Genomic DNA, 72,089 nt, shown 5'->3' with positions numbered 1-72,089 from the left:
TGAAGGTAGTATTTAGCTAGTCCTCCAAAGCAATACCAATCTGAAGATATCCTGAAAAACCATCCATGATAGAATAGCGTTCGTGTCCGGCAACCTGGTTTAAAATCTCATCCTGAAATGGCAAAGGGTAATGATTCCGTTGGGTCGCAACATTCAAAGGCTTATAGTCGACACATACTCGCCATTTTTCAGTTTTCTTTGGGGTAATGACAACAGGAAAAACCCACTCAGACTCTTTCACTGGATATATAATACCTGCCTTGAGAAACTTATTGACCTCTTGCCATAGAGCCTCCTTCTAAATATCTCCCAACCTCCTTAGCTTCTGTGCTTTTGGCCTGTATCCTTATTTAAGTAGGATCTGATGCTCCACTCCTATTGGACCCCAAATTCTCTTCTCAAATGCTATTGGACCCTATTTCTCTTCTCAAATGCTATTGGACCCCAATTCTCTTCTTAGTTGCTATTGGACCCCATTTCTCTTCTCAAATGCTATTGGACCCCAATTTTCTTTTTAGTTCTTATCTCTTAACTTTACCTTTCAATTAAGTTAGTCCCTTTTTCTCCTAGTTCTCGATCTAGAGCAGTTCCCACGCGGATTTTGACAAATAAATATAAAATAATCTTAATCTTAAAGGAAAAATATAGGGATGGCGTAATTTCTTATATGAAATATCCTTGTCTTTTCATTCTGGAGTAAAGTCTCGTTGTCCGTATAACTTCTTTGTCGGTCTTACTTTTTCTAAATTATTTTCTAGGCCGAAAAATTTCTGAATGGCTCTAGGGTTTAGGGAGGGACCTTACATTTTTTTTCTTCAATACTTTGGTATCGGCGACGGTGATCTATGCAGGCGACAGAGGAAGGTTTGACACGATAGAGTGTGTGTGTGTGTGTGTGAGGTGTGTTGCTACAACCATAGCACGATAGAATCAGTGGGGCCAGTGACGACCCACGTTTTTTGGCTGCTACAAACGTGTGTGTGTGTGCGTGTACAGTGGCACAAATAGTGGGTCTTTGCAAGTAGGGTGGGCTAGCCAAAACGGTGCTATAAAAAAAATAGTGTGTGTGTGTGGGTCTGAGTCAGCAGCACATGTGTGTGTGTGTGTGTGTTTCGAGTGCCGTATTCGGCTGCTAGTGTGGGAGGTGTTTGGTGCTATGAAGGCAGGCTTAGCTGGGTAGTCAACCAGTCAATGTGAGTGTGTGCTCTTTTTTCTAAGCAAGCGGGCCATCACACATGCGTTAGACAGAGAGAGTGAGGCGCGAGGGCATCGATTAAAGAAAAAAATTGCGAGATTACTTGAAGGTGCATCAATCAAAAATCTCGCAATTATAATCCATTATGCAAACATCATTGTCTTTCAATCTTTAAATCAACCTTTAATCAATTTCCGATGTCTCATTCCTCTTGGCCGAGTTTCAAATTTGCTTGCACAATTGCACACATTTATGTAAGCATAAGTTAAATGCACATACATCATGCAATGAACGACCTAATGAGAATTTAAGCCACATTTTCATCAAAATATTGAACATTCTCATTAATTTGAACCCAATACTACTCCAAAAGATCATTGATGCACACTTTGAGTTAAAAGAACTTGCATGCAATATTAGTTTTCAATTCATCAATTGAATATTGCAAGCTCACAAGATGAGTGACCTAATTGTCCTTGGCCATTTTAAACCCAATTTGTAATCATTGCAACTTGTGAGTTGCTCATATTGGTGTCCACAATATCTCAACCCCAATTAGGTTTATCATTTGGGATGTGCATGGCTCAACATGAGTGAATTTTAGTCACAATTACACACAAATGAATGCCACATTGCCATGTTCATCTTGAATCATTAGTATGGCAATTAAAAATTTTCACAATTGAGAGTCAATTGAGCGATATATTTCAATCCTCAAAGGCAATTTGTGGCACACACATACTATTTAGCCAAATTAATCATCATAATTGGTAAAAAATACCAATTATTCATTCAAGGACCGGATTGCACATGCCATTCAGTAGGTGCACACACCCAAATTTAGGCCAAAAATTTTATGCATTTCATCGATCAATTTCATATTGCAATGCTTAAATTGAAAACTCAATCAAGCATAAATGAATGAATGCATGCTCAATTTCTAAACAATTACACTATTTTTACCCAATCAAGCAATGCACACACTAAAAAATTAAGCACAAATGATCGACTTTTTCTCAATTGGCAATGAATTTAGGCTTATACCTAATGATTGCACATACTTTTCATGAACATTTCACAATCAAAAAACATTTTGGTGCTCCAATTGACCATCAATCATTGAAAATCAAGTGGTCATGGATGGGTACACACACTCAATTTTTGCCCAATCTTTTGGCAACTAGGCTTATCCAATGATTGAATTAGCCTAACATACACATCATTTAAATGATTGCATACTCATGTATCATCAACTCCATCAATTTTTATGTATGCACACATTCAAGAATAGGTGCGCACACACTTCAAATTCTTGACAGTTTTTTTCCCTCTTTGGTGTGTGCACACACACAATGATTTTTATGCACACACATGAATTCTTGATGAGAATTAAGCATTATTTGGATACACACAAAGCTCATTAGTCACAATTTGACTATCAATTTCATTCAAAGTCTATCAAATTAGGGGCAAAGTGTAGGTCAATTTGTGTTACACACCTCATTTTAGCAAATGATTAACAACATTGAACCTCATTAATCAATCAAGAATTGACATAACAAGTGATCATGAGTGCACTTACATTGTAATTACACTCCAAGCTATTCCTTTTCTCCACGCAAAGTTGCATCATTGCACACACAAGTGTGTGCACCATCAAATCGGATCCAAAATTGACCATTTGTAGATCAAAATCAAACACTCAAATCATCAAATTAGGCATAAATTAGCACAACTAACTTGATTAGAGTGATGATTCCACCTCTTGCAAGGGGACTTCACATACTTTACACTTCAAATGTTAGTGTTTAGGTTAGCAAGTTTAGTCAAAATTAGTAGAAATTAGCATGAATTTAGTAAAATTAGCATGGAAAGAAGCGAATTAGCAAAGGTTAGCATGAAATTAGTGAAATTGGGGGTTTGGGGTATTCATAACTCAACATTAGCATCAATTTCTTACACAAACATCATTAAATCAAACCCAAAATTGAGTCACACACTCAAAAACCAACAAAATTAGTAGTGAAATTACTCTATTCTACACATTTTAAGCTCACTAGCTTAGGTTATCGATCCCCGGCAACGATGCCAAATGTAGGGATGCGTTGTAGCACGACCTAATCGCAACCCACAGAATTGTCAAATCGTGGATTGGTAACCCGGCTAGGGCATCGAAGTATGAGCCTAAGATGTATAGACATAGAGGATTCAAGGGATCTTTCTACTCATGATTGAGAGAAGCCATGGAAAGGGCTTCCTCTAATCAACCACACATTCCTACTTACTAATCACTTGCACACAATCATGTGGTTGAAATTAACCTTTCACATCAATCACTCTATTCACAACTCTTAATCACAAAACTACACAAGCATGAAATTAACATACCTACTCCGCATTAGTGTGTCCATTCAGGCACAACCCCTCAATTGGATCATTAACTTTAATCTGTGCCTTGGATACTAGCACTTGGTTGACCTGTTTGGACTTCCTTTGGAGACTTTCGGGCGATGGAAACTTTGGTTGATAGACTTTTTGCTTGGGTTTCCATTGTTTTGTTGATGGTTTGGCTTTTGATGTAGAGGCTTTGTCTTGCACTTGCATTAGTTGTGCTAGAGACTGTGGGCTTACTTTAGCTTTGCCTTTTTCAATAGCCAAGAATCTTTGAACTGTTGTAGGCTTGACCTCTATTGCCATTTGATAGCTTGTCATGATGACCATTGTTGAAGATTCAGGCTCGTCTTCCAAGACTTGTGCCCATGGCTTGGACAAAATCAAGTGTGTTCCCATTTGTCGAGAATCTACCACCAAGAATTTTTCTTTGACATTCTGTGAGTGTAGTTGGAGAGTAGCTTCTGCAATCCGCATACTTATAACATCTACTTCGGGTGAGAGATTTACCTTTAATTGAATATCATAAAGCTTTGGCTTACCTAGAAGTAACCACATGCCATATGACATGACATTAGTCGTGGAATTTGTATCAATTTCTGCCATAAAATTCATCTTGACTCCGTCTTGTCCACTTAGCAAAAAGTTGATTTTCTTTGGTACTAGATTACCTGTGTTCTCTTGAGTGACTTGAGCAATCTTTGGCCTAGACTCCTTGTCGTCTTTTTCTTCTTCATTGTTCACACTTGTGACTTCATCTGTGTGTTCTACCTTCTGCTTGACCACCATTTCCTCTGATATGTCTTTTGGAGAGACAAAATCAGCATTTGGTTCCTGTAGAGTCATAAGCTCTTCTTCCTCGACTTCAGCTGTTGAAATGTCACCAATAGTGTCTGAACTTCCTGTCACTTGCTGCACCTCTTCTTTGATTGATTCCAAGTCTTCATATTGCTCGTTTGTAGGCACTCGACCTGAAGCATCTTCTTTGGATCTTAGCCCTTCTTCCTGCAACTTTGCTTCGTTGACTTGCGGATCCTCCTTTGTACTATGCATTCGAATTGGACAGTTTGTAATCAAGTGTTTTATCGCACATTGATCGCAAAGAGCACCTATTTCTATATGACCAGTACTCGGGCTAGGTATCTGGTTTTGTGTTATCCCCATAGCTGATAACCCTGTTTCGAACTCATATTCAGATTCGTCATTTGTCTCACACATAACCCTTAGCATGTAGTAGGGGACTATGTCATACCCATTCTCATCGCAAAATTTTGTTGGTGTGGTCTCATTAACACAGACATCCAAAGTAGCCAATATCTGAGTCCACTCTAACGGTTCTAACACCTCTTCCGGAAAAGGTTCTCTTATGTAAGCATCATCTTCTAAGACCCTCTCTAAGGAATTCTCATTTCTCCCAAAGTCACTACACTCCGATGCTCCGCACATCCATATTTCTTTCTTTTTGCCCATCCATGGATGGTCTGTTGATCCACTTTGTGTTGCAGAATCAAAATCTTCCACGGGCGTTCTAGTTACATCTTGGTAACTATGATTTCTCATATTTACACGTGTTGTGGTTTTAGCATGTCTCAAGTATAGATAATCATAACCCCAATCTTGTACCATCTTGAGTTGCCTCATGAATGGTCTTCCAAGGATGATTTCATAGTTATTTTTCTTGCCAAAGTCAACTATGGCAAAAGTATGCGCATACTCTATACCACAAGAAGACACCACTATCGCTTCTAGCAATCCCATGGGTCTTTCCACATGCCCATCAGCTAACTGTAATTTTATTCTGGTTGTTCTAAAGGAGGACCTACCCCATTTCTCCCATATTCGTTTTGTTGCTATGGCAATTCCTGCTCCACTGTCAAGTATAGCTTTTGTTTCAATCCCATGGTACTCGACAGGCAAAGTGGCATTACCATCTTCTCCTTCACAGTACTCTCCTACTTTGTTCAGAGGTACCAGTCTTACATTTGATCTAGGCTTCTCGATCTCATCTAGCTCTTTTTACAGGAACCTTAACGGGCTTTTGATCCCAATTTTTTCCAAGCATTTTCCTATATCCGTCCACATACTTGGCCTGATTTTCAAAAGTTCTGTCAACGTAATTGTTCACTTCACTGGCGTGGATAGCAAGTCAGTCAAATTTTTTGTGTCCAATTCTTTTGTCCCCCCTAGCCTCTGTGATGGAACTCTCACAATCTCAGTCTTTGCCTCAAAATCTCCCATGTACTGTGGCAAAGTTCTTAACGATGCAGGTCTACTGTCTTCGGAGGCTATCAATCCTACATCACCATAATATGACCTCACATCAACAATCATTTGTGGTCTATCTAATGTGATTTCAAGAAATGGTGCTGGTCCAACATCCTCTTCTCTTTTCTGGGCATCTCGTGTTGGGGTTAAGGCCTATGTGCCTTGACCGGTCGCCCAGGTCATGGGCGCCCGCCCACTGTTACCCTATACTTATAGTGAGTATACTGTATAGGGGGAGCTGCCACTTCATAGTCTCCCCACCCACATCGTGTGTGTATCTCCTTCTCTCTCTCTCACTCTCCATCTGTGGTGCTCCCCGATCCCCTTCAATTGGTATCAGAGTACAATCACAGGAACAACCTCAACAAGCAAAGGTAACAGGATGGATCACATCAAGCGCATCAATTATTGCACAAGGCTACAAGAAAGGAAATTCAGATGTTTGGGTCAACAAGCCCAAGATGACAGCCTGGCGATATCCATCCCATGACAACCACTCAGTCAGGAATCAACAAAGCCGTCAACGTCAATCACATAACTCAACCAAGAGAAAGGACAGGTACAAAAAGCAAAAGAGAAGGTCTTCCATTGGACAAACCATACGACAAGTTTGGGTAATGAAATCAGAATTCTACCCGACTACCCAACAAAGTCAAGTGAAGATCACCTCCAAGCAAGTCCAAAGATTCATTCCAATCGAGTTACTCGAAGCACAAGGATTCTATGAGGGTAACTTTCAAATCTGGTTACCTAAGGTAGTAGCTTATGCAGGAATCACCAAGGAAAAGCAAGAAACATCAAGAAATGAAGAGCAGCCACCCGCTACACCCAAGAGTACTACAACCTATAGATGGATCCCTCGTCAATTACTACAAGAGCAAGGCTTTTACAAAAGTAACAACCATATTTGGAAATTAAAGAAAAGGCACCATCAAGTCAAAGAAGAAACAAGGCAAGTGGCAAAGGACATCACACCAGGCCCAAGAACAATGTGGGTTCCAAAATCCGCGATTGAGACTCAACAACAAGAAAGATACACAACTCCTTTACAGCCTCTTAACAACAAAAAGAAAGCAACGGTAAATGCGGACGTCACAGTTTTGAAGAACACTATCTGGAAGAAGAAGACTTCATCAACCATTGCTTCAACATCAATACCTATCTCATCAAGCAACCACAAATTGCTACCAAGGAATGAAGAGTAGATATATGCCAATGTATTGGACAACATGGCATCTCAAACAGAAACTAACGAGAAAGGACTAAACATCAAAAGCATATGGAATTGGATTTCAGGACGTGATCAGGTAAGTCCAAGTCTCCATTAAACTTACATGGCATAAGAGTCTAGAGTCGGGCAGCTAAGCCACTAAATGAGCGAAGTGTCAGACCCAAGCTTCAAGTTAATATTTTGCTGTGGTCTATGAGTCTAGCTAATAGGTATAAGCTCAAGCTGGAGAGTTGAGCATACATAAAGTCATGTCGCTCATGCTGGAAGAGGTGAGCATAAGAGTCAAAGTCCATATAATATATAAGGTGGAGAAGGCGGAGTAGTCCAAAACAAAAACACTCACGCACTTGACACAGTGAGGAAGAGTGGAGAAACCTCGATAGCAAAAACCCTTATTGTGAGTAGTGAAATCTTTTGAAGCACTCATGCTATATGTTTTGCTTGCTACAGTAACTCCATGAAGAAGCCATCAATACTCTTCCCTCACACCGCATCTTATTTAACATGCATAACTCTGTGCAAGCATATAGTTGTCCCATCATTGGACATATGCATTAGGCACTCTTTTTTATTCCACCCATGCACTTACACAAACAAATGACGATGACCAAGCGGAAACAGGTTTTATAAGCCTTTGCTCAATAACAATGACTTTGACTTCAAGCTACTAACACTTATCCATGTATATCAAGTCCATACTAGTAGCCATATGGCCATATGTACTGTAACTCAGCATAACTCTATAACATCAGAACCTAAGTACATATAGCCTCGCATTTAATTATGACTAAAGACATTTTTTCCCACTGGGTTTTTCCATTTAGTCTTATCCAGGTATCCAAGACCTTCATTTTGTATATACGCTATATTTTACTTTACTCTTTTATTTTTTATAACAACAAAAACAAGAAGAACCACGATATCCCCACACTACTAATTGCAAATCTACTAACAAGTCAAAAGGGAGAGGCCAAAAAACAGCTTGACAAAGCTTCAAGTCAACTTACAGGTACGACTTCCAGATAACAACCAAAGGAAAAGCATACTAGAGCTACAATGACAACGAACTACTGCACCAACAAGTCGATACAACCCCATGCAATTCAAGATACAACAACCAATCAGAGGGGGAGAGTTCCAGGCTTCAGATACACTATAGGTACAACTTCAAGGCAGCTTTAACATCACGCAAAGCAACCAACTGCAGAAGAGGCTGCCACAACAACTTCAACCAACACCAAGACATCAAGAAATCGTCAAGGCCAGCAAAGACATAGGGTCTTGTCGGGGACGACAAGAATTCGAAGGGGGAGAGTGTTGAAAGGACGCCCTTTCAACAACGTTTCCACAAAGATTCCATTAAGATTCCTCAAAGATTCTATAAAGATTCCACATGAAGATGGTGATGAAGTAATGAAGATGAAGATGGATGCTGCAACATGAAGATACGAGTTCATGGACGTCATCGAATATCCCGTTATTATTATTCTGAGCCATTACGGCCACTTTTGTAATGTTTACGGGAATCTCACATTTTCAGTCGGCACTTGTATTTTGGCCACAGATGCTTGTATATTGAGTAAAGCCAACTCAGTTTCTTGTAATTAAGCTCTGTAGAAGCCTAGGGACAATTCAGGTCATTTGGCCAGACATTAGGTTTGAAGGCTTTGTATATAAGCTGAAACCTAAGGCTTTGTAAAAAACACATTATGTTATCTCAATTAATATACAATCGTGGGTTCTGTAGCACACAGTAGTGAGATTCACGCACACACACCATCGCGCACACTAATCACATTGCAGATATGAGAGTAGGAGCGTGTTAGCATCGAGGAGCTCTCCGCGTCGCCGCAAGCAATGCAAGCCGAGGACCACATCGCAAGCTCGCCTGCTACGAGCTATATCTGGTCGTAAGTACCTCAAACGACATCCGTTTTGAATGATCGAGTAGTCGTTAGAATCGGGGCGAGAAGCTCTTTGTGTTGATGTCTTTGTAGATTAGTTCCGGACACTTTGGAAATTGCCGTTTTGAGTCTATCGCGACAGCGATTAAAGGTCTTACAGTTATGGTTTTCAGGGTTTAGGTGTTTGGCCACATAGGATATGTCCTTGTGAGTCTTACCGTCCGATTTCGAGTCATTCCGATATGATTTGAGACTGTTTCGAGCTTGTAGTGTTTCATAGGATGCGTTGTCTGTTTCTTTGCTTTATGGTAGTGTTGTGGTAGGATTAGTGACTGTAGAGTGTTGTTCGTGTCTAGCTCATGGTTGACAACCCAGAGATTGCCTCCATGCCCTAGTCGGGTCAGCTACGTCCTCGGATTGACAGTTTGTTGGTCTGTGTTCTCGCTGTGCTCCATCGTCCGTCGCGACGAACCCGCTAACATCACTCTTGTGGCAAAGTGAGACTTGGTGATGCTTATGAACTAGACATTGAGGGTGTCGGAATGTCAAATTGCATCTAAGGAATGGTACGCACTTTACTTTATGTGACGTCAGACATGTGTCCAAGTTGACTAAAAGCTTGATTTCTGTTGGTCAGCTTGATGATTTTGGGCTACAACACCACCTTTGGCAATGGTTCATGGATAGTACGCAAAGGTAATCTTTGTTGTACTCAAAGGTCAGAAGCATGGTACCTTGTATTCCATGCATGTGTCAGATGTTGGTCATGATTACATATCTATAGACGAGCTATCGTCTACTGAGTTGTGGCATTGCCGGCTAGGTCATATTAGCCAAAAAGGAATGATAACTCTCACTCGTTTTGGCTACTTACCTATCTTGTCTTATGTTGACTTTCCTGTTTGTGAGCACTGTATCTATGGCAAACAGACTAGGTCCGTGCACTTACCATCGGGTCAAAAGCGCGTTGAACCTTTAGATTTAGTACATAGTGATGTTTGTGGTCCTATGTCAACCAAATCTCTAGGGGGGGGCAGCTATTTTGTGACATTCATAGATGACTCTACTCAAAAGGTGTGGGCATATCCTTTGAAACATAAGGATCAAGTTCTTTCTGTGTTCTAAAACCTTTTAGCACTCGTTGAGAACCAGTCTGGCAAGAAACTCAAGAGGTTGCGGACTGACAATGGTGGAGAGTATGTCTCCAAGGAGTTTGACAATTTCTGTGCTAAAAGGGGGATTAAAAGGCAGTTTACTGCACCATACACACCATCTCATAATGGAGTTGCTAAGTGCATGAATCGTACAATTCAAGAAAAGTCATAGCCATGCTTTCTAGGGAAAATATCACACAAGGATTTTGGGTAGAAGTCGTCTTGACAACAATGCACATTATAAATCGTTCGCCCTAGTATGCCAATGAATTATGAGATTCCAGAAGAGTTATGGTCTAAAAATAAGCCCCACTATGACCATCTACGTGTTTTTGGTTGTGAATCTTATGCTCATGTGCCTAAACAACTTCGACAGAAGTTAGAGCCAAAGTCACATAAATGTATTTTCATTGGATATGGTGCAGATGGAGAGATGGGATATCGTCTCTGGCACCCGAAATCTCGTCAAGTCATCTATAGTTCAGATGTGATCTTCAATGAGTCAAAGATGCATAAACAACCTATCAAGGAAATAGAGATTTGGAGAGTCACTTTTGAGGATGTTGCCTCAGAGACAATGAAATCAACTCAGCGGGGTAGTGATGTACCTTCCACTAGCAATGCTCCAGAGCAGCGGATAGCAATGGTCAAAGAGTGAGACGGTCTACTAGAGTCTCTCGTCCACCTGCACGTTTTGAGCCAGGTCTCGATTACATCATGTTGATCGATTGCAATGAGCCAAGCTGCTACCAAGAAGCCATGATGACGGATGATGTGGTGAAGTGGGAGCAGGCTATGGAATCTGAGTCTAATTCAATTCTGGCTAATGACACTTGGGACTTGGTAGAACTACCAAATGATGAGAAAGCTTTACCTTGCAAATGGGTTTACAAGAAGAAATTTACCTCAAGTGATCCAAATCCAAAGTACGAGGCTAGACTTGTAGCCAAAGGGATCAAACAGCAAAAGGGAGTCGATTTTGGTGAAATCTTCTTGCCTGTGGTCAAGATGACAACACTTAGAACCGTACTTGGTCTTGTAGCGATTGAGGACATGGAACTTTTCCAAATGGATGTGAAGACAACATTTCTTCATGGGATCTTGATGAGGATGTTTACATGCAGGAGCCTGAAGGGTTTGTTCAGGAGAATGTATCTCATGAGGAGCTAGTATGTCAGCTCTAAAAGGCACTTTATGGCTTAAAGCAGGGTTCAAGGTAGTGGTATCATAAATTTGAGGCATGTATGAGGTCTCAAGGATATAAAATAAGAAAAGAGGATCATTGCTTGTACAAAAGAAAGCTAGATGATGGCTCGATGATTATTCTAGTTTTGTATGTTGATCACATGCTTATAGCTGGGAAATCCATTGCGGAAATTGCCAACTTGAAGAAAACACTTAGCAATAATTTTGCAGTGAAAGATTTGGGGGATTCTACACACTTTCTTGGCATGCAAATCAAAAGAGATCACAAACGTCGTATTCTTGAGTTATCTCAGGAAACATACATTGAGAAAGTTTTGCAGCGTTTCAATATGCATGGAGGGAAAGCATTGAGTACCTCAATGCAGGCATTCTTGAAACTCAGCAAGGAAGATGCACCCAAATCTGATGCTGAGAGAGAAAAAATGGCTAAGGTACCATATTCTTTGGGAATGGGTAGTCTCATGTATGCTATGGTAGCCACAAGGCCAGACATTGCTTTTGCAGTGGGAGTGGTGAACCGATATATAGCAAATCCTGGCAGCAAGCATTGGGAAGCAGTGACGCATATTCTTAGGTACCTCAAAGGTATGGTTGGCATGTGTTTACGCTTTGGGAACAGTGATGCATCAATTGTGGGTTATGCGGACGCAGACTATGCAGGTTGTGTCGACAATAGGAGATCAACATCTGGCTATGTCTTCATATTTGCTGGAGCAGCAGTATCTTGGAGGTCATGTCTTCAAGATTGTATGTCTTCCACTACGAAAGCAGAGTGCGTTGCATCGTCGGATGCAAGTAAAGAGGCTGTATGGTTATCTTGCTTGGTTAGAAATCTTGGCATTGATGAGACTCCAATGATATATTGTGATAGTTAGAGTGATCTTGCATTGGCAAGGAATCCCGTGTTTCACTCCAAATCGAAACACATTGAAGTCAGGTATCATCTCGTGAGAGATTTCTTGGCCAAAAATATCATTGATTTGGGCAAGGTACACACTGACGACAACCTATCAGATGCTTTGATGAAAGGCTTAGTTTTGGAGCGGTTTACACTGATAGGTATAGGTTGAAGCCACTAGATTTCTTCACGGTTGTACATACCAGGTCACTTAGGCTGTGTATGCCTTCAACTTGGAGTTTGTTGGGATTCAATCCAACTGGCCGGACATCCCACTTACTACTAGCCCATCTACTAACTTAACCATTATACACTTATTATTTAATACAATAGAATAAGGAGTTGCAACAATAGGATAACATTGCTGTGTGCTCCACCCAAAGCAAGTCTCTATCTCTCTCTGCTCTTGCACTTGCACTCACACACGCTTCCCATGGCACCTTCACAAATGCCCATGGAGCCCTAGTGTATGCAGAGCCTAGAGGATAGAAATGCCTCTATATTGATGAATGGCTTGCTAAAGGATTAGAAATAATCAAGGGAAGATGGCGATGGAGACCCAAGAACTGCCTCCTAAACTTAACCTTCCTAGATCCTTTTACATTCATGACAAGAGGGTAGCAAGAGTGGCTACAATTTATGACAACATTGGGATTTACAAACATGGGGATGGGAGAGTCAACCCTTACTACCATTGCATGAAACCCATCATTGTGAATGAATTAAGCAAAGACAAAATCCTGTACTTGTTTTCATATGAATCTGCAACAAGAACTCATATCATTTTTGTCAATAAGTACGGACAAGAATATAAGGCAATCCACCTAGAAGATGTAGGGAGAGTGATAATGCCACAATTGTTAGCACAAGCTTCAAAAGAGAAACAAAAGCCCATACAAACCCCTAGAAGGTCTACAAATCCCTTTTCAAATGATTATGATACCACGTTGCACACCAATAGACAGCCATTTCCCAATCCTCAAAACTCACAAGCCACATCACTATCATTTCAAGGATGGCTTGAATAGTATGCAGCACCAGAATATTACACAAACATAGGTGGTTATCAAGGGATGATAGGGCTAGGAGCACCACCACTCCATCAGCAATACCAAGAACAAGAATGTCAAATCCAACCAAGATAGAAGCACTACATCAAGAACAAGAATGAGAAGAAGAAGTAGGGGTCCAAGGAGAGGAATGACCACCTACTAGATCAACCAAGAATTATGGATTAGGAGCATCCCTAGGTGAGGAACACTTACCATACCCTAGGACGGAAAGAGCTCATAGAGGAGGATTGGGGGATCCTATGCCTAGTATGATGGATCATTGTAGGATCAAGCCATCTCAAGTCCAAAAATGGGTTAACAAGAAATATTTTTAGAATAGAGACCCCAGGGATTATGTGGAAATATTTGTGCACATCATTAGAGTTGAGGAAGTCCTAGACTTTTCCACACAATTTTCAAGATTTGGATTAACCCTTGAAGAGGATGTCGCCACCTGGTTTGATTCCGTAGAACGTAGGGATTTAGAGTCAATAGAGGAGGTGTTTGACAAATTTAATGAGAAATTATCTCAAAGAGGGATAACCCACAACACCATCTCACAAATCCACACATTCAAGAAAAAAAAAGGAGAATCCTTACGAAAAGCAGCCTTAAGGCTGAAGAGATACGTGAAGTTCTATCTAAGCTTGTGGTTTGAGGGTTTTTTGGTAGACTTGGGCAACTAAGTACGGAGGCGTTTACACACCATCGAGGCGGTCTCTTGAGAGACGCAATTTTTTGGAGCACACAGGTGGAGCTTCTTTCACTGGTTTTCACAGGATACTTTGGCAGTGATTTTGTGCTTGGATTCATGGTCTTTGCGGATGGTTTGCATATGGTTATGGCGCATGGTTGATGCCCATTATACATGCATTTTGACGAGCACTTTCAAGTGCCGGTGAGTTCTCTTGAGAGCATTGTTTTTGAATTGATAAAGTTTTCGGATTGCAAATCTTTTGGCGCTTGCTTATGCGCGGTCACTCTGTTGATGTACGTTGAGTGCGGATTGCCATTGTATGTGAAAATGTGGAGCCATTTTGGCATTTCTACTCATTGGCATTGAGTAGTGTTATGGTTTATGGTAGAGATTGTACTTGAGTTTTTTGCTCAGTTTTCAGGGGAAATTCTGTCGGATTTTTCCCAGATTCTCGCCATAGTTTGTGATCGAGTGTTTACTCTCACTTTGACAGGTTTTGTCAGTTTGGACACAGTTTTGTGTTTTTTGTATCCACTCTCGCAAGAGTGAGGAGTTGTGTATCTTTCTTTGCTTGAGACAGTCGTTTGCTCTCGGGTGGGAGAGTCTTGTGATCTCGAGCATTGTTTGCCATAGTTTTGCAGAGCTTATACATGTATGTTGAGTGTAGTTTGATGCGCATTGATTGCTCATTGTATTGAGCTTGCAGGACAATGGTTATTTTGTGTTGACAGCCATTGTGCGTCGAAACTCTGGCAAAATTTTCCAAGAGTTTTATGCGCATCATTTATGCGATCTAGGTAGAGATTGCGGGTTGCACTCAGCATTTGCGTGCGGTGTTCTCTGCAGGTGGGAGATTTGTGTGTGTGTATGCATTGATACCGCACAGTGTGATACTACAGCAGGCAAGGCTTGTATTGACATTGCGGGAGCTCTATTTTGGAGTGTGTCTCACAGGTTTTACATTGTGTTTCTGGCCATATTGGTAGACAGTTTTCAGGTGTTGTTGGTGAGGTGGTTTTTCTTTCTAGTTTGCTACATTGTGCTCATGGCAGAGACAGGTGATCGATCAGATTGTGACCTCTCACAGATGCACGTGTTTGATGGGTCAGACTTTGCGGCATGGAGAGAGTGTATGCTTGATGCATTGACACAACGAGGGTTGCATCGACCATTGAGTGGTGATGCAGGTAGACCTTCAAACATGTCTGACGATCAGTGGCAGGAGCTAGAGGAGATGGCACTATCTACACTCTCTTTGCACCTTGCGGAATCTGTATATGCTCTTGTTATGTATGAGACTACTACGAGAGCACTTTGGCGTAGATTACATGATATGTATGATAGATCTGAGTCATCACGGACTTGTGTGAGACATGTACATTCACGAGCACGCTGACAGGTGACATGTTGGTATTGTGGTCATTCTGGACACGTTAGACGGCGTTGTTTTTGTCGTATGCGACATTGTAGGAGACATGGCAGTTTGAGAGATGTATGTAGTGATGCCATGGACTCAGTTGCTTTGACAGTTGAGGCACATGTAGTGTCGGAGTATACTAGTGACGGGGATGTCACTTTTACCTCGAGCTATGCACGAGATGCTATACATGTGGATAGTGCACTCCCTTCGCAGTGGTTGCTAGACGCAGATGCTATGTTTCATGTCACGCCGCATCGTGCATGGTTTTGTAGCTATTCTAGCGGGATGCTTGGCAGTGTACGTTTGACCGATGGATCGATGCATGCGATAGCAGGTGCAGAAGATGTGAGACTGTCATTACCGAGTGGTGCATCTTACTTGTTACGACATGTGCGCTATGTACCATATTTGACAGTGAGTTTGATCTCGATTGGTCAGCTTAGAGATTGTGGATGCCAGATTCGCTACGAGAGCGAGATTTTGTGATGCATTTGGGTTCGCTAGTGATTGCGAGAGGTGCCAGGAGTGGTACAGGTTACCCATTGCATGTGGATCACGCGAGAGACGGTGCTGTCTCTGTGATCATGGAGCCAGGTAGAGAGAGAGAGAGAGAGCAGGCGAGTCTCTTTTGCTTGTGGGTTGCAGGATGCTTTGCATGGAGTGCAGAGCAGTGACCTTGTTGTGCAGGTTGCGTCTATGGATGCACAGGTAGAGAGGGATAGCTCTAGTGAGTCACAACAGGATGAGTCATCAGAGGTGATGATAAAGATGACTCACATGGATGCTGAGATGTCAGCTATTGTGGAGTCATTTCTTGATATGCTTATGCTAGAGCTTGATGAAAATTCAGGACAGATGGATACTCTTGGTACACATGTGATATGTGGTGGGCACGAGGAGTCACTCCAGAGCTCGGAGTCAGAGTGCCATGGTCTCTATGATAGGGGACAGGATTGCCATGAGTTGAGTTCTGAGTTGAAGGTGGCAGAGGTTGCCAGGGTTGCATCAACGTTTGGTGTCCTCATGTACGAGATGCTGATCTTGAGGCCCGACATAGCAGCTGCAGTGGGAGCATTTGCAGTAGGGTTGATTAGTTGTTCGATGACTGATCTCGGCATAGAGCATAGGGGAGGTTTGCAGGTATTGGACCGATACTTGCAGGAGTGCATGAGCTCTTATAGACTATTTGCAGAGCTTAGAGCTAGCTCTGTGTGGCTTCCGCAGTGGGATGTTTGTCTATCAGTAGAGCAGGATGCACTAGCTCATCGAGAGTCAGTGGGCATAGGTTGAGATAATATCTCACCTTCTATTAGTTGTACACTAGTAGATCTTGCTTAAAGGCACATTGGCCTTTAAGTGGGAGGTTGTTGGGGTTAAGGCCTATGTGCCTTGACTAGTCGCCCAGGTCATGGGCGCTCGCCCACTGTTACCCTATACTTATAGTGAGTATACTGTATAGGGGGAGCTGCCACTTCACAGTCTCCCCACCCACATCGTGTGTGTATCTCCTTCTCTCTCACACACTCTCCGTCTGTGGTGCTCCCTGATCCCCTTTATCTCGGACAGCCTTCCATAACTCCTCTGGCTACTGCTCCTCAACTATAGGAACATAGGGTGGGAAATCCCTCATTGATTCATCTATTGTATTTTGGAATACCCTCAAGTCTTGCGACCTTGGTAGTGGTTCTTCCCTATGATCCACCTCTTCTCTAGGCAATTCGTCTACTTTAATGCTCTCATCTTTGTGCACTGGGGTGACTATCCTATCCTTCACTTCTGGTGGAGGTGGTTCTAGCAATGCTTGAGCAGTTTCAATGAGCTGCTTACACATTTCTAGCCTCTGCTTCTCTAGTTCAGGATAAGGATAAGTCATCCATCTTTGTTCTAAGGTCTGTCTATTTGCCAATCTAGCCTCATAAGCCTGTAAAATCGCATCTAAAGGCTCATTCACTTTGTCCACTAGGACAGATCCTCCTGAACTAGCACTCTTGGGTGCTTCAGCCGGTTTAAAGGTTTCAGCTTCCCTTTGCTGTGTCTGTTGCTCCTGAGTTGTTTCCAACTCAGCTGTAACAGCCTTTTCTTCCCCCTTTCTAGTCTCGCGTTCATTCTAGTCCTTCTTGCTCGTCTAGAGTTTCTACGGCTTTTGGAACTCTTACTAGTCTCTCCATCTGTAGGCTTCTGCTCTTGCACTTTTGCTTGTGCTCTTTTGACAACGTTTACTGGAGCAACTTTCTTACTTTCATCTTCTTGTTGTTTAAGCACCTGCTCTTTTGCAATGGTTTCTTGCTCTGTTGTTGTTGTCGTCTCTCCTTTTGTTGCGGCTCGTTCTTTCTCTGATTTGCTGGTAGAAGGAAAGGTCACATGTGGTTTCATTTTACCTTTCTTTCTTGGATTCTTAGGACAATCCAAAATCATATGTGTGACTGCACACTCATTACAATATACATTTATCATGATATCATGGTGTGGACAATCCTTGATCAAGTGATCACTACTACCACATCTATCACATAGACGTATTGGTTGTTGTGGCAATACTTGATATTGACCTTGAAGTGGCCTCTGATCTACCACATTTCTTTCTATTTGAAGCTCATGACTCACATATGCATTTCTAGCATCTATGGGTCTTTCACTTAAGAACACTTGTTCCGCTAAAGGATGATATCTAGGCGGTTGAGACATAACATGCTCAAACCCTGGTGGAGTCTTAGGTCTATAGTCAGGACAATGTTGCATCGGATGCTCCCCTCCACATATCATGCACCTTCGTTGTTGAGGAACTCTATAGGCTGGTACTCTGTCAGAGTGGTTGATGCGTTGCATCACATTCTCTATGATTTGCTCCTCAACATTTACTTGGTTTTGTCCTAGATTCCCTCTTTGATCCTCAAGATCAGCGGTTTTCTTTTTCTCACTCGCATCATTCATCTTCTTCTGACCATCTTCATAGAATTCGCAATTGTCAACTAGGTCAACTGCCACTTTGGTCACCTCTTCCAAGGTTTGGTATCTTTTCATGTGTAGGTCCTTTGCAGATTCTCATTCCTAAGTCCTCTGATGAAGCATAGGATCTGACGTTCTAGCATGGGTAACTCTTGGGTAGGACATCTAGCAGCATATTGCTTGAAACGCAGTATTGCATGTCGCAATGTTTCTGTTTCGCCTTGTTTAAATTCCTGAATTTTAGGAAGGGTGTTATGTTTTATGCCCCTCTTGGTGAATTCTTGAACAAATTCATCCAACATTTTCTCAATGGTTGTGAACTCTCTCCGGTTCAATAGTTCAAACCATGCTTGTGCATTGTCCTCCAATGTAAGTCCAAAACCCTCATACTGCGTGTGGAAGTCCTCTACTCGTTCTGCTCGTAGGACTTTCTTGAAAGCCGAGACATGGGCGTATGGGTCTCCTATGCCATTGTACTCTCTATTTACCCATTTTCTTAGTTGAGATGGTCTTATACTTTGGGGTGCAAAGTATGGAACCATACTCCTCTTTGGTATCGTTTCATCTCTCGTTATCGCTCTAGGAGGAAATCCAGGTGGTGGTCCCGTCTTTGGAATTCTCTTAGAAGTTCGTGTGTTTTGTGGATGTATCTGAGGTCCTTCATTGACCAAATATCTACTCATCTCTAATTTGGTTCGCGGATTTGTGCTTTCTACAACTCTATATTCTCGTCCATACTTGTCAACAAATAAAGATGTCCATTGTTGGTCGACCTTGTATGTATAGACATATAAGAGCTTGTACTCTGTCAGCTCATCTGGATAAGGCTCTAAGCAACTGTAAAGGTTGAATTGATTTCCATTAATATACCTATACAGTCCTTCACTTTCATGGTTATACGTCCAAACTCTCTCCACAAAATTGGTCTTTATGTACTGTAGGTTTGGAAGATCTATTCTGGGCGGGTGCTCATCTATCCCTGCAATCCATGTGCTTGTATAAGCTGAGTCTGAGTCTGAGTCTGATTGTGCGCTCCTTGCCGCACTGTCGAAGCAAGGGACTTGCCAATACACCGTATGCGAGCCACAAACGGCTCCAAGCACACAACAAGCCTAAACTAGCAAGCTCAAGAAAACAAAGGGTGTGTCACTCACCGCTCTACGCTCGCCTTCGTGGTGGATTCCTCGCCGCGATGAAGAAGAAGCTGCAGTCGTGCCGCGCTCAACCGCTTCGCCGCCGTCGTGCCTTCGTAATGCTCGATCGCACACTCTCTCTCTCTCTCTCTCTCTCACACACACACACACACAAGGAGGTGAAGAAGAAGAAGAAGATGGAGATGGAGCAAGAGCACTCTTCAATTGCACAAATGAGAGAATGAGTAAAAATTAGGTTTAGTTGGCTTTTATAGGAGCTCACCCCATTCACACTTGGGCGCCCATGCTTAACCAACTAATCCCTTGAATGTCCAAGTTAAAGTGCGCCTCTCATCGACGATCACTCTACCTTTCCCTATTGGTCCGACAAGCCCGGTACCTGACTCTACCAAATACATAATACACGTCCATCGTAGGTGATGGGTGTCCGTGAGCCGTGAGGGTTAACATGCCCCCCTTCCTGATGTAGATTCCGTCCTCGGAAGCTATTGAGTTGAAGCTGGTTCGTCGAGGTGGAAGAGCATTTGAGATGAATGTCCTTAGCCTTCTTCAGTCACTGCAAAATCAAACAACATTGGCACAGTAATTGCATTCTCTTAAAAAGCATATGCAGTTTTAGGTAGACAAATTGATTGGTCAAAGAATTTCAAACAATTTGTTAGCAATGAACATTAAATTGCAATGTAATCAAATGCATAAACAGATGTAAAGGCAAAAAATTAAACAAGTCTGGGGTCACTAATTTGACGGTCGAAAAGCACTAGAGATCGAATATTAATACCATGGGTAAGCTTCTTAACTTTCTGTGGTCAATTAAGTTGTTTTAATCGCGAGAGCCAAGTATTCATGTTCAAGGGCTGACTAGAGGCTATACCTAGAAAACCTTGTAGTTAAGCTACCATAAAAGGAATTTCTCATGAAATCATCACCTGACTGATTACTTTTTCTTTGACCCCCCAAGGTCTTTTCACACTGATTCAATTATGATGTGTGTGCTTATTTTGTATGCCTTGGGTTTTTTGCTTTTCAAGGAAAAGCGCCCACGCTGGGAACCTCTAGGGCTCTAGTACCATAGGCAATACATGTGAGTGAAGTACCAAATCAAGCTGAGATTTCTCTTCCAGCTTAAAATTTTACATTGTGGCACTTTGATTTTTTGCTTGTTCATTTTCATCATTTTCATTTTGTAACTTTGGGGGGTCATAAAACATTGTTACACTCCCCAGGCTCATCACATTAGTAAACTCCCTTTATAATACTTAAGCTAAAGGTCAATAGGGTTAAGCCCACTAGAAAGCCCTAGTACATTTCATACAATGCTGCCTAAATCGGATTAAGAACCTAAGTAACCATTGCTTATTAGGAAGGCATTCCCCATGGTATTAAGAGAAGATTTCTAATACCTAGCTTGGTCAAACTAGCTTAGTCGGACTGCTTGATTTTTACACCTAAACAAGTGATTATGACAAAACATTACATTGAATTAAATGTTGGATACTAAGCCAATGCGCTGAATAGTATGCTACCAATCACAATCAAAGCAGACAAACATGGATGCAAAAAAGATAAGGGCAATGCTAATGGACAAGAAACACCTGTTTGTGTTGATGGTCGCGCTTGATTTGAAGGTTCCATGAAGATCCAAATCCGATCAATAGCAACACGTTCCTGTACACACTAGGAAACAAAAGGAATACCTCCAGGAGGCACATTAGTGGGAAAAGAGAGCTTCGCTAATCACTCAACTCTAAAACAGAAACACTCCTATCGTACTAATCTTACCTACCCTCCATCACTCAAGTGATGAGGATCGAAGGTGTTTCATGGCATAGGTTTCTGTTTCACTGTACCAGATGTGACATGTGTAGGTCTGAGTCAATGTTTTGACTTTTAATGTGCATACTCGTTTGCTAATTGCTCTTGCTCTTTTTTTTTTTTGTGAGTATAAGGCTATATATATACATTCCCTAAGATCGGAGATTAAGAGGTCAGGGAAAAAGGTTGAGAGGGAAACAAATGAATGATGACTGTCAGCAAACACTCCCCCCTTCCTTGGGTAGATCATACCGTTTGAAATGAGCTTGTCACCCTTTGAAACCAATTGTTCCAGTTGGTAATAGGTGAGGATTTTTGCCAGTAGTTTCTATTACCCTATGTGCCTTGTCAAGCTGCAACGGTGGTAAGGTACTCTCCCAGGATTGAACTTGAAGTGGTTCATCAGGTGATTCTTGAACACTGGGAGGTGTGGATTCTTTTGTAGCTTCATTGAGGTCCACTACTATAGATGGAGGCTGTGTAGAAGCTTTTACCTCTATGGATGTATTACATGATGAGCTAGAATCTTCATGGGACTCTCCCCTTCCTGAGCTAGGTGGAACAAATCGTTCTTTCTTTGGTACCCAAACTAGCTCTAGAATGGGTGTGTAACATTCCATGATTTTTTTCTTTCCACGATCATTGATTCGTTTTGGAGCTATGGGATTGGGCTCACTTGGGTCAGCAGGTGATAGGTAAGAGCACAATCTACGTTTTGGCACCCAGATTTGATCATTTCCTTGATAGTATCCTTGGGCTTCCAATAGTCGTTTAGGGATCCATCGTAACATTTTCTTACTTTTCTTGGAGCGAGTGGTACGTTTTTTACAAGGCTTCTGTTTTTTTGCATCAACCATGCTCACTACAGAGGTTTTAGGGACCCACTTGTATGTTTTCTCTGTTATATTAGGATGGTTCTTGTGTGTCTCAAGCTTTCTTTCAACTACATCAGTTGAAGCTCTAGAGAGTTGGGCTATGGGGATGTATGGTTCAACCTCCTGGACATGCAATGTCTTGGGTTTTATTTCCTTGGGCAATATCTCAGGGACTATGGCTTGAGTGGTAGGGCTAAGAGTTGGTTTTTGCGTTGTAACACCCCCAGTCCCCCAATCAATAGTGCATTTGGTGGCTATCATCCACGTGCGGCCTAGGTTTATATTACCCTCCATAGTTCCAGTAGGCATGACCAAAAAGTCTTGAGCTACCACCCCATTGTCATAACTGACAGAAGTGTGCCAGATTCCAAAAACCGCAGTTTTTTTCTTGTTGACACCCTTGACTTGGATAATACTCTCAGATAGAGGTGGCTTCCCTAACTGACACCACACCCCATAGGATAGCAGATTGTATTTAGCACCCGTGTCCAATAAGGCGTTATATAGCACTTTTCCATAGGCACTATTTAACTCAATGGGGTATCGTAGAGGTGTGTCAGAGTCCAACCCATCCTCTTCGATTTCCACGTGGAATGCATTTGTGACCCCAAGGTTAGCCTCTCGTTTTTGTCTTATACGTTGTTGTCGCTCCTTAGCCTCAGCTTGAGCTTGTATCTTGTTTAACTCGGTTTGTGCTTTGGCGGCCTTCTTTTGATGAATGGCCCGTAGTTCTTCTTGGCTTAAAGGATCATAATATCTTTTGAATTTACTCCCATTGAGGAATCCAATGGTTTCAACTCCATCAAGAGTTTCCACACGAAGGGTACCTTGTGGGGTAATTTCACATACTCTATATGGTCCTTTACCAGCATATTTCAACTTTTTCTTCTCTTTACGTACTCCATACATAAGGACTTTATCACCAACTTTGATATCCTTGTCCTTCACATGGCGATCAAACCACTTCTTTCTCCTATCCTTTTCCACAAGAGCATTTTGCACAGCCAACTGTCTCTCTTCGTCTAGTTTTTCTAAGATAAACAAACGCTCAGTTAAGGGGTTACCATTCCATCCTTCTTGCGAAGCTACCCTAAGACTAGGAATGACAAACTCCCAAGGCATAACCGCTTCTTGGCCGTATACCATTTTGAATGGCGTACAATTAATAGCCACTTTATAAGCAGTACGATAAGCCCATAGAGCAGATGTCAACTTCAAATCCCAATCAGTGCGATGAGCTTCTACCGTCTTGGTTAAAATAGAGATTAGAGTCTTGTTGGTGCTCTCGGCTTGTCCATTAGCTTGCGGGTAATAAGGTGTAGACTTATGGTGGGATATCATAAAGGTCGTGGTAAGCTCTCTTATTACCTCATTTATAAAATGGGTACCATTATCACTAACAATTTCAAAAGGGCAACCAAATCTTGTGATAATGTTCTCAAAAAGAAACTTAGCTGTTGTCCTCGCGTCAGCTTTTTGTGAAGCCTTAGCTTCAGCCCACTTTGTTACATAGTCCGTAGCAACTAGAATATATCGAGATTGAGTGTTGCGAGCTGCGGGACTAATTGGACCTACAAAGTCTAAGCCCCATTTTTCAAATGGTTGGGTTACTTTAATAGGATGTAAGGGCATTCTGTCCTTGCGCTGTGTGGTCTTGTAACGTTGGCACTCATCACACCCTTTTGTAAAAAGTGATGCATCCTTAAATAAAGTTGGCCACCAATAGCCTGATTGCAGCACCTTTCTAGCAGTCAGGTCCCCTGAAAAATGTCCTCCTGCTATGCCCATATGTGCTTCTTGCAAGATATACAAATATTCATCCTCGCGGGCACAACGCCTAAGAATATCGTCCTTGCCTAATCTATACAGGGTTCCGGCAATCAAACAATAGGGTTCACATTCTTTTACTAGCCTTCGAGCGATATCCTTACGAAGTTCCTTGGGTGGAAAACCATTAACTAAAAAGTTAACAATGTTCTCACTCCATTCAGGCATAGTCTCAACTATGAATAGGGAAGTATCGGGTAATTCATCATCAACTCCTGTAGGGGCTTCACCATTGGGTATGCGAGACAAATGATCAGCCATGACGTGCCTTTTACCGGGTCTCACTACAATCGTGAAATCAAACTCAAGAAGAATTAACAACCATCGTGTGATTCTTCCTGTGGAGCATGGCTTGTTTACCAGATACAGCAACGCTTGATGATCCACATAAAATACAAACTTGTTTGCCAGAAGGTAGTAGCGAAATTTCTTTACTGCATAAACCATTGCCAAACCTTCTCGCTCTGTAGTGGTGTAGTTCCTTTCAGCATCGTTCAATTGACGGCTTGCAAAGCTAATGGGATAGTCCAATTTATGTTCTCCTGGTTGAGTGAGAACACACCCAATAGCAAAGTTTGATGCATCAATATGCACATGGAAAATGACATCCCAGTTAGGTGTCCTTAAAATTGGAGCACTTGCTAGTGTTTTCTTCAATTGTTCATAGGCCTGGTCACACTCTTCAGTCCATTTAAATTCAATGAGAAGCTTGTACAAAGGACGTGCTATCTCAGCGAAAAATAAAATAAACCGTCGATAATAACCCACGTGTCCCATGAACCGTTGAACTCCCTTGTAATTGGTTGGTGGTGGTAACTCTAGAATCACTTTAATTTTGCTCTCATCGGTTGAGATACCATTCTTGGATACTATATGCCCTAAAATAACTCCATGCTTGACCCAAAATTGGCATTTGAACGGGTTCAATGAGATACGATATAACCTACATTTTTCAAACACCTTCCGCAAACATGATAGATGTTCTTTCCAAGAAGAGTAAACACAAAGGTCGTCTAAGAAAGCTTCACAAAACTCTCTCAAATATTCTTTAAAAGCAGTGTTTATTAATCGCTGGAATGTAGCAGGGGCATTTGTTAAGCCAAAAGCCATCACACGAAATGCAAACACGCCAAATTCTGTGATGAAGGCAGTTTTAGCTTGGTCCTCTAGCGCTATCGTGATTTGGTTGTAGCCTGAGTACCCATCTAGAAAGCTATAAGCTTCCTTGCCTGCAACTCTTTCGAGTACATGTTCGGAATATGGTAGGGGGTAATGGTCTCTTCTAGTAGCTGCATTAACTTTTTTGAGGTCCACGCACACCCTGAGTTTCCCATTCTTTTTTGGCACGATAACTATTGGCGACACCCATTCAGAGTGTTCAATAGGATATATGAACCCACATTCGATAAGCTTTTCCAGTTCTTCTTGAATGATCTTTGCGTACTTAGGATTCATCGGGTAGGGTCTTTGTTGTACGGGCTTCGCAGTGCTAATCATAGGGATTGTATGTTGGACCACAGAAGGCGGAACACCTTTCATATCATGGTATGTCCAAGCGAATACGTCCTTGAATTCCTTGAGAAGCTCTTTGAGGACCGCCTCTTCAACTTCTGTGAGGTCTTGGGCAATAAAAACAGGTTTTGATTCTTCACCGGGGTCAGCTAATTCTATTTCTTTAACTATTGTCGGACCATCATAGATTCCATTATTCCCATCGATAGGTATTCTTTGGGCTTTTGTGTACACAACCTTTGCTTCCCCTGTGGTGTAAGATTTGAAATGTTCTGGTGCAGGATGCAAGTCTGTGGATTCTGGTTGTGCGTTGGTTTGTGCTTCCATTTCTGCTTTCTTGTGTTGTCGAGCTAACTCTTGGTTTTGACGCCTCCTTGCAGTGCGGCTCAACTTTGGCTTGTCTATGATCTCTAATTGGGCTATGTCATGGGGTCGTGGTCTACACCACATAACATTTTGGAGATATTCACCCCAATTGTCTACCAATTTTCGATGAGCATCGCATGCTCCTATATAACTGAGCCATTCTGCTGAGGATCTCTTCTTGTTTATCCTAGCACGTACATTGGCTCGATATCGACGCCTCTTAAGGTTTTTCTTTTTCTTATTTGAGACCTGCTTTTGATTTAGATCTGGCTCACTAAAGGAGTCCTCGTTGGTGTCCTCTTCACTCTCGGAGGAGCTATCATCGGTTGTTGTGCTCGATCCTTCCGAATGTTTTGACTGTGAACTTGCTCCACTCTCTAATTCATGAGATTCAGAATCCGTTTCACTCTGGGAGTCAGTGTCCAAGTCGTGTTGGTCAAAGTCTTCTATTGAGCTATCAGTGTCACTGTCAGATTGGTCCACAATTGCCTTGCCCTTAGAAGATGCATGTATGGCACTTATCATGTTCAGAGGTGCAATTTGTGGTACCTCTTCCCCCTCTGGTGTGACCCAAGTGGTTCCTCTATTTCCCCAGGTATCTATGGTTGCAGCTAGGTGTACCCAATCCACATTGTCTGATTCCGTCATACCCGGTAACACATCCATGTAAGGAGAATCTTGGCCAATGTCTGTATCCTTCTTACAAGTGTAACAATATTGTAGTGGGGCCGAGTGAACTGTGGTGTCAGAGCGATGATCAATAATGGTTTTACTCCCTAAGGGGTGTACCTTACCAGTCACCAAATCCACTCTAAGGACAGAGTCTTGGAATTGCAAATAGACATGATTTTTAGACCAATCGTGAACCATTTGTGCTTCCCTCATGAATGGTCGTCCTAAAATCATTTCATATGACATAAGGTGTTTAGAGAAATCCATTACAATGAACGTATGTCGCACCTTGTATCCTAGAACTTTGATCTTAAGATCCTTGAGCATCCCCATAGGTTTGGCTATGGTACCGTTTGCCATCTTTACCACAATGTTAGTAACACTGAGGCGGGGTTTTCCCATGGATTCCCAACAATCTTTTGTAACGATGCTAACTCCCGCACCACCATCAAGAATTCCCTTTATAGTTAATCCCTTGGTAGTGATGGGTAGGGTCGCATTAGACTCGTCGCCTTCAAAATACTGCCCTAATTCGTTAATGGGTACCTCGATCACAGACTCGTGTCCATCTAAGTCAAGTGATTGCACATGATTTTCCTCATCAATCATAATCGAGTCAGGCCTATTTGGTTGCGCAAACTGCGGTAATCCCGTTCGTAGCTCTCCGTTAAGGAATGCTCGAAGTGCAAGGAATAACTCAGGATCTCCATACAGCTTTGCTATGATCGTGGTTCGGACCTCAGAAGACATGAAGTCCACTAGTTTGGCAACATTCATTGGCGTTTTGCAGGGTGTAGGCCCTTGACTAGGAACTGGTGAGGATGGAATCTCATATTCCTCAATGGGATCAGGTATTCCTTCGTTAAACATCCTTTCCAATAAGAAGGGTGTATGCTCACTTTCTGATGTCCCGTCCTCACTCCCTTCTTGGATGATACTAGATATGGCTAACGGTCTATGGTTCATGTGGGGTGGATGAACTTGCGTGGGAAACACTGTGTCATGAATTTTTACATGCATGGGTTCTGGTTCTAGTTTCCTTTGAGTCTCCTCCACTAAACCTCTTAGATGTTTCACCTGCTTAATCTCATCTACTGGGTTTGGGTACGTCCCAATCTTCTTTTTACAATTCTTCCCTTTTTGCCCCTGCGGTTTATCTTGGGGGTCTTGGATTGGATTTGGAAACACTTGTGGTGTTTTCAGAGGCTCTTTATGGTTTTCTCTCATTCGGTTTTCATTTGGTTCCATGTTACGGTTTTCTTTGTCGGTCTTTCCCTTTGTGGTATTGGTTCTAGTCTCCATTGTCTCGACTGAATCTGAATCATCCTCGAGGTCATTCATATACACGGGGTCATCTCCTGTTCCTATGTTTGTTTTGGAACTTGGCTTTGAATTTTCCGTATTCTGCGACTTCTTCCTTCGTGTCTTCCTTTTCTTTGCTTGGATAATTGACGCGGTATCTCTCTCTTCGAGGATATGTCCTGGCCCTTGAAGCATGGACCGTGTAGTCGCATAAGCAGGTGCGACGGGTGGTATTGGTGACGTCACACTAGCAATTTCGACCAAATTCAGGGGTGTGATTTTAGGCGCATTTGGGTTATAGGGGCATTGGGCAATCAAGTGATCTATGCCACAACGATTACATGTGAGTATTGGCATTGCAGACGTGCTCCCTTGATTCACTTGCATCTGTGCAGCATTCTTTTGCAGCCTAATAGGGCACTCCGCTACTCGATGTGGTCCACCACACTCGTAGCATTGAAGAGGTGGCCTCCTAGCCTGGGTGTTGATATTTTGACCTCTGGATGCGAGAGCAGCAGCTTGATAAACCGGCTTGACTTGTCCCCAACAATCTTCCATGTAGTATATAGGACACTCTTCCAATGTATCAAGTCCGTAGGCAATACTAGTGTCTATTTCCTCCTCACAACCATCTGCATAAGCATTAGATGGCTCGCAACCCACTTGGTTCATAGGGGCGACTCTTGGATGCGGGGGCTGCGGTCCTAGCACAGGAGGTGGTAACGGCGTAGCTTGTACAACATTTTGAGGTCTAGGGACCATGTGTTGCGGTAGTTGCTCAACAGGTGGAGTAGGCATCAATACAGGAGCTCGAGGCGCATCCGTCCAGGCTACAGGTGGTCTATTTGCCATCATACGTTTGATCATTAAACAATCCTTAGCTTGGTGACCATACCTACCACATGCGTTGCAAGTTCCATTAAATTTTACTCTAAACGTAGGGCACTCACTAGTGCTATGTGGACCTAAGCAAATGGAACACCATTGTTGCTCCCTTCTTGGATACATGTGACTATTTTGAGGGGGTCGATTATCCTTAAGAGACTCTTGGATTGCCTTGGTGAGGTCTGTCAAGAATGTCTCAAATACCTTTGGCTCATTGGCAATGGGCTTTGCAGTCATGGGTTCATACTCAATGGCTTGTGAGCTAGTGGATCTCGTGTCAGTAGACACCCTCATGCCTGCTATCATCAAGTTGTCCTCTAATTGGATTGCATTGGCAGTGACATCTTCCCAGGTTGTGATACCTCTAATCACTAGTCCATTATAGATTCCTTCATTCCTCAACCCTCGAATGAATCGATCAAGCAGTTGGTTATTGTTGAAGCGCTCATTTACAGGGCAACGAGAGTTTAAGTGCTTTAGACGACTAATGAAGTCCCTTACTGACTCTCCTTCCTTACGTTCGGCCTTCTGTAGCTGAGATGCTACACCCCAAAGCACACCTTCTCGTATGTACTCTTTTAGAAACAATCTTCGAAGGGTAGGGTAGATTGTTTTCTCGTCCACCCTTAGGGTCCTATACCAATCTCCAGCCTTCCCACTTAATGTCAAGCTTAAGGCATTGCACTTATGTAGTTCGTTGCGTTCCCTTAAGGAATCACATACTTGTTCAAACACTTCAATGTGTTTCCTAGCATCTTCGTCCCCATTGAATTTTTGCGTGAGTTTGGCAATTTGTACTGCCTTACTTCTAGGCTCTCTATCAGATGCATGACGCATATTTTCCGCGATAGATCGACCTATGGTTTGAGCAAACGCTGCCAAGTCACCTATGTGAGGAGGTAGGGTCGGTGGAGGTACTCTTGGAATCATATGTGGGAGAGGAACGGGTACCGGTCTTGGCATATGTGTGGATGATGCAGGATATGGAACATAACCGGGCATAGGTCCACACGGATAAGAGCTAGGGAGCGGCACTCGAGGAGCATAAGCAAGTGGTACAATTGGAGGTGTGGGGGCCATGTGTGCATAAGGGGCTAGAGGCACATATGGTCGAGGCCCCATATTAGGTACTACGACACTAGGTAGTGGCACTGCGCTAACCGTAGATGTCATCGGTACATTCTCTGTCAGGCTTATCCCTGGAGTGAGCACTGTGTTTTCCTTGATAGAGGGTTGAGCCAAGTTAGGGAAGCTAAAGTTTTCGCTCGGAGGCTCAGATTGCATAGAGACCCCAGGTGAAATGACGTAAGATGGGTCCATGGGGCTCATTAGAGGAGTCTCCATTTGTGATAGAGTAGGCTGTTGAGCCTTGCTCGTATCCAAAAATCTCATGGGGCCAGTTGAGAGTATATTTACCCCTCGGTTTTGCCTTTCTGATTGAATAATGCCATGGATAACATTACAGATCATTTTCTGTTGATCTTCGATGCTCGTGGCACTAGAGGTGGATTGTACAATCTCTATCCATCCTACATGGTAGGCGTGGCCAGAGTGTAGATCCGTCAACACCTCAGTGTGGAGGTCGTATGTCCAATGATCATTAATGAACAATCCTTCTAGAGTCGACGTGTTAACGGTTTCTTGTGAGGTAGAAGCAATGTTGCTCCCCGTGGTTTTACTTGTCACCAACGGTACTCTAGAGGGAACTTCTGAAGGAGGCAGCTCAACAGGGCCTTCTTGGTAAGAAGTTGGTAGGATATCCACATGGACACTCTTTGGGGGTGTGGGGTCCACGTGCGATGTGAAAGGAGAGTCCACTTCCCCACCCCCTTCGTGTGCTTCATTTGCCTCAGGTTCCGAGCGAGTAGCTCTACCTAATGTTTCCATGAAACGGCTAAACATACTAGTACTAGGCTGTGGAGCTTCGGGAGGTGCATGGCCTTCTCTCTCAGTGTTTTGGTTAGGGTATGCTTCCATGATTTCTGAGTCGGAGGAGGAATCACTAGCGGCTATTTTAGGGTCTTGGGTGGTGCTACCTTGTGTCCCCGCTGAGGGTCTAGAGCTTATCGTGGATGGGTAATGGGTGTCTGTATGAACAGAGGCACCCTCAATATGCTCGTGTTCTAGCACCCGCCCAGAGCGTAAGTGCATGTGCTTTTGATACCCTAAGGTGTCAAAAAGCTGCTCTAGGAGGCCTTGTGACTAGTTTTTAGCGTGTCTTTTGTTTGTTTTTTTGCTAGAATTTTTAGAGCGTGTCGTGGAATGGGCCGTGTGATAGCTCAAAACGAGCGTATCGGTCAGAGGGTCGTGCCGTGCTTTACAGCCCTCCGTTTGGTCACTCTATGCCCTCGGAATCCCTAAAACTGTCAATTTCCAGTAGGGAACTAGGCCCAAACTAGAAAGTCTAAGGGTGCAAGTGGGAAGAGAAAGGAGGAGAGTGGAGGACTTGTCCCACATGCTCTCATTCTCTCTTGAGGGAGTAGGGTATATATATAAGAGTGAGTCTAGTATATATCAGAGGACTGAGGCCTGAGGCCTGGGCCTGGGCTTGGGCTTGGGCTTGGGCTTGGGCTTGGGCTTGGGAAAATGATCCCGATCCCGATCTATCTTTTATACAAACCAACCCGTACGTTTTAAGAGTCGTGTTTTTTATTTTCGAAAAATTTCGCCGCCCACTCACTCGCGTTTTTAATGATGCAGAAAAACGCAGCAATTAAAAAAATGCAGAGATTGTAGAAAACTGACGAAAAAAAGCAGAAATTGTAGGAAACTGACAGAAAAACGCAGAAAAAACGCAGAAAATGCAGAAAATGCAGAAAATGCAAAAAAAACGCAGAAATTGCAGGACTTGACAGAAATGCGAAAAATTGCAGGAAGTGGAAACGCCGAACTTGAAAACGCAGAAATTGCAGAATTTGAAAAACGCAGACAATAACAGAAATTGAAACTTGACAGCAATTGCAGAAAACGCAAAAAACAGAAACCTTCCACACACTCCTTCCCTGCCTTTCCTATGATAGAAATTGCACCACAAGGAAGCGTAAAGTGCTAACCGAGCTTAGTGTAGGGCATATCCCCGGCAGCGGCGCCAAAAATGTGCGCTCCTTGCCGCACTGTCGAAGCAAGGGACTTGCCAATACACCGTATGCGAGCCACAAACGGCTCCAAGCACACAACAAGCCTAAACTAGCAAGCTCAAGAAAACAAAGGGTGTGTCACTCACCGCTCTACGCTCGCCTTCGTGGTGGATTCCTCGCCGCGATGAAGAAGAAGCTGCAGTCGTGCCGCGCTCAACCGCTTCGCCGCCGTCGTGCCTTCGTAATGCTCGATCGCACACTCTCTCTCTCTCTCTCTCTCACACACACACACACACACAAGGAGGTGAAGAAGAAGAAGAAGATGGAGATGGAGCAAGAGCACTCTTCAATTGCACAAATGAGAGAATGAGTAAAAATTAGGTTTAGTTGGCTTTTATAGGAGCTCACCCCATTCACACTTGGGCGCCCATGCTTAACCAACTAATCCCTTGAATGTCCAAGTTAAAGTGCGCCTCTCATCGACGATCACTCTACCTTTCCCTATTGGTCCGACAAGCCCGGTACCTGACTCTACCAAATACATAATACACGTCCATCGTAGGTGATGGGTGTCCGTGAGCCGTGAGGGTTAACACTGATGTAGACATGACTTCTAGGATTAACATATCTAGCTTGCTGTAGTAATACCTCTCTCAGTGTGTTCAAGTGTTTTGGTCAGGGAAAATCCAAAACTATGTCCAAAACCGTGAGCGTTTTCTCACAATTCTCTCAAATTGTCGGTTTTAGACACCCCTGACTTTCGGATGCATTTTGAGGCCTTAAATAGCGTTTTTTGGTCAATTTACTCTAAGATCTGTAGTGTTGCTCTCAAGCTACGTTTTGATAAAAAAAGTTTTGGAATTGGAGTCCGTATGTGAAAGTTATGACCAAAACAGTGAGATGTAATTTGGAAAGTTGCTCTATCTGATGTTTTTGCAAGTGATCAGTTTGAGCCCAAAATTGGTGTGTGCACTCCTTAGGAAATGATAAACCCAGTGGTATACTTGGTTTCAAAAATTTTCTCAAATTTTTTTTCCTCAGTTGTCTATCGCGATAGACTCACCAAGTACCCCTTCGAGATGTCCAAATGCACTCAAACTTTGTGTACATGTTATAATGGGCCTTCTGAACCCAAATATGAAGTCAGATTTGAATTTGATTTTTCTACAATGAATTTCTGAGTCTATTGCGATAGACTCACCAGAGTGTTACTGGGATACAGTTTTTCAACTCTTTTTACAGATTTGAGTTCCCCCTTCTCTTGAGATACTACTCATCAAGTTTCAACCAATTTGGAATATTTTTCCTTTGTAACTTGCATCAAACAACAGTCTCTTTTCTGATCTTATGAAGTAATCCTCTTAGATGCACTTACAATACTCCAAATTTACTCAAATTTTAACCATAGGCTCACAACAACATGTAGAACAAGGCCCTAAGGTCAGTTTTCAAAAATTTCAATTTTTGTGAGAAAACCCTAGTCTATCGCGATAGACTCAACAAATTCTTCAGCTTTAAAAATTTTCCAGATTTCTCTTCACCACTGTGTTCCCTATGCTCTGTACACCTTGCTCACCAATTTCCACTTGTTTTGGACTTCTTCTTAGGTCTCTAATTCCAACTCTAGAATTCTGAGTCTATCTATCTGATCACTAGAAAATAGACTTAGGATGACTTCACAATGTCCAAAATCCACCAAATTTTGTGTGTAACCTCCTGAGAGGCTAAACAAGCTATTCTCAGAGGGTTTTGAAATTTTTAATTTTTTTTTGGCTCTGCTTTGAGTCTATCGTGATAGACTAAGCAAGTACCCCTTTTATAGGTCAAACTTGAACTTTGACTATACCACTGTGTTCCAACACCTCTCCTTAGTCCTCCTACCAATTTTCAAGTGGTTTGGACTTTTACTTTGTCAGTTAGACCAAAGCTGAATCCTCTCAAATGGTCTTAGACCCACTTTCTGATGTCCAAATGACTTCAAAATTTTTATGTGTCCTTGATAGCACCTTTCCAAGCTATGCCACAGAGGTTTTTGAAAAATTTGGTTTCTATCACTGGGTTCTTAGTCTATCGCGATAGACTCACCAAGTATGTCAAAATGACACTTTTTTCAAATTTTCTCTTCACAGATGTGTTCCCTACCCTCTGTAGATCATGTATACCAAGTTTCACAAGGGTTGGAAATTTGGTCAAGTCCCTTTACCCAATTTGTCTCTGAAGTCTGACTCAAACACCGGACAAGTGCTTTGGTGGTCTTCTTGATGTCCAATTTCAAATTTGAAATGATGGTTAAGGTCTAGGTGAGGAGTGGATTCAAGCTATCTAGTCACAATTTCCAAAAACTGTCCCACTCAAAATGTCATGAGTCTATCGCGATAGACTCACCAGATTGTGCAGGAAAAGTCAACTCAAAATTGTGACTTCACTTTTAGATTCCCCTTACTCTCTTGTGTCTATCCCTCAAATTTCATGCAATTTGGACACTTGGTTTGTGTTTTGGGCCATTTTTAGTATTTTTGTTAGAACCTGAATCTCTATCTCGGCTTTAGATTCACTTCTAGTGATCCAAACACCTTGAAATTTTGTGTGTATGCTATGTAGGCTCTGCTTAAGCTATCCCTAGGAGGGATTTGCAAAATAAGGTCCACAACTAAATATCCCCAACCTATCGTGATAGGCTCATAAAGTTTCCCAGTTTTGGTCTTTTTACAAAGTTCTCTTCACAACTAGTTTCCTTATCCTCTGTATAGTGAATACACAAAGTTGTGCAATGTTTGGGCTATTGGTCAAGGTCTTTTTATCACTGTTTCTCTGAACTTAGACTATAAACACCAGACTTGATGTTTAGTGGTCAAGCAGGTGTCCAAGTACACTCAATTTTTGGGAGCAGCCTTGTATTGATGTGTTTTACCTGTGGTATGAGGGATTTTGCCTATTTGTGAGTCTATCTCCAATTCATCAGTCTATCGCGATAGACTGGGCAGAGAGCCACTGGGAAGTGATTTTTTTCTCTGTTTTTGGACATTTTGGTTCCCAATGCCCTTAGAAGCCTATCCCCAAAGTTTCATTCAATTTGGACTTCTTTTCCTTTTGGATTCAAGCATTTCACAATTCACTTCCTTACACTCAGAAAAAGAAAATTCCCACTTAGATGCACAAGCACTGATGCAAATACTTTGAAATTTCACATACAAGCTCTAGAGCATATGCAAAACAAGGTCTTGAGGTCAAACTTTTTGTTTTTTGAAAATTGCAGATTTGGTTTCAGATTTTTGTTTTTGGGTTTTTTAGAGTTTTTTTTTTGGATTGGACCAAATCTGTGTTTTCCCCCTACCTTAAGGTCTCCAATGCAAAAACAAGCACTCAAATCGGCTTTCAAACGACCATTTTAGAGCACTTTTACCATAATCAGCACAATTCCGTCTTTTGTGTTTTCAAGCACATTTTCATGTCAAAATTGCTCTAGATCAACATCAGATGTCCTACACTACCTAAAGTCCTACTTTGGCTGGTTGAATGAGTGTTTTTGCTTTCTGGCAAGCAAACAGCCTCGTGCTTACCTTTTGTGTTTTTTTCTCTTTCAAGTTCTTCACAACCATAAGTCACAACCAAACACACAAACCATAAAACCTAATCTAAACACACAACAAAATAATATAACCATACCTCAACCTCATGGTGGACCACCTCGGCGAGACGCAGGCTCCCTAGCTATCCCTCAGTCAAGAGATCCGGTCTCTGACTTCCCACTAAGAAGGAAAATGGTGACAACACTCTAGAAAACTCTAGAGAAACGCTATACTATCAAACACGAGTGATGCGGTCTACGCTAGTTTAGGTGCTTCGTCCCCGGCAACGGCGCCAATGTTAGCGGGTTCGCCGCGACGGATGATGGAGCACAACGAGAACACAGACCAACAAACTGTCAATCCGAGGACGTAGCTAATACGACTAGGGCATGGAGGCAATCTCTGGGTTGTCAACCCTAAGCTAGACACGAACAACAATCTACAGTCACTAATCCTACCACAAAACTACCATAAAGCAAAGAAACAGACAACGCATCCTACGAAACACTACAAGCTCGAAACAGTCTCAAATCATATCGGAATGACTCGAAATCGGAGGGTAAGACTCACAAGGACATATCCTATGTGGCCAAACACCTAAACCCTGAAAACCATAACTGTAAGACCTCTAATCGCTGTCGCGATAGACTCAAAACAGCAATTTCCAAAGTGCCCAGAACTGATCTACAAAGACATCAACACGAAGAGATTCTCGCCCTGATTCTAACGACTACTCGATCATTCAGAACGGATGTCGTTTGAGGTACTTACGACCAAATATAGCTCGTAGCAGGCGGGCTCGCGATGTGGTCCTCGGCTTGCATTGCTTGTGTCGACGCGGAGAGCTCCTCGATGCTAACACGCTCCTACTCTCATATCTGCAATGTGATTAGTGTGCGCGACGGTGTGTGTGCGTGAAGCTCACTACTGTGTGCTGCAGAACCCACGATTGTATATTAATTGAGATAACGTAATGTGTTTTTTACAAAGCCTTAGGTTTCAGCCTATATACAAAGCCTTCAAACCTAATGTCCGGCCAAATGACCTGAATTGTCCCTAGGCTTCTACAGAGCTTAATTACAAGAAACTGAGTTGGCTTTACTCATTATACAAGCATCTGTGGCCAAAATACAAGTGCCGTCTTAAAATGTGAGGTTCCCGTAAACATTACAAAAGTGGCCGTAATGGCTCAAAATAATAATAACGGGATATTCGATGACGTCCATGAACTCGTATCTTCATGTTGCAGCATCCATCTTCATCTTCATTACTTCATCACCATATTCATGTGAAATCTTTATAGAATCTTTGAGGAATCTTAATGGAATCTTTGTGGAAACGTTGTTGAAAGGGCGTCCTTTCAACAAGTGAGAATAAGTAGAGAACCACTCTCTGTGTGGTGTCACATGGAAACTCGCACCAGAATCTACTATCCAATTTTGTGCATACTGTGCATCTTCTGTAACAAGAGCCTCGACAGGTAGATCTATTGTGAAGACCAACATGTCAGAGGTAAGTGGCATAACAACCACTAGAAGAGTCTCTACAATAGGAGCATTTGAAGACTCTAGCGCATTGATCTCCTCTAACTTTTCTTTGCCCTTGTTTGAATCATCAGACTTAGAAGTTTCATCGGATTGTTTATCCTTCTTGCTTTACTGCCATTTCTTGCAATCCTTATTCACATGCCCTTTTTTATGGCAATGATAGCACTTGACATTACGCATAGAAACCCGAGACTTACTGCGTGAGTCCCCACGTTCCAGCTTGCTTTGGGCACGAATTTGAGTGCGACCCCTCTGTCTATCACTAGAAACATATGCATCACCATCCTTCTTGCCTTCGAGAGATTTCCTGCGAATCTCCTTGGTAAACAGACTCCCAAGGACGTCATTGTACACTATACCGGTACCAGGTGCTGAGTTGCTAATTGCAGTACAGAACATATCCCAAGACGAGGGTAAAATGCATAGCAAGAATATACATTTGATTTCCTCATTGAAGACCAAACCCTGAGTGGTCAACTGAGTGAAAATCATATGGAACTCATTAATGTGACTAGAAATAGTGCCCTCTCCCTTCATACAAAGGTCAAAAAACTTTTTCATCAAGAGAACCTTATTAATGGCACTTTTGTTCTCATAACTGGAACACAACTTATCCCATACATCTCTAGTAGTCCTTTCTCCAACTATAGTAAAGTACACAGATTCGGACAAATGCAAATGGAGGGTAGATTTGGCCTTAGCATCAAGTTTCTCCCACTCAACATTTGTATACTTTCCCTCTGGGTGCTCCATGATAAGATCCAACTGGCCTTTTTGTATAAGAACATCTTGACTTTTCTCTTTCTAGATAGCAAAATTTGCCCCATCAAATTTTTGGATATACTAAAATATCCTTTTCACTACTAGATGACATGGCTGCAAGCTAAAGATAATATGGCAATAAACACTGATAATTTTGGGAAACATTCGGAAGATTTTTCCCAAAAAAACTGACAGAATCTCAAATCCAAAACTGTCACAAGAGATCAATAACGCGTCAAAAGTAATGCCCTAGAGCATAAGACAGGCGCATCAACCACTAACTGTGCATAAAAAGTCAAAAACTGACCCAAGACTGCCAACACGGTGTCAAATGCACCTAGCCCTCTGTATACATGTCCTATGGCGAGGCCATGAAAAAGGGGTACTCCAACAACCTGTATCACCGAAAGGATCTGAACATTCGAGAATCCCGAAGCTCAAGAAAACCTCATGCTATCGACCCTCATAAAAGGTTAAGTTGACAGGAAACCAGCCCAGTCTCAAAAAGGGCCTCCAAACCGAGTTTCAAAAATGGTTGAGACAACCAGAAACAAGCCAAATTGGCTCCACCATTAGAAAATTTCGGAGGTCATTTGGAGGGCCTTGTAAGAAATTGTATTTCTCTCTCTAGAAACTTTTTTTAAAATGCACTTGCACCTTGTGAGTACGTCCAAAAGGACAACCAGACACTCTAAAAAGTAGATTTATATTCCCAATCGTCCTTGAAAACGGTCACTTTTTTATTTAATGCGAGCGTCTTTTTCAGGAGGCAGGTGCGGCGCATTCAATGCAGCTTACGTCATCAGTGAAAGTTGAAAAGTCACAAACTATAAAATAGTGATAGATTTTGAGGATTTTGACACCACCAATGCATCCGGAACGCCAAAATACCTTAAATACGAATGTCTACTTGTCTCATTCCGACATCCGGAGAGGCAAAAAATGTCAAAAAACCCCCAAAAATGGGCTTTTTACTAAAGGCGCGCGAGGAGGCATTCTAAAATTTTAGAATGCCCCTCTGCGCGCCGTTAGTACAAAGCCCATTTTTGGGGGTTTTTGGACACTTATCTTTCCAAAAAGCCCCTTTTTAGAGGTTTTTGGACATTTTCCTCTCAAAAAGCTCCCTAAAAAAAAGAAAAAATGGCCTTTTTACTAACGGCGCGCGAGGAGGCATTCCAAGATTTTGGAATGCCCCCTCGCGCGCCGTTAGTACAAAGCTTTTTTTAGTGATTTTTGGACACTTATCTTTCCAAAAAGCCCCTTTTTAGAGGTTTTTGGACATTTTTCTCTCAAAAAGCTCCCTAAAAAGAGGAAAAAAGGGCCTTTTTACTAACGGCGCGTGAGAAGGCATTCCAAAATTTTGGAATGCCCCCTCGCGCGCCGTTAGTACAAAGCTCTTTTTAGTGATTTTTGGACATTTATCTTTCCAAAAAGCCCCTTTTTAGAGGTTTTTGGACATTTTCCTCTCAAAAAGCTCCCTAAAAAGAGGGAAAAAGGGCCTTTTTACTAACGGCGCGCGAGGAGGCATTCCAAAATTTTGAAATGCCCCCTCGCGTGCCGTTAGTAAAATGTTCTTTTAGGGGTGTTTGACATTTTTGGCCTCTTTGGATGTCTAAGCGAGGCAACTGGACATTCATTTCTAGGAGATATGTGTGTTCTGGACGCATTGGCAGTATCAAAAGTTTCAAAATCTTCCACCACTTGATAGTTTTGTGACTTTTTGAGTTCTAGTGATGACGTATCCCGTATCAAATGCACCGCATCTACCTTCTGAAAAAGGTGCTCGCATTAAATAAAAGAGAGTGCTCGTCTTCAAGGACCACTAGATTATTAAATGAGGAGAGGGACACCTTTTATATTTTTGTTAATATCAATCTATTTTTCTACGTAACGTAGGCTCTTCTCTCATTGGAGGAGCTTATTTTCCTCTCTCTACCAAAAGGCCCTCCAAAAGACCTCCGAAATCTCCTAATGAAAAGGTACATATGTCAACAATACTGCAAGGTGCAGTATACGTGCTCAAACAGGTGCCAAACAAAATGTACAAGCACTAAAAAAATCCCTGCGGGGAGTAAAACCGCTCTCAAAAGAGCTCAAGCACTATCAAAAGTGCCAAAACAATGCATATGCGCATCAAGTACTCCCACTGAAATCTGTGCTAATGAAAAACATTGCAACCTGTAAGAAACTTGGATGTCTTGTATGTATGCAAGAACCGGTGAGGAGATGGATGCTTGAAAAACCCAAGACCATGTCGATGCCAAAAAGTGCTCCTAATCAGTCCATAAACACCGTCTCAACAACACATAATAGCCATAAAATGGCTATATACATCCCAAAATAGTCTCTGAACAACCTGCACCTGTGTCCTATACCTGTACCTGTAGCTATAGCAAAAGTGGAGTTTAAAAATACAACTCCAGAAGCGTAGCTCGGATGAAGCTTTCAACTTCACGAACAGCTTCAAAAGGGGGGTAAAACCACAGGACACCTACTAGAAACGCTCTCGGAATGCTGAATTTGCCAATGCTGAAATCAGAAAAGTCTTTTGACTTTTGAAAGTGCGCGCACGTGCGGACGCAAAAATGGCAAGCACAAACCTCACTCTGATACCAGTTGAAGGTGCCGTGGGAAGTGTGTGCAAGTGCAAGTGCAAGAGCACAGAGAGAGAGATACCTGATTTGGGTGGAGCGCTTAGCAATGTTATCCTGTTGCATCTCCTTATTCTATTGTATTAGAGAATAACTGTATAATGGTGGTTAAGTTAGTAGATGGGTTAGTAGTAAGTGGGATGTCCGGCCAGTTGGCATGAATCCCAACAATTTGTTCCCTTTAGAAAGATTGTCGTGTATTTTGGTGTGTTTAAAATGGCATGTGAGGTGCTACCTCCCATAGTCCCTTGATGTTGGAAGCCTCCTAGTTGCTGGCATCCAGGGATACGATTTGTTGGAAGAGGTGTCAATAACACTACCCTCCTCTATGATTGGTGCTAAGAGATCTATCTTGTCCAATTACTACAAAATCTGCTTTAACTCACAACTGATGACTTAAACATTTTGACCACATTTCCAAAGAACTCATTGCTGGTGTTGACGGACGCAAAGCGGACCCCGAACCCCGATGGCCTCTAAAACGACGGGGGCCAAATGGTGCGCCTTGAGCCTGCCACGGTAAAGTGAACAGGGGGCACCACCTAGCTTTGAGCGGCTAGGACGCAAACCACGATAATATGAATACCGCAAACTTACACACCGAGAGAGAGAGAGAGAGAAATTTGCAAATGATGAAAACCCTCGGGGGTGTGAGGGGTGCAACATTTACAAAGTGGCATGCCATGGTGGTAGAGAGATAAGGGAAGAAGGTGGTGCAACCTACTTGGTGCGTTCTCTAAGACGACTCAATGATTGTGAATACTTACTACCATGAGCGTGTATACGTGTGTGAATCGACCATTGGAGTCGAGACATGGATGTGGTTCCCTTCGCATGGTGCAATTCCCAAGGAAAAACCCAACACACAAACACCCCCCCCCTTCCCGTGATGGTGATGGTGATGGTGTCAATCCTTCCCACTACACTCTATCAAATGCTTGGCTCCTCATGAATTGCCTCCCCCGATAGTGACCTCTCAGTGCCAATTTATAGGTTTTGGCGGTGAGGCGGTCCGGGGCAGGCAACAAGAAGAGTGGCCTCTAGACACCCTTCAAGGCTCCCGTGCTGCTCAATGGGGCTGGGGCACAACACAACACAAACCAAAACAACAAACCCACCGCCAAATCCCAACTACACAAGGGGCACCACCTAGTTTAAGAGCGAACTAGGACGCAAAAGAGGAGAATCGTTAGAGCAACCCACAAACAAGCAAGGAATTTACACTAACCCTAACACCAATGGAATACTCTCACACACTAAAACACGAGAGAGAGAGAGATAGAGAGAGAGAGAGATAGTGCTCGGGTTGCTTTGAAACGTATCGGCAATGATCAAGCAAACACAACTATATATTTAATAAAGAGAGAGAAAGGGGGAGGGGGTGCTTGTTGCATTAATACCTTCTTACAAATCTGTCATCACAAATCAAGGTGAGATTAGTACTTGTTCAACATAGCTTGCGTAAATTTCACCACAACACATCACAAGAAAAGCCACCCCAATCACTGTCTTAAGGCCAGGGGAGTCCTCTCCACCCTGTCGCCCTCTTACAGTATGTGGGATTTATGGCTAGATTGATGACAACACCAGAGACAAGCTATCAAGAACTTAACAAAAAAAAAAACACCAAGACACTTACGCATCATTGTTGTCCATTACTTCACGTTGGAAGGGAGACAAAGTATCCAAACTTAGTCCAAATTCACCCTCCTTGATTCAGCGAATGTTGGGCTTACACTAGTAGGAGAAATGATAGATTTCCTACTCTCAATTGAATGATCACTCTCTCTCTTACAATGGCATAGATTTCCCTTGCTAATCCCCTATTACAACACATGCACATGCATAAGACAATGAGCTTCCACTCAAGAGCTCCTTCTAGAGAGGTTGAGCTTGGCTTCTCAAGCTATAGCATAGTGCTCTTGCTTATGGCTCCCCCTTGAATTATTTTGGGTGAAAGAGGAAAAGGTATGCAAGTAAATAATATAATAAAAGTAACCAATGAGTAGAAATCAATTTTTTGTTTTCACGAGGGTGAGGGTGAAAATGTGGGAGTGATTTGTATAAAGGAAAAATATGAGGTTAGAGTATGTACATATTTGCAAAAAAAAAAAAAATTATGGTGTAAGAGGATGAAAGAAGGTGTACATAGGTTTAATAAAACACACACCTAAGTAGAAATATTTAAATAAAATACCAAAATAATTATAAAAAATCCCTATATTTAGGCCATATATACAATGAAATATTTACACACAAAGAGGCCATAATATACTTTTATTTTTTTATTTTTTTTATTTTTTTTGGCTCACCTAGCCCAGTGACTAGCTAGCTGAGGGTTTTTAAGAAGATATGGGAAAAGTCCCGTGACTCACGCACGCCTATGTACAGTGAAATGGTAGGGATAGCCACAGTGTTTGGGTGATTTTGGTAGGGTGAGGTAACTCACTGTGGCAATTACAAAGAGCCGAAAAAACGGCTATCATTAGCCCTCCCCCTGGATGATGGTATATTCATGTACCATCATAGAGCATCTTTTCCAAAGAGAGTGCTTCAGAGTCCTTGACGAGATCTTCATTGTTTGGCCCCTCAGAATTTTGGCTGGAGTTACACTCATGCTTCATGTAACAATACTTATATAAGACAGCGGCCTTTGGACAGATCTTTGGTAGATCCTTTGGCAGAAGGCGACTCAAATAGGGCTTCAAGCGATACCCGTTTACTTTCCTGGAGTGCTCTTTACCACTCAAGTCCATAAGCTGATAGTAACTTGAATTGAAATCCTTCTTGACTATGTATGGCCCTTGCCATCTTGTTTCAAACTTGGCATCAAAACGATTGTCAAGTCGATTGTCATACCTTAGCACAAGCTCTCCTTCCTTGATGCCTTTGTCCTTCAGTTTCTTGTCGTGCGTTTCTTTCGCTTGTGTGGCTTTCCTCTTGTAGCACTCATATGCTGCTTCTCTTTTCCACTCAAGCTCCACTAACGTAAGAAGTCAATCCATCCATACCTCTTGATCATCTTGTGCTCCTTTTCCATGAAGTCGCATTGTTGGAATGTTGAGCTCGATAGGCTGCAAAGCCTCTTGACCATAGACCAAGTGAAATGGTGTGAACTCCGTGGCTTCCCTATATGTGGTTCGATATGCCCACAAGGCACCATCCAAGAAGTCATCCCATAATTTTGTCTTGTTTTGCACCATCTTTCTAATGATTCCTGCAATGACACCATTAGCCTTCTCCACCAAACCATTTGACTGTGGGTACTATGGTGTGCTATGACGATGTAGAATGTGAAGCTCTTCACAAACTTCTGTGAGCAATCCTTTTCTAAACCCTGGACCATTATCAGAAACAATCTCCAAAGGTGTGCCAAATCTACAACAAATGTGAGTGTAGACGAATTTGCTCACTGTCTTCTCATTTACCTTTGCCACACTTTGTGCTTCCACCCACCTAGTCATATAGTCTACAGCCACTAGAATGTAGAGTTTACCATTTTTTGTCCTAGGCAGAGGACCCATAGCATCAATGCCCCACTTTTCAAAGGGCCATTTGCAAGCACTATTTGCCTCGGGCCATGCACCAACCTTCTATTTCCATTTATCTGACAAGTGTGACAGCTTTTACACCAATGTTGAACATCCACATGCAAACTTGGCCAAACATACCCCGAAAGCAAAATCTTCTTCACAGTTAATTCTTGGGCAAAATGACCACCACATGCCTCTTCATGCAAACCTTTTAGAATGGCTGGAATTTCCTTGATAGTTGGTACTCGTCTGCACACTTGATCCTTCCCTCTTTGATAGAGGGAGCCTTCTAGGAAGAGATATGCGCTTGCCTTCTTCATGAGTCTCCTCTTCTGAGCTTTTGTGAAGTCTGGTGGAAACTCACCCTCCAAAATGTAGCCAATGATGGGAGCCAATGACTCCAATCCCTGGTACCTCGGTTGCTTCACAGCAGCCGCCACCATGATGACCTGCACTTCTTTCTTTACACATGCAACGGCTTGTTGTGCAAGTAAATCAGCATCTTCATTCTGTTTCCTAGGAATATGATATAGTTGCACTTCTTCAAATTGATTAAACAATCTACGAATGGCATGAACTTTTGTCCGTAAGCTCTCATTCTTGCATGCCCAAATGCCTAAAATCTGTTTAACAATGAGAAGTGCATCTCCCTTTACCATGAGGCGTTGTATCCCTTGGCCAATGCACATCTTCAAACCATGAAGTAGAGTGTCATATTCTGCTTCATTGTTGCTAGCTGAACTTGGTAGATTGAACTTCTCTTTCATGACCACCTCTCCACTTGGGTTGAGCAACACTAGCCCTCCCCCTGCTTTTCCTGTGGCTCGACGAAAAGCTCCATCAAAGAACAAAGTAAAAGCATTAGGAATACTTTTTGGTGGTGGCAATGGTAGGGTCTTTACTTTAGGCACCTTAATCTCCTTTTCGTGCACCCTATAAGTGAGAATCCCTACCAATTGTGCACGCACACTATCTTCTACCTTGAAAGAGTATTGAAACTCTTGCAACTCCATAATCCACTTTGAGATCCTAGTACTAAGATTCATTTGAGATGACACCCAAGGGAACAAATTTTCTGCAGTGAGAATTACAAAAGGTTTTGGTAGCAGGTAGGATCTAAACTTTCTCACCGCAAACATGAGAGAAAGCATCATGAGTTCTGCTTCTGTGTAGTCTCTCTCCAAAGCATTCATGACCCTACTAGCAAAGTAGATGGGTCGCATCCTTGTACTGTGGGGATCTTGTTGTAGCAACACAGCACCAATTGTTTCTTTCCCAGCACTAGAGCTAACAAAGAATGTGTACTCCCAACAAGGAGGCATGAGTGTTGGTAGCTCTGACAAAATGACTTTAATGTTACAAAAGTACTCTTCAAGCTCATCAGACCATGCAAATTCTACTTGTTGTGTCAACTTTTGCAAAGGGTGAAGTAACTCCGAGGCTAAGTGAATGAAGCGTGACATATACTTCACCTTTTGAATGAATGAGATGACCTCCTTAAGACTCTTGGGTGATGGTAGCTCAATAAGAGCCTTGGCCTTCGAAGGATCCACTTCAATGCCTTTGTAAGAAACTTTATGACCAAGCAAGATTACTTCATCCTCACCTATATGGCACTTGTCGGGGTTGAGTTGACCTCCCATGTCGTAGAGCTTCTTTAAACCTTCTTCTACCCTTTGTAGATGCAATGATTTTGAGCTATAAATACAGAAATCATCAATGAACACCCTAATTGACTTTCCAAAGAATGCTTGAAACACCATATTCATGAAACGTTGGAATGTTGCAGGAGCATTTGTCAGACCAAATGGCATGACTCTAAAAGCATAACAACCCCAAGGAGTGATAAAGGTTGTTTTCAATTGATCCTCCAGTGCAATCCCTATTTGAAAGTAACCTGAGTAACCATCGCACACAGTGTACTTCTCATGACCAGCTACCTCATTTAGTATCTCATCCTGGAATGGGAGGGGAAAGTGATCTCTCTTTGTTGCCTCATTGAGGGGACGGTAATCCACACACACCCTCCACTTGCCGTTCTTCTTAGGAGTGACAACAATAGGAGAGACCCACTCTGAATTCTCCACTGGATAAATGAACCCTGCTGCTAGAAGCTTTCTTACCTCCTTGAGTAAAGCCTGCTCCTTGATGACTCCTAGCCTTCGTAGCTTCTGAGCCTTAGGTGTGGCCTCTGGCTTCAACTCAATTTTGTGTTGAACAGCATCTACTCCACGCACATCGGTGTAGTCTTTAGCAAAAAGCCTAGGAAACTTCCTTAGCACACATTTGAACTCCTCTCTTTCATCCTTTGTAAGTGTTGTTGATAGCATACCTTCCAGCATCCCTTCATCTTGATCACCTTCGTTCTCTTGAGGACCTACCTCCTTCAAGCCTTGACAAGAGGTCTCTTGGTTGCTTGGCTTAAACCTTACCCCCATGACTTCGATGGAAGACTCCTCTTCAGTAATGCTGCCGCTACTTTCTTCTTCTGAAGTGTTATCGGTCCAACCTTCTTCCGTCTCACTTTGAGACGATTCTTCATGGAGCTCCTCTTGGCGTTGCTCCTTCATGTCAAAGACAACCTTCTTGTGATTGTCATTCCTGCAAATTAGCTTTCCACTCTCCCAATCCTGCAAAGCTCGCATTTTCATTAGCCATGGTCTTCCTAGGATAAATGGGTAACCATTTCCCTTGGTAGACATGACATAGAAATCCACTGCCTTCTTAATGCCAAAGGCCTCCACAAAAACATTTTTACAAATGCCTACGCACCTAGCCTTGCTATTGTTTGCCATCTTGACCCTAATTTCAGGTGTCTCATGGATGTGCATGCCTAGTTTTTGCATGAGTCCCTCTGTCATGATGCAAATTTGTGCACCCCCATCCACTAGACCTTTCCTAACCAATCTCCCTTTGATGTAACAGTCTAGCACCGGTGTAATGTCCTCATTCATTTCAGCTTGTGCAATTTTTACAACAGGCACACTCTCTTTTACCTTTCTCCTAGTGCTAACTGCCCTTGTTAAATCCCTCCTAACTTGTGGACATAATGCAAGAAATTGAGGCCATGAAATATCAGGACCCTTACCTCTCATGTCTTCCAACAAGTTGTACGGAGCCATACCATGTCCAAGAGGGAAGTCTTGGAGGTTGATACGACGTCGAGTCCTCTTGGTTTCCTTGGTTTCCTTTGCCTTCTTGCCTTGTCCATGGTCACTCTGTGATGTGACTCCTTCTTTCTCTTTACCTTTTCCTCGGCCACGCTTAATTACATTGGTTTCCATGTCAACCTCATTTGAATTTGTCACCTCTACCACATGCACATTTGGATCTGGCAAAGGTGGAACTCCTTCTACCCCTTGTGGAGGTGGTCTTGGTCCATTTGGCCTTTGTAGAAGCCTTGGTTGTTGACCAGTTCCTTCACCTGCATTCATCACTGGGTAATTCAAGTTAGGCCTCCCTGGCTCCCCACGGGGCCAAGGACAATTATACATCCCATGTCCAGACTCTCCGCAATTCCAACATTGCAAGACTCTCCTAGGTCGTGGATCTCGCTCTTCAGACTTCTTTGCTTGTCCCTTTGGACCTACAGCTTGTGCAAGGTGAATTGACAGGCTGCTTAAAGATTCGTTTAACTTCTCAATTACTTCCGCCGTTACCTCAGGAAGCTCCCTCGATGTTGATGCTTGTGACTTACCTTTGGGTCTAAGACCTTCTATTGGAACCTCTCCCCTTAAGCACTTGAGTTTCCTATACTTCTCAGCAGCCCTAGTTTCAGCTGCATCAAAAGTAGCAGGTGCACCCGCCTCAACTTTTACCTTAAGGTCAGGAAAGAGTCCGGCTATGAACCTCTCCTTCTTTAAAAATTCTGCACCATCACCAGGGTTAGCAACATTTCGTATCCATAGAGCCCAAAGACGTAGAAACTCTTGCTTGTACAAGTAGTAGTCATCTAAGTCTTTTTGCTTATGAGAAACAATGTCTTGCCATAGTTTTTGAGTGTTTTGGGGATCAAAGAAGTATCTCTTAAAACGATTCAAAACTTCTGTGTAATTCCCCTTAACTTCCTCAGGCAAAGAGTCAAACCAAGTACTAACATCTTTCCTAAGGACCACCTCAAACATTTCTACACGTTCTTGATCGGTTACTATCCTCTTGATACGGCAAGACATCTTGAAATTTGCTAAAAATAATTCTGCATCCTCTCCAGGCTCTCCAAAGAAAAGAGGATATCCAGAAATTTGGCGTTGGCTCTCCATTATTATGAAAGATTACAACACGAGTTACAATAAGGGATACAATAGAGATCTAGAACCACTCGCCTGCAAATGAAGAAGTGAGAAAATACCACTCTAGGTTTTCTTCTTCAGCTATCCAAGCTTCAATAAGGTCTCGATTTGTTTGATCAAAACAAAAGGGTAGACTATTGATGAGCTATAAGAAGGGTTGAAATTCTTCAAAGCTAAGGCGATAAACAGAAATCTCTAGAACTTCATTTTCTGGATCCAAAAGAGCAACCACGTCCCAAGTGATAAATTGCACTTGCTCTACAATTCCCAATGCACAAGCGGTTTGTATAAAAACTAGATCTTCATGCTCGTCGAAGGCCGTGAGAAAGTAGCAATTGACTAGGAGCTCCTTTCCTTCGAGTTCCACACAGTCGGAGTGAGGCAACCTTCTCACAATTTCATAAAGAACATCCTCATCAAGTCCGATCAAGTTTGCAAGATTTAAAGACTCCACTTGTGCTACAAAATTCCTGGACAAAAACTCCTTAGGATTATGGTTAAATCATTCAAAAGCATAAAGAGATTTACAATGTCTCTATGAACAAAGTGTCATAGAAAGTAGAGAAGGATGAGAATTTATACAAATTTGCAATCTTCTCTATGCTCTCTTTATTAAGACAAGCTCTGAATAGCTCCCTATCTCCTTTGTTGAAAGCGAAAGGAAGACTATTAATAAGACGCAAATGAGGGAAAAATTCACCAAATGTGAGTCTATGAAGCATGAACTCTGGCCGCAAGTTTCCTGAAGAGTCTTCCTCAATGGTGAAATGCACTCGCCAAACGCCAAATTTCACTCTATTTACCAATCTTAGGGCACACACTAGTTGGATGAATGCGCGGTCTTCCTTAGTGCCCAACAACAAGAGGAAAATGGAATCCACGCGTAGGACCTTCCGTCTTAACTTCACCACCCTCTTGTTATGAGGGAGACGCCTTACTACTTGCTCCTGCAACTCAATTGGTAATAGAGCTAGATCTCTAAGGATTGAACTTTCACTGCACACACATTCCCAGTTAGAATAAATGATCGTTTTTTTGTTTCTTGTAACAACTTGGACAAAGAAAAAACAAACATACACACTACTTTGCCAGGCTGCATTTCATTTTAAAATAAAATGAACACATGTACATCAAAGGAAGTGTGGTAGTTGCTGAGAGGTAGAATGATAGGGTTTGGTGATGCAAGAATTTCTCCTGCTCTTTGGGCACCAAACATGAACACCATTCGTTGTTGAAAATGGATCTTTCTACTAATTGCAACGTTTATTCTAATGTGTGGAGTAAAATGAAAGGGAAAAACCTCTATTCCTGGGCCATTATCCATGGCCTATGCATGTCCTAATGCTTAAAACAAAACAAAAATATAGACGTCCAAACTAAGGTCGTACCTAATGAGAGGCAAAATAAAAGGATTTACTGAAGCGTTTATCTCGGCCAACCTAAGAGGACCTAAAATTCTACGAATGACACGTTGAAATTGCAACTTAGTACTAACAATTATGTGTACCTTTTGCCTTGCAATGGGAATGAAGGGATCATACAAATCTTCGTGATTCATGCAAACTACTTGAATATGCTAAAGGTTGATTCTACACAAAAATACACAAGCCGTCCTCAGTGGGGGCACCAATTTGAGGCGGTCCGGGGCAGGCAACAAGAAGAGTGGCCTCTAGACACCCTTCAAGGCTCCCGTGCTGCTCAATGGGGCTGGGGCACAACACAACACAAACCAAAACAACAAACCCACCGCCAAATCCCAACTACACAAGGGGCACCACCTAGTTTAAGAGCGAACTAGGACGCAAAAGAGGAGAATCGTTAGAGTAACCCACAAACAAGCAAGGAATTTACACTAACCCTAACACCAATGGAATACTCTCACACACTAAAACACGAGAGAGAGAGATAGAGAGAGAGAGAGATAGTGCTCGGGTTGCTTTGAAACGTATCGGCAATGATCAAGCAAACACAACTATATATTTAAGAAAGAGAGAGAAAGGGGGAGGGGGTGCTTGTTGCATTAATACCTTCTTACAAATCTTTCATCACAAATCAAAGTGAGATTAGTACTTGTTCAACATAGCTTGCGTAAATTTCACCACAACACATCACAAGAAAAGCCACCCCAATCACTGTCTTAAGACCAGGGGAGTCCTCTCCACCCTGTCGCCCTCTTACAGTATGTGGGATTTATGGCTAGATTGATGACAACACCAGAGACAAGCTATCAAGAACTTAACAAAAAAAAAAACACCAAGACACTTACGCATCATTGTTGTCCATTACTTCACGTTGGAAGGGAGACAAAGTATCCAAGCTTAGTCCAAATTCACCCTCCTTGATTCAGCGAATGTTGGGCTTACACTAGTAGGAGAAATGATAGATTTCCTACTCTCAATTGAATGATCACTCTCTCTCTTACAATGGCATAGATTTCCCTTGCTAATCCCCTATTACAACACATGCACATGCATAAGACAATGAGCTTCCACTCAAGAGCTCCTTCTAGAGAGGTTGAGCTTGGCTTCTCAAGCTATAGCATAGTGCTCTTGCTTATGGCTCCCCCTTGAATTATTTTGGGTGAAAGAGGAAAAGGTATGCAAGTAAATAATATAATAAAAGTAACCAATGAGTAGAAATCAATTTTTTGTTTTCACGAGGGTGAGGGTGAAAATGTGGGAGTGATTTGTATAAAGGAAAAATATGAGGTTAGAGTATGTACATATTGGCAAAACAAAAATATAATTATGGTGTAAGAGGATGAAAGAAGGTGTACATAGGTTTAATAAAACACACACCTAAGTAGAAATATTTAAATAAAATACCAAAATAATTATAAAAAATCCCTATATTTAGGCCATATATACAATGAAATATTTACACACAAAGAGGCCATAATATACTTTTATTTTTTTATTTTTTTAATTTTTTTTGGCTCACCTAGCCCAGTGACTAGCTAGCTGAGGGTTTTTAAGAAGATATGGGAAAAGTCCCGTGACTCACGCACGCCTATGTACAGTGAAATGGTAGGGATAGCCACAGTGTTTGGGTGATTTTGGTAGGGTGAGGTAACTTACTGTGGCAATTACAAAGAGCCGAAAAAACGGCTATCAGCGGCTTGGATTATGGTAATCCCAGTGTGGGTAGGGTAAGCTTAATCGGGGAGACAAAGCAAGTGGTGGGCCCGCTGTGGTTGACCCTTGCTTTGTTTTGGGAGGTTATTAAAAGATGGGAATCTCTAGGTGGGCCTTTGTGACCATCACCTAGAGAGAGGATATTTACAAAAAAATGGAAATTTACAATGGCTCGGGTGAAAACTGAAGATAATGATGAAAATAACCTATAAATTACTGGAATGGCGTCATGGTTGCGTGTTGCCGGCGAATGGTGTGTTGCCGGTGCATCGATTTCGAGCGTACTTCTTTTCGGAGTCGGCCGGGGCATGCCTTCGGTGCATTTTCTCTTTTTGTTGTTGGCGGCGCTGTCGTGCTGTGACATGTACATAGTGGGAACACATGCTACAAGAGTTATCTTGTAACTTTTTAGATACATAATTATATTTCCTATAATGTACATATGCATATGTAAGTATAAATATAAGCTTTCTATCTCATCTTATTATTTATCTCAAGGGTAATGTATTCTTACTTTACCATCAAAAAATACTATGGGAAAAGTGTCAATAGCTCCACCTCTTTAACTTGGGGCAAAAAGCATTGATTCTTTCTTTCTACCATCTCATTATTATCTCACACCCTATTTAGATCCTATATCTAGAGAAATTTCCAATCTATATATATTCTATGTATTTTTCTTATATTTCTTTTTAAATAGCTACTAGTAGGGAATCAAATCCTAGTGGGACACTAGGTGGCATGATTTCAAAGATACACTTATTTTAATGCATTATTGCAAGCATGATTACAAAACTTTGTCAAGGAGCAATGTCATGCTTTCATATGGCATGAGGTGTCCTTTGGAATCAAATGAAAGTCTAGGCTAAGGGGACCACATGAAGACTTTTGCTTCCAGAAATGGACCCTATTTTGATGAATTTTTTACACAAGGTTCCAATCCGAAATGGAAAATGATTTTAAAATGAAAATCGTAGATAATGAGCTGACGTTTCTGCCCATATTTTTACTTTTTTATTTGGAGCTACGGTTGAGGAGATATGATCAAAATACTGGACCCCAGTCTGCCCACATCATGCAGGGACAACTCATTTCCAACTTTTCCAATTCCTGTTCACACTGGCTCCTCTCTTCTTGTGTAAACCCTTGGGGGTTCCCTTCACCTATAAAAGGGGACCTCTTCTTCCTTGGAAAGAACTCAAGCATTCAAGCCATTGATGAGAGGAATCCTTGAGGGAGTGAGTAGTAATGCCTAAGTGTACTTAGCCCCATTAACATAAGCCCAAGCCTACACTTTCTCCTAGAGGAAAACTAGCCATTCTTGTACGCCATCCTTGGAGGATCAACTCTAATCAAAGAAGGTGTCGTACTTGGCGTATCAATCAACGTTGAATTCTCTCCTCTTCTTCTCTCTCCCATCAATAATGGTGCCGAAGGGTTTCAAGTAAGATGTGTTCTACATTGATGTTTTCTTGATTTCTTGTTGTTTTCATTTTCATCTCTAATCTAACATATATAAATGTATCTAATCTCATCTCCTTAACCAAACCTATCTCTCTCATTCTTAGTAATTCATCCTCTCTAGGTTCTCTTTGCTACAGGTACATCTCTCCCCGCAGTATCCTTATTGTCTACGGGCAAGAATAGGGCTTGGGAGGGAAACTTCTCATCTCTTCACTTCTCTCATATCTACATTTCTCACATACTATCCTAGATGAATAACCCACATGATGATCATTTCTATCGCTTTCACTCTGTACCATCTATTAGAATTAACGTATGGATTAGTCGTAAAATACACTTTCAACAACGTATAGTGTTTCTCTTCGGCCCTGAAAGGCTCAATGAAATACTTCTATCACCCGATCCCATCATACTACCTCTCATAGACTATAATTTTTCTTTTGATGTAAGCGTAGTTATCTTGCTATGAACCAAGAGGATTTGTACACACAATTAATCCCAATCACTAGACAAAATATATATATTATGGTAAGCACAAAACTACAATTCCAAAGAACAATTCGTAGCCTATTTGGTCAGCCAAGATTGAATGCCATTAACTCATCCATTAACCCTTTCATATTACCCATGATACGATATGACCATAGCCTTGATGTTTTCATCTTCGTATTGTTTTGACATTCTCTTTTGCGTTCTTTCTTTGTGTGTGTGAATGCAAGAGAGAAAGAGTGAGTCTTCTTTGATTGCACTTCTTTCCAAACCCTAGTCTTCATGGCATCTATGGTTTAACTCCTTCATATAGTTTTTGTTGAGTTCTCTCACAAACTCTCACAGCCATAAGCCCGGTGCTTTCCTGGCAAGACCGCAAATTTCTCGACAGCGCGTGCTGTGGATCCTTCTTCTTTATTCGTTGATGTCGTAGTCGTTTTTTTCCTTTGTATTTGTGGTGCGGTGCGTATATACGTGTGTGTGTATGTATTCGTGCATGAGGGTGGGTGTGTGTATATGTATATGTATGTGTGCGCGTAAACGTGCACGGGAAGGGGTTATATATATATATATTTTCACTGATGGTTGACGGCCGGCTGCCTATTAAATCTGCGCGAGGCGGATGGGGGGGGGGGGGGGGAAGATGGGGTAGAGAGAGAGAGAGCGTGAGTGTGTGTGCGGTGTGTGTGTGTATTGCCTGCTGCCGGTGCGTGAGCGCCCGGGTGGGAGAGAGAGAGGGTGCTGTTGTGGGCTCGTGCACAGCGCCAAAGGGGGAGAGAGATGATGTGTGTGTGTGTGTGGAGAGAGAGAGAGAGAGGGAGGTTCTATTGCCGCAGTCCGTGAGAAGGAGAGAGAGGGAGATTGGATTGCGTGGAATCTGAGCGCTTGAGATGCAGAGAGAGAGGGTGGTCCGCGCTGGGCTGAGAGAGAGATTGTGAGGGAGAGGGAGGGATAGGGTGTGTGGATGAGAGAGAGAGAGAGAGAGAGAGAGAGAGAGAGAGAGAGAGAGAGAGAGAGAGAGAGAGAGAGAGTGTGTGTGTATTTCCTACAGCCCCTTCACAGGCTTGAGAGAGGCTTGAGAGAGAGAGAGAGAGAGAGAGAGAGAGAGAGAGAGAGAGAGAGAGAGGGAGAGAGAGAGGGATAGGTCCGTGCCTTGTGGGCCGCCGGACAAGAGAGTGAAGGAAGGGGGGGGGGGGGGGGAGGGGGGGGGGGGGGGGTTGGCAATGGAGTGGGGTAGGGGAGATGTGTGGGTGAGAGAGAGAGGGAATAGTATCTACTATCTTGCATGGGAGCTTAAGGGCGAGAGGAGGGAAGCAAGTCAATGGGTGAGAGTGAGGGAATATATTAGCGGGCCAAGGGGGAGGGAATGAGCCGAGGGGAGGGTGAGGCAAGCGGGTAGGGAAGAGGGGATAGGGGTCGCGGAAAGAATATTATCGGGCCAATGGGAGGGGGGGGGGGGGGGGGGGGGGGGGGGGGGGGGGGTAATGAGGTGGGGGGGGAAAAGTGTGGGAGGGAATGTAAAGGGTGAGTGTAAGAATACGGGAGAGCGGAGGGGGGGGGGGGGGGGGGGGGGGGGGGGGGGGGGGGGGGGGGGGGGGGGGTTTCCATGCGGCTCGCACAGAGGGAGCACGTGAGAGGGGTTGGGGGGGTGAGTGCTCAAAGTTTGCGCCTGGCCGGGGGGGGGGTAATGAGAGTGGGGGTAAATTGGGAGAGAGGGAGAGGGAATATTAGAGAGGGGTATGTAGGGAAAATGAGAGAGAGAGAGAGAGAGAGAGAGGGGGTGTTATTTTATCCGATGCCCGTTGGGCGGGGGGGGGGGGGAATAAGCTACGGGAGGGGGGTAATGAGAGTGGGGGGGGGGGGGGGGGGGATAAGTTTTTTTCTTTTTTTTTTCTTTGATTTTTGAAAGTCAGCTATCATTAGCCCTCTCCCTTTGGCTAGAGGCATTCATGCTTCTAGGCTTTCTTCTGCTTTCTCAGCTGTAGAGTTAGAGGGTTCTCCCTCCTCTGGAATGTCTAACACGAATTTTGGGTCAAACCTAAGAAAATACCTTTTTAGTCTCCATCCATTGACCCTAGTCTTGTGAATTCTCCCATCTGCTTCCATCAGCTTGTAGCTGCCGTTTTCATAGAGTTTCTTGATGATGAATGGCCCTTCCCATCTGGGTTGAAATTTCTTATCCTTTTTAGTGTCAAATCTGTTGTCGTATCGCAGTACTAACATGCCTTTTTCTAGTCCCTTTTCTTTAAGCCCTTGATTGAAAGTGAGCGGACGTCGTTCTACCTGTGCTGCATAGTGATTGATTGCTTCTTCCCTATCCAGTTGGAGTCTCTCCAGATCCAAGATGTGGTTTCGGAGGTTTACAATTGGACGATGTGTCTAGCTAGCCAAGACCCGTAAGCTGGCTATTTGTACCTCAATGGGTAGAATTGACTCCTTCCCATAAACTAGATGGAAAGGAGTGAAACCTAGTGATGTTCGGAACATTGTTCTGTAGGCCCAAAGAGCTGCCATGAGATGTTTATCCCAGTCCCCTGTGTGGTTGTTCACATGTTTTGTGATGATTTTGCAAATCATTCCATTTACCTTCTCTACCAAACCATTGCATTGTGAATAGTATGGTAAGAAATGCCTATGTGTGATGCCTAACTTCTTCATCAGTTCTCCCACCAAATCACCTCTGAATCCTGGTTCTCTATCTGATATTATCTCAAGGGGAGTGCCAAAATGGCAAACGATATGCTCAAAAATGAACTTTTCCACCTCTTGGGTTGTACTGCGGGTGGTGGCCGTTGCTTCTGCCCATCGAGTCATGTAGTCTACACCCACTATGATGTACAGTTTACCTGATTGGGCTCTTGTTAAAGGACCGATTGCATCTATTCCCCATTTCTCAAAAGGACCATATGAAATGATAGGGGTTTGTGGCTCGTAGGTCAACGTGCGATCACTGGCCACTTGACAAGCCTTACATGTTTTACACCAATGGTGTACATCCCTGTTCAAACTAGGCCAAAAGTATCCTGCCTGTAGAATCTTCCTACTGGTGATATCTAGAGCAAAATGACCGCCGCAGACGCCGTCATGGCAACTTGAAATTACCTCTGTGATTTCACTGGAGGTTGGCACCCGCTTGAGAATTTGATCTTTGCCCTTACAATACAAGTGGTCGTCTATAAGGCGGTACCTAGTAGCCTTCCTTACCAGCCACTGTTTTTGGCCTTTGGTGTGTCCTGCTGGACATTCTCCTATATCTAGAAAATTGATGATATCAGGCATAGCATCACTACCTTGGAAGAGGGGTAGTTTTAATTTAATCGCCCCTACGGGAACGTCTTGTATTCTTTTTTTAGCTAGCGCATCTGCCTCTTGATTTTCTGCTCTGGGGACATGGAATAGTTTCACTGCTTCAAACTTCTTTAGAAGGTCCTTAACTTGGCGAAGTTGACCAAGTAAAACCTGATTTTTTCAATCCCAGGTGCCATTTATCTGCATTATCAAAAGCAAAGCATCGCTGGACACATTTAGGCGCTGAATTCTTTGTGAAATACATTGTTCCAACCCAAGGATTAGGGCTGCATATTCTGCTTCATTTTTGGAGTGGGAGTGTAATAACTGCCCCATGGAGAATACTCTTTCTTGCTGTTCATTGAAAATGACTATGCCTGTTGCAGACTGATCCATTGTTCTCTTGTATGCTCCGTCAAAGAAAAGAGAGTGAGCTCTCTCTAGCCTAGGACTTTCTATCGTTGGTGTTCCTTCCTTTGCTTCCGTGTTGACCTTCAGCTTCTTCTCATAATGGCGATGAGTGAGAATTCCCACTAAACTAGCCTTGGTGGAGTTTTCTACTTGCATGGTGTAGTCAAACTCTTGTAGTCTAATTAACAACTTTGAGATCCTAGATGAGACATCCATGTGTTGCATTACATATGGGAAGACCTCCTCCATTGTCAGGATTACAAAGGGTCTAGGTAGAAGATAGGAGTGGAACTTTCTGGTAGCAAACATTAGTGCCAGAACAATGTGTTCTACTTTGGTAAATCCTTTCTCTGACGGGGTCATGACCCGACTAGAGAAGTAAATAGGACGCATGAAAGAAGTTCTGGGGTCCTTTTGCATTAGCACTGCTCCGAGTGTATCACTTCCCACACTAGGGTTCACATAAAATGGCTCGTCCCACTTAGGAGGTGAAATAGTGGGAAGCTTAGCTAGGATTTGCTTCACCTCAGTAAATTGCTGCTCGTTCTCTTCACTCCATGAGAAGACATCCCTATGGGTGAGTTGTTGTAGGGGAAGGACCACTTGAGATATCAGGTGAATGAACTTGCTTAAGTATCTTACCTTCTGAAGGAAAGAAACCAGCTGCTTGGCGATGGTGGGTGATGATAAAGATACCAGAGCCTGAATCTTGATCGGGTCAGCCTCGATTTCTTTTGCTGAAATTACATGACCAAGGAGAGTGACTTTGATCTCACCAATGTGACACTTGTTGTTGAGCCAGCAGAGGATCACACCCACATTTTTGCTCACACTCATCATTTTGTAACCATTGATTGTAATAAATGTCTTTCCGACATTAATTTTGATTTGAGCCATTCATTAAGTAACGGGACTCAATTGAGTTTCCAGCTTGTAATCTCGAAGTAATTTCACTTGCTGATGTAATTAGTTAGAGATGTTCTCTCCTCCAAGGCTGAGGTATATAAGCCAAAGTTTTTGTAACCTAAAGGGGAGATTATTAATCAAAGGGAGTTTTTTGAGCGCCGTGACTGTGTCGGAGAGAGAGAGAGAGAGAGAGAGAGAGAGAGAGAGAGAGAGAGAGAGAGAGAGAGAGAGAGAGAGAGAGAGAGAGAGAGAGAGAGTCTTATCTACTTGCTACGCGAGCTACGGAGCCGCCATTGGAGAAGCGACACCGCCATTGTGTTAGCAACGGCGAGAGCTACGTACAGATACCAAGAGTGCGCGCTATCGGCTTCTATGTGTGGTAAGTTCCTACGAGCTTCGGTGTGAGTTTTCTTCCAACTCGTGTGTCAAAATTGAGCGTGCAGCATATCTATAGAACCACAGCGAGTAGAGCTACACATTAGTACCATCGGGGTCAAGTTTTGATCACCTGTATTTTTTGGCCTGTCTTCATACGCGTTTATCGCACGGAGTGGTTATAGGTTGATTTTGCAGTTCAAGTCTTTAGGGTGTTGTTCTTACCTAGTGTATAGACTTCCCCTTGAGTTTGAGATCGATTCAATGATTCTTGATCCTGTTTCGTATAGCATTCGTTCGTAGTACGGATTTCAGTCACTTGCGTATTTTAGAACTTAGATTCGATTTCCTTAGTAGTGATTGTCATTAGAAGGTCAAGTAGGTGATTTGACACCCACCTAGTTGTTTCCATGCGCCTGCGGGTCAAGCTCCATCGTTGTCTGACAAATTCTGTTGTTGGTTGAGTTCTCGCTATTTAGCTTTCGCTAGCGGCGTAACCGCCCTAACATTTGGCGCCGTTGCCGGGGACGAGAGCCCTAAGTAGGTGACCTTAGACTAATCCTACGAGGTGAGTCGTATAAACTACTTTGTATACTTTAGTTAGAAAAGATCTAGGAGTGGTGGACTCCGAAGATCTCGAGAGATACTAGGAAGTGGGGTATTCCTGGGTCTTCCGCGTTGACAGTATTTTTAGTTTAGCTTAGATTTGTTTGTTGTTTTGTTGGTGTTGAGTAGTTGTTGATAGAAGAAGAATTTGATAGTCCGAGAGTGATAGCGGATCTCTTTAAAATCACAATTACCAAACCCATTTTATGATTAGGAATAGCTTAGGTAGGACTTCATTTGATCCTGATCTGGAGCTAGTAATCATTGGAGTATTTTCTTGATATGGTTGATTGCATGATAGATCACTAAACCGTCGAGTTAGTAGTGAAACTTGCAATAAACAAAAGTCAGAGAAATTTTCTGCGTATCTGGGAGCTGCTGAGCACTTGAGAAAGCTTTAGGAAGGATTCTGTGCCAAAAACTTGGAAATCTGCAACTTTAGACATCATACACGTATGATGTCTAAATGACCAAACAGATACCAAAACAGAAATTTTGACTTTACCAGAGTGTTCAAAAGGGGGTTTATACCCTAATTTCAACTTAAAACAAGAGCATTAACACTCAAAGAAACCCAAAAAGACAAGCCGGAGTCCAAGAAACGCAAAGAATAGGAAATTTTGGATTCAGATCTTGTGTTTACATTCAAACCTGACAAAAACACTTGAAACTCAATTATAAACATTGGAGAAGGCTTAAAACCAAGAATAGTCAAAATCTGGGACAAAAGACATCATACGCGTATAATGTCTTTTAGCACATCCACTGCTTATTTTTGATATCTGACCTGACAAGATTGTTACAAACACTGTAGAAAGCATAAATATCAAGTCTTGACCCAAATTGATGAAAAAGACATCATACGCGTATGATGTCTTTGACCTAATTTTGGACATATTTTGATACTTTGCCAACACAGATCCATTGTAATAGCTGTCTAGAGGTTATATTTCAAGTTTCATCCCATTTGGATCACAATTGACCCAAAACAAGTCAAAAGCGGAAAATTGCCAAGAAAAGCCTAAATTAGCCATAACTTGCTCAAACAGAGTTCAAACTGAATTTTGTGAGTGGACAGAGCATATGGGGGCTACTGAGAGTGAGCATAACCAAAATAGTCCAAATCTGTGAAAAAAGACATCATACGCGTATAATGTCTTTTTCAGCATAACTGCAACAAAATTCTCACTTGATGAAACAGAAGTTGTCCAACTGACAAGATTAAACAATTGACCAAGTATCAATCAGTTTGGATCAATTCTGACCACAAAAACTTGGGAAAACAAATTGCCGAGACGGAAAAGTTAAAGTCCTTTAGGGGAATTGATGAATTTGAGATCGGGCAGGAATCTCCAGAATAACCAACCAAAACAAGGGGAACAAGCAAGTGTCATATTAACCGAGGGAAGTGTAAACCAAAGTTGGGTGCAACCATTAGAGACGATCTTTGAAGGAAGTGTTTCTGATACTTCTTCGGAGAGATCTTACGAGATTTTCACCGAACACTTGGAACACTTGAACCTGAACAACAGAGAAAATATGGCAGCAGGATCATCAAACCCTTCCGCCACAATGAAGCTATTGTTCATAAAATATCAGTACGACAATGAGCAAGGTTCCAAGATCTACAAAGATGGAATGGACCGCTATTGTGTAAAGATAGAAGATAGACCTAGTGAGTTCAAGGACTTAGTGCCTGTGAGCTATAGCGGAGATAGATATCTAGTTGACGAGGGTACCATGTACTTGGTAGTCCTAAACCCTAACATTGTGGACAAGTGGGGATTGATGGGCACCAAAGCCAAAGTAGATGAAGAACTCGAGGAGAAAGCACCAATAATGAACTTCCCTGATGCGAGGTTAAGAAGAGAGAATGAAACTACAAGGATCAACACTGATAATATCTATGTGGGGCTATACAAATATAATAATGGGGAGCAAGATCTCTATTATAGATGTGAAGAACCCTACACCGGAGAGTTGACAGACCAAAAAAGACTTTATGTCTTTACCTACACAGAGGGATCGGAAGTGAAAATTGCCGCTTACGACAAGTATGGGAGGCAATACTCAACAATGGGCAAGAAATAATTAGAAGGATATACATACTTTGGGGGACCACTACATCAGTATTATGTTACTTCTAGCTCACAAAGACCAGCACCAACAAATGGAGTGCAAAACCCAATGACAACAGGAGGACAAAGAACTCAGGCTACTGACTCTTTCAGTCAACCTCAGTACTCAAAGCTCGGACCAATGGGATCATTACATTCCAGAGAGTCAATGGATACGAATCAAGGTAGTGCAGTTCCAATCCCCACGTATACCACTCCAGGTCCAAGGTTCGAAGCGAAACCATCACATTTACCTCCTAGTAGTAGATTCAGGGCAGGGGAACCGACAAGGGTAACCCATGAAGTCCATGATGCTAGAGAAAGCTTTAGCCGGGACACAGGAGTAATGAGATTGGTAGCAGACCATAGACGTATGAGACCATCTCAAGTAGCCAAGTGTATGCCAAAGAAGTATGGTGGTTCAGGAGATCCGTATGCACATGTGTCACTCTTTAAGCAAGTCTTAAGAGCTAAGCAGATAACAGATTTCCATACACAATACGAGGGATTTGGTCTTACTCTAGAAGGTACGGCATTGACATGGTTTCAACCACTGAATAGAGGGGGATTCCATGACATTGACCATTTGCTAAGAGAGTTTGCTGAGGAATTCTCAAAACGAGGGATTAAGCACAATACGGTCTCACAAATATATGCTTTTAAACAAAGAGAACACGAAAAAGTGAAGGAAGCTTCACTTCGCTTCAAACAATACCTTGAGAGATGTCCAGTACGTGAACGACCACAAGATGACAGACTATCTATTCTCTTTATTGAAGGATTGAGAAACGACACTCTCAAGAAGGACTTGCACTTGAAAGCTTGTACAAGTTTCGAGCAAGTAACAAGAGAAGCATTGTACTTAGTGGATAACTGTACGGTTTATGGAGAGGTGTCAGTGGATACAGATTTTGCATCCAGTAGCTCTTCCTCCGTAGCGAGCGAAACTACCACTAAAAAGAATGTTCAAACAACAACCATGCCAAATGTAGAGCAAATGATAGAAGAGGCTCTAAAAAGGATGGCACCATACCAAAAACCATTGCCAAAACCACTGAAATGGTGTGCTATTGAACAAAAATGGACAAACCATCCAACAGAGGAGTGCTATTACAACAAAGGGTATGTAAGGGAGCGTCAGTATGCAGCTCCTACTTAATTATCACCACCTCAAGTACATCCAGTACCTCGATACCCAACGGGAAATGTACCAGGACCTATGGGGATAGAAAGACCGCAACCGGTATTGGGACAACAACCACCTTTACCAAGAGCAAGACCAGTGGGCATTAGATACGCACCAACCTTAGAGAATTAGGAAGAACAAGCCTTAGTGCCTGTTCAAGCCTATTATGAAGAATCTGGTGCACACATGTCTCCAACTGTGTATTACCCACCAGAAGAACCCAAACAAACAGAACCATGGGGCATGATTGGGAATGTTGGAATACCAACAGTTACAAGTGCTTTTGATGAAGAGAGATACAATTTGGACGCAAGAACATTGATGTTCATAGCTCATGGAGGGTTAACAGGACAAAGACCATCCTATCCACAAAGGACGAATCAAGTGGGACCAAGACCAGCACTAGGACCCTGTTACAAGTGTGGAGGTGACCATCTGATGAATGTTTGTCCACATACGGAAATCATTAGAATTAACGCTTATTGCACTGAGTGTGGGGTTACTCACTTCATTGAGGATTGTTCAAAGAATCCAAACAAAGTGCAAAAGACAACATTGAATATGCTAGAAACTATTCCTACCAGAAGTGGGACTGAAAATGAAACTCTGATACCAACGCAAGTTGTTACTAGAGCTCAAGCTAAGAAAACCACTAGAGAACCTGAGAATGGAAAGTTAGCAACTGAAGTGGTTAGTCAAGGACCGCGGAGTCAGAGAAACACATGGAAATCTAGAAAAGCACGCATGAAGTTGAGAAAAGAACATGAAGACGCTATTCTAGGTGAGGAACTAAAGCGAACTAAAGATAGATTAGAAAAACTTGAGAGTCAAAACGGGAAACGAGAGATGAGCCCGGAAAGAACGAAACAAAAGAGTATTAATCAGACAAATTGGGAAAAGGACATCAGGAATCCTCCCATAGTGGAATTTGAGGTAGGATCTCAAGTGGATTTGGATCTGCAATCTTACTGGGGAGATGGGGGCTCTGTTAGAACAATGGAGAGCAAACCTCATTCACTGAATACCTTACCTTCATACTTAGGAGAGTATGAAGCAAAATCCGAGATTAGAGCACTTCCCTCACGAAGAATCTCATCAGAAAAAGTCATGGACTCGCAAGGATTGATAGAGATCTTGTCAACACCAGTGACATGCACTATCACTCTAACTGAGCTTTTGAGGCTAAGACCACATATGTGGACCACTGTAGGAAAATGCTTGGAGAAATTTGGGATAAAAGACCCAACATCGAGATTGCAAGAGGGTATACAAGAGCTGAGAAAACCACAAAAGAACGCTAAGCCTGTACCCTTAAACAAGGTTGGAGAGTATTGCAAAGGTGAAGAGGGGAATACAACCTTACCAGTTGAATTCCAAGGAGTGAACACGATGGCAATACTAGACAGCGGAGCTGGGGTAGCCATTGCTACAAAAGAAATCTGGAAAAAATGGGGGAAACCAGCAATAAGGAAGACTAGGTTGAAACTCCAATTAGCAGATGGACACATGGAGAAACCTATGGGGTTATTAGAGAAAGTCCTAGTGACTTCTTGCGGCATTGAATACGAACATACTTTTGCTATTGTCGATTTTGGCAAGGAGAATAACTATGATATCATACTGGGAAGACCATTCATGAGACAGTTGAAAATGGTCCAGGATTGGGGCTACGATCACATATACCTGAGAAATATGGAAACCACTACACGTGTGAACCTGAAAGACCATAGCTACAAAGATGTGAACCGAACACCGGTAGAGGAGTTTGATTCAGCTACTTTGGCGGGATCCGAATTTCCAGCTTGGTTAGGTAAGTCCAAGGAGTTATGGATGTGTGGGGCCTCGAAATGTGGAAGTCTGAGGCGAGAAGAATATGTTTTAGAAAGGGCTATCGAAGACGAAACTTATATAGGAGAACCCTTTCCAGAGGACACGCTTGAACCATTAGAATGGACACACATTCTAGCAACCCTAGATGTTTGTGTAATTCCGGATGGTCCCACAACGAAATTTTGTGACAAGGACGGGTACGACGTGGTTCCGTACTTCATGTTGAGAACTGTACTCAAAAAAGAAACTGAAAAGAACGATACACTGGAAAAGGAAGATGAAGAAGAGGTGTTTCACGACATTCCCGATCATCGAGAGTGGGGAAATGAAGCAGACAACGAGTCAACGGACAATTCAAGCGGAAACAAAGAAACTATAATGGATGTCAGATTTTATGATTTTCCGAACCAAACTAAACAACGCCAGAAACGCTATAGAGCAAAGAGAAAAACAAAGGGGGTTAGAACCAATCCGATGCCTAGAATAAGAGGAAAAAATCAATTCCTAATGCTAGTAAAGGCGGAAGATTGTGTTAAGGACAAGATTTCTGGAAGAATGAGAGGCAATGATCAAAAGAGCTTACGAAAAGACAAAAGAAGCTCAAGAAATCAAGTTCAAAGGAATGAAACGAAAACTGAAACAGAAAAATCAGAAAAGAACAAGCGCAACAGAGAACACACGGAGTCCAAGTTAGAACGTAGAAACAAGTACAGAGAGCTCAAGAAAACTCTGAAAGAAGTTTGGACGACAGAAATTGAGAGTGGAGAGGACGAAAACGCCAAAATCAAGGAAAACATGGATGTTCCCTCTCACTACAGGAAATTCACAATAGAGGATAGGAAGGTGGTATTAACCCAACCTATTCGAGAGAGAAAGGAGAACGAATCTTATGACGGACCGGAGGATGCAAAAAAAGTTGATTTAGCAGCTCCAGGTGAGACACCTAGACCGGTGTACATAGCCACAGATTTGTCTCCAGGCGAGGAAGAGAGACTTTTGAGTCTTCTCAGAGAGTACAGGGATGTGTTTGCATGGTCTTATAAGGACTTAAAGGGAGTTGACCCATCGATATGCCAACACACAATCCCACTAAAACAAGACGCAAAGCCTAGCAGACAGAGACCATACACATATAATGATACGTTTGCTAAGCGAATCAAAGAAGAGATAGATAAGCTAATGGAAGCTGAATTCATATACGAGATTGAACACACCGATTGGGTATCTCCGATTGTGGTGGTACCCAAGAAGAACGGAAAACTCCGAGTGTGTGTCAACTTAAAGAAAGTGAATGCTGCAACAATCAGGGACAATTATCCCCTGCCGATAACTGATCATGTTCTAGAGCGTGTATCAGGGAAAACAACATACTCCTTTCTTGATGGTTTTTCAGGATATAACCAGCTAGCCATAGCACCGGAAGATCAACATAAAACAGCTTTTGCAACGGAGTGGGGAATTTATGCTTATCGGGTTATGCCTTTTGGTCTAACCAATGCTCCCGCAACCTTCCAGAGGCTGATGACGCATGCTTTCAAAGAATACTTAAGGTTGTTTCTAGAAATATACATGGATGACTTATGTGTACATTCTCTTCTGAGAGATGAGCATCTAGAACACCTAAGAAAAGTATTTGAGAAATGTAGGACATATCGCATTTGTCTCAATCCTGAGAAATGTGTGTTTATGGTCCGACAGGGCAGAATTCTGGGACATATTGTCTCACAAAACGGAATATCCACGGATTTAGAGAAGATAAAAGTTATAGTGGATATGCCTAGACCAACCAATGCGAAACAAGTACAGAGCTTTATGGGACATTGCGGATATTATAGACGATTCATTTACATGTACGCTATAATAGGCCAACCACTTTACAGGCTAATAGTGAACTTTGAATGGACAGAGGAGTGTGAGGAATCATTCAAGAAATTGAAAGAGGCACTCATTACTGCTCCAGTCTTGAAATCACCAGATTGGGAGAAGATATTCCATGTGCATATAGATGCTTCGGCATATGCAATAGGATGCATTCTGGCTCAGCCAGAAGAAGGAAACATGGATTTTCCTATCTGTTACGCCAGTCGACAGCTCAACAATGCAGAGAAGAATTACACCACAACAGAGCGAGAAGGATTAGGAATGATATATGCTGTGAAGAAATTTCGGCATTATCTTCTAGCCAACAAGTTTGTGTTTTTTACGGATCACCAAGCCTTGCTCTACCTAGTGAATAAACCATGCAATACCGGAGATGGTTCATTATCTTACTGGAATTCGACTTCACGGTAGTAGTAAAGAAAGGAAAAACACATCTTAGAGCTGATCATCTTTCGCGATTGACGAATGGAGAAGACCCTATAGGAGTAGATGACGACATGCCAGACGCGTACTTGTTCAACATAGAAATGATACCAAAGTGGTCTCAAAATGTCGTTAGCTATTAACCTATGGAGGAGAGTTTGATAGAAGAGAATACAACCAGAAACATATTGCTATTCAGCAATCCAAGAATCTTCAATTGGTTGCAGGAAGGTTGTATCAATTGGGAAATGATCATGTTTTACGACTATGCATCAATCCTGAGGAATATAATATATATCTGCGCGAAGCACATGTTCAGGAATGTGCATTTCATTGTTCAAGAAGGAACACATATAGGAATTTGTTACAATTGGGAGTCTATTGGCCAGGAATGAAAGAAAGCGTACATGAATATGTCACTGTATGTATTGTATGTTCATCAAAACCGCCAGCAGAGTATTCGACATTATATCAGATAATGATCGCTCCGGAATGGAGTCAGTATATTGTTGAATATCTCACAAATAGAACTTTCCCAGAAGGAACGTCAAAAGCTCGTCAGAAATCTGTAGAGACAGAAGCTAGAGATTACGCTTTAATAGGAGATCAACTCTATAAGAGAGGTAAAGACAACCAGCTTAGGATTTGCGCATCAGAGTCTGAGTATGTGATAATCCTGGAGCAAGCTCATGGAGGAGTAGGTGGAGGCCATTTCTCAGGTGATAAGACAACAAAACTTGTCTTAGCCGCAGGAATATGGTGGCCAACATTACATATGGACGCTGAGGAATACGTTAAACGGTGTGATGACTGTCAGCGGACCAAAGTACCACTTAAAAGAGATGATATGCCGCTTAGACCAATGATGGGGGCAAGAGCTTTTGCAAAATGGGGGATTGATTATGTCGGACCCATTTCACCTCCTGCATATAAGACTCATGCACAATACATCGTTGTGGCTACAGACTATCTAACAAAGTGGGTCGAAGCAAAGGCAACTCAAAAAGCAGATGCCAGGACCACGGCACAATTTCTATATGAATACGTCTTTGTACGATATGGATTGCCAATAGAAATTGTGAGTGATCGAGGCACACATTTTATAAATGAAGTGATAGAGATCCTTCTAGATGAATTCATGGTAATCCATAGGAAATCAGCCCCGTATCATCCACAAGCAAACGGACAAGCTGAAGCAACAAACAAAACCATATGCACGGTCCTTACGAAGATTGTATCTGAGTCGAGAACTGACTGGGACCAGAAGTTGCATTCAACATTATGGGCATATAGGGTAGCATATAAAACATCAATAGGAACGACCCCATATAACATGGTTTTTGGGCTAAATGCTATCTTACCAATAGAATTCTTGATTTCAACCTTAAGGGTGGCTAAGGATCTAGAGTGGACAGGGCACGAGCTTTCTGATAGAATAGATGACCTGGAAAAGCTAGACGAGCTTCGCCTAAAAGCAGTAGCTTCTATCTACGCTCAAAAAAGGCGACAAAAGGAATTTTTTGATAAGCATGTGCGGACTAAAGAGTTTAAGGTTGGGGACTATGTCCTAGTTTACACTCTGAAACAGCATGCTAAGAAGCTTAAAAAGCGAGGGATGGGACCTCTGGTGATTAAAGATCTATCACCAAGTGGAGCCGTCAAGCTTGCTACATTAGACGGAGAAGAAATGCCCAATTGGATTAGTGGATGCAGAGTGAAAAAGTATCTTTTGCCGCTAACCCAAGACATGCTTCTCAAAATACATCAAGAAAAGCTGCGTGTCCAGAAAAAGAAAAAGATTGTGGAGGAAGCGCAAGCCGAGGCGAAGGAAAGAATGGAGAAAAGAAGACTACTACGTCAGAAACAGCGCAATGAAGGAGCAATACGAATAAACGCAGTCAGTATAACAGAAATGGATAATGACAAAGAAGAACCCATCATTGAATGCAAAGTAGGAACCAACCAAATCAAAGCCAGAGCACTATTGGATTCAGGAGCTCAAACTAACCTACTTTCACTCAGTTTGTATAGACAATTGACAAATGACACTAAATTACAAACTGCCAAGCAAGAGTTAAAGAGTTACTCTGAGAATTCAATCAAAACTGTCGGATGCACAGTTTTACATATACAGATTAACCAGTATGTGTATCCTCATATGTTTTACGTGGTTGAAGACCAAGCTACACAACATCCATTATTGCTAGGACAACCATGGCAGAAGCAATACAATGCAATGATTGACTGGAGTTCTAAATCAGTGCTTATCAAATACGAAGGTGAAAGTCAATCAGTTAAGTTCACCAAAGGAGCAGAGCCAACTCCAAAGGAAGAATCCAAGAACAAAGGTAAACAACAACCAGAGAAAAAGAAGAAGCAATGGCAACCAAAAGTTTCTATACAACTGGATTGCTCTTCGACGAGGAACTCTCAACATTGGATAAGGAAGACAAGCAATAATATAACAGCTCAACCTTGGGAAAAAGCGGAGTCAAAGTTGGTATGGAGACCAAAAAAGGTTGTGCCAGAGAACACAAAGGTGGAAAACAGAGTCTTCAATACCAGACAACAGAGTGATTCCAGACAATCAAGGACAGTGAAACAGATCTGGATTCCAAAGAAGTTCATGACGGCACAAAGCTATAGCAAGCAAATTTGGATCCCAAGGATTTGTAAACAGGAACTCCCTTCAGTACAATCCACAAAAACTCCTAGGTATTTCAAGGCGAGGAAATCAACACAAAGAACAAAGCAGGTTTGGGTCGCAAAGAGTTTGTGGCAAGCACAAGCGAAGCGGAAGCAGATTTGGATTGTGAAAAAGAACAACAAGGTAAAGAAGAATCCATCTACTGATTCTACTACCGAAGTGCCAAAACCAACCCAAAACCCGACCACCAATCCTTCAATCAAACAAAGAGCAGCTTTATTGGAAAGACTGTTGTATCATCGCTCTACAATTGCATTGGGAACTTATGACCAAAACAACTACAATGCTTCGCCCACAAACACTTCATAGTCGTCCAGGAGGACTCAGACTAGGAGGGGGGGAGGTATACAGGTATACAGGAGCTACAAAGCAGCTACAAGCGACAAAAACAAAGAAAAACAAAAATTATATTACAAGGGCAATGTCTTACATGATTTCGCAATTTTTATGTTTGATTGCGGATATTGATAATATTTATGCCCTTATATACCTTGTTTTGCAACAAGAAGAGATCAAATGATGAATTTGGGTCTCTAGACGTGTAAATATCACTAAATAAGAGTGTTTTTGGAGCTAAAAAGTGGTAATCCAAGTCCAAAAATCACAAATAAGTGTATATTCATATACACAGGGTTACCAGCTATTTATTGTGTATGTTTGGAATTTTTTGGCTTCAATTTGCTATTTTCCTTTATTTTTTATGATTTTCTTGATAAAAGTAAAAGAAAAATAAAAAAGCAGGTGAAACGAGATCAGAAAAAAGAAAAGAATAGATGGTGATGATCCTAATGACAAGGGCAACCCATGGTAAAAATTGAGTACAATTCGGGAAAAGTTGCGGAAAGCTCGAAATGACAGAATTTTGGCAAAGTGGACAGATTTCTCAGAAATAGGTCAAACGGAGTCCAAATTGAGAAATTTCAAATCCTAAAGTGCATTTCACGACGAGATAGGAGCACATGTCGAATTTGGTAACAAGTGAACCGGGAAGTCCGAAGTTAAGTATTTTTCACATCACTTTCAAGCTCATTTCCACTATTACCTTCTTGGAGAGAGCAAAGAGCACACAGGAGCATCCAACCTTCTACAGCCTTCTACGACTGCTACGAGAGCTCAGAGGACACCAGACATGAGAGGTAGACTCGTTGCCATAAGCTTTTGATGCTTATCATTAACTTTTGTCGCGAAAACTGACCAAAACCAAGAAACAAGAGCAGACGGGGAATGGGTAGAATGCTAGGTAGTGGCACAACCGCCTAACCAAACCTTGCAAGAACTTATAGGTGGGTTACCCTAGTATAGAAGATGGGTTTCTAACACTCAAAGCTCGAGAAAGAACGACTGGAAAAACCCTAGGTCAACAGAGCCTGCAAGAGGCAAACAGGAAAAAGTTGTCGAAACGACACAAAACTTCTCAGGAAGCTTAACAACATCGAGGGCAATGCAACCATGGAGTATCTCCAGGTTTGGACCACCAAAAGTGGGTCAAAACAACCGATTCGACGACGGACACACAAAGCGTCATTTTGGCATAACGGCTGAAATTGACGACCGAATGAAATGAAACTTCACAAGCAGCTTCAAATATACATGGATGACTTATGTTTGCAAGCAAAACCCAAAAGAAAGCTGATTCACTTACCGATGGTGAAAAAGACGCTTTCGGGCAACCAAAAGGAGAAAGATGGAGAACGGGGAGCCAAAGTCAAGTTCAACCAAATAGATGGCTTCACAACATATCCAATGAGCTGGAAATGCAACTCTCGAGAAGAAAAGTTGAAGAAATTCAACTCCAAGGCAAAAAGACGACTTCGGAGACTGAAATGCCTATAAGGGGGCTTTTTAGCTAAACTGATGACTTTTTAAGTTGAAAACTAGTTAGCAGGGCTTAGGGCACTAGCACAAAGCATTCTTTGCACAAAAAGACCAACATTTCAAGAAAAAACATCATACGCGTATGATGTCTCACAGCATGAATTTCACATCCATTTCAAAATTTGAGTGCATAGCCTCATTCCACATGTTAATCACATCCTATGAACCAAGTATCATGAGAATTGGAGTTAGAAAACCCAAGGAAAACCAAAAAGACGCAAAGTAGGCCATAAAATTGATTTTTGGTCCTAATTTTGTCAAAATAACTCCAAACTCATTGAAACTTTGTAGGATTGTTGATTAACACATCTACAAGCTATCTGAAACCAAAAAGCACCATTTTGACACAAAAGACATCATACGCGTATGATGTCTATTTGCACTTACAGAGCCAAAACTGCTCATTTGTCATCATACATCCATTATATATATCTAATACATGCTACATATGAAATTTGGAACCATTTGGTCAGGAGGATCACCCCATTAGCCCAATTGAGGGAAAATCCTTCACCTAAAGCCTATTTTTGGCCCAAATCCAACATACTCAAGTCCAAACCAAGATTTGAGCAGAAACAGTCCTTCACTAGTACATGGGGAGTCCACAGAACCAATCCCATGCAAAATTGATGAAAAAGACATCATACGCGTATGATGTCTCGAGAGCCATTTTTAGCCCAAAATCTATCCAAACTTCATAAATCCACTGAATAAGCCTATCTAAAGCCAAACCCAAGCTTATAGAGAAATTTGATCCAAAAATACACTAAAAGACATCATACGCGTATGATGTCTCACTATGTGATTTTGGCATCTCAGGGCTTTAACCACCAAACAGAAGTGATCTACATGCCATTTGAAAGTGAACCACCAAGTTTTATCCAATTTGGATCATAAAATCCAAATCCCTTTCAAAATTTTTCCAAGAGCTGGAACTGGACTAAACTGGCCAAAACTTGACCAAATGGGATCCAAACTCAAATCCAAGCATATGATACTCATGTATACACTATCAGCTACAAGCACAACCAATATGAAGTCATTTTGACACAAAAGACATCATACGCGTATGATGTCTCCAACATGATTTTGAGCCCATTTTGCATATTTTTTCACCTACCTTGCATCCTTAGGCCCTGAATAGCTCATGTTTCAATTTTCAAGTCATTTGGATAGTTAAAAGCTTCACTTCGGCTTTCAGT

Source organism: Adiantum capillus-veneris, chromosome 21, assembly GCF_014529385.1.
Source record: "Adiantum capillus-veneris isolate H3 chromosome 21, ASM1452938v2, whole genome shotgun sequence".
Classification (NCBI taxonomy): domain Eukaryota; kingdom Viridiplantae; phylum Streptophyta; class Polypodiopsida; order Polypodiales; family Pteridaceae; genus Adiantum; species Adiantum capillus-veneris.
The sequence above is the reverse complement of the archived record's forward strand: the minus strand, read 5'-3'. Positions refer to the sequence as shown.